Source organism: Glycine soja, chromosome 19 (genome assembly GCF_004193775.1).
Source record: "Glycine soja cultivar W05 chromosome 19, ASM419377v2, whole genome shotgun sequence".
Classification (NCBI taxonomy): domain Eukaryota; kingdom Viridiplantae; phylum Streptophyta; class Magnoliopsida; order Fabales; family Fabaceae; genus Glycine; species Glycine soja.
In genome coordinates, this window is record NC_041020.1 from 8146801 (window position 1) to 8218889 (window position 72089).

Consider the following 72089-nt stretch of genomic DNA (forward strand, 5'->3'; position numbering starts at 1 on the left):
CGAGCTTTGCAGATTTAGTGTTGGCGGGTGAGAGGATCGAAGTAGGCCTAAAAAAAGGCAAATTTGATTAGGCTGCTTCAATGAATTCTGGTGATAGGAGGCCTGGGGAAAATGGAGGGAATAAGAAGGAATGAGAAACCCATGTTGTGGTTTTAGTTCCTACATGACAAAATTTCCCATTAGCCCAACAATATCAATACTCGGTCAATATTAGTCCTTCTCAATACCCACCACCCTACCAGCCAAGAACGCCCAATCATCCACAAAGGCCACCCCCAAATTGGCCATAAAATCCACCCGATGCACATCCAAGACCAAACGCCACCCCTAATAACAATCAAAACACCAACTAGGGAAGGAAATTTCTAGAAAAGAAGCCTATAGAATTCATCCCAATTCCAATGCCATATGTTGACTTACTCCCATATATGCTCAATAATGCAATGGCAGTCATAAGCCCAACAAAGATTTCTCAACCTCCATTTTCCAGAGGATAAAACCCCAACGTGACATGTGCTTATCACAGGGGAGTGCCAAGGCATTCCATTAAGCATTGTATGACCCTGAAACATAAGGTTCAAAGTCTAATTGATGTAGGCTGGGCTGGCTGAGATTCGAGGAGAAGGATCGCTTGTGAATTCTGATCTCGTCAGGAAATACTATGTATGATGCTTGGGGCAATTTGAAGGTTGTTGTTAGATGTTCCCAAGGACTCATTAGGATTTTCAAGTTTATGCCATTACTGGAAACAACAGTCACAATGCTAATAATATGGGAAAATTTGATGTTCTTGTCTCTCATTGTCTCACAATTACATCTTTGCATATTTATTTAACATTCACTGGAATATGAATGTACATCATTGGCTTGTTTGCTTAAGTGACTTGCACTCCTGAGTTGATCTCCAAGTCTGTCCAATCATAAATTGCTTGTTCTACATGTTTGGTGGGGGTGCCATAAACGACGAGTAAAGTTCAAAAAAAGAAAAAAAAAACGTTTGATTGCCTGTGTTTCAAATCAAAAATAAGAAGTACAGACATTCATGTGATCTCATTTTATCATTCTTAAAAGTTGTCTTTTTGAGAGAAAAGTGAGTTATCAAGAACAAGAGTGATTTGGCTTAATCTATCAATTAAAAATCCTTTAAATATTTCTTATCCTTGAAATTTCTTTTTCGAGAACCTGCACAGTTTCTTTCATTTCTCCTTGCTATAAGGTCATGACAAAAGATAACAATAGATACCTCAAAGCTCTACACTGAGGCAATGAGAGGCACTATGCATGAGCCTCAAGCGAACCTAGGGGCAAACCAAAAGTTCTCACCCGGTAGGTTGAAAACCTGAAAAGGTGGCCTAAGCAAAAATTAGGATTAATAAAAAATTAAAAAAAGTAAAAACAATCAGGAGCGTATTTATTAGAGGTTTGATCCCAAAATCCAAACTATACAAGTATCTAGTCAAGATTTGAAATGACATATGGTCGTGTTTCTTCATCCCAAACACTGATTTATATCCCTTGCTACCTTTTCCGAGCCAAGCATATTGGTTTTCTAAAAACAACAAAAACAAAATAGAAACACTGAGTAGAAACCACTACTAAACCGGCGGGAAGAGCAGTGCAAACACCACATGCTTGAGGTTTACTAAGCTCTAGGCAGGGCAACAATGATGAAAAAAAGCAAAGAGAGAGCAGAAAGTGAATCCGCCAAAGGCGAGTGAATAAAAAAAGAGAGACAAAAGATCTTCAGATTTTACAAGGAAGGCACAAAGTGCAATAAGGATTAATGTATAATACAAAAGGAGTAGAGTCCAACCCAAGAGTTGAAATGAACAAAAGTACAAGCAAGACTCTCAAGGTTCTTATTCAATATAACTCTTAAACACTCTTTGAGCCTCTCTGATCCTTTCTTTCATAGCCCTCTTACCCTTGACCACGTTACAAGCCCAATAAAGCCCATGCGAATCAAGGAATGACTAGTTTTGCTTTTAAGTTGGGATTCTGGAATGCAACCCGCACACGCTTGTGATTGTTGAAAGAAAATATATAAAAAGAGAATCCTCAAGGTTTCACACTTGCACCTTATAGAAGAAAACTCATTCGACCAGGAGCTCGTGAAAAACGCCCAAAGTCAATTGTGATAGTAAGGTACATCTGATGTTAATCGCTTATGCAGACTCCTTAGGATTCCTTTTGAATCCAAGGGTGGCCTTTGTTGTAATTTCAGGATCAACCTATATCATCAAGTTTCGGTGGGATCAACTGACCCATGACATCACTCTATGATATTAAATCAGGAAAGTTTCACTTGGTCACATACCAAAGTGTGACGATCCATTGCCATCCTTCAATGGGGCGCACGATCGATCCCAAAGTCATATATTTCTTGTTGTGCAGAATAATAAAAAAATTTAAACAAGAAGGAAAGGGACAAACCCTAGGATCAATATTTCAGTTGATTGATTAAATGTTAAATGACTCTACTGCCGTCATCCAAAAATTGTCAAGTGATTAAATCAAAACATACACTCTAAGGGAGTCCCTGAGGAGATTTGCAAAAAATAGAATGTGGTTGCATGAGTTATCACGTCTTTTAGAAAGAGATAGTCAACCTATGTTCTTTCACACGAAAAAAGAAAAGAAAAAAAAAGCAAACAAAAATAAGAGCACCAAAATAGGAAAGAATATCATAGGCATTACACATATTTCATGATTCAAAACCTTTTGCATTACTAGATACAAAGCCTACATTTACTGCATTTCAAGGTGAAGGTTGCATGCATCTGCATCCTAAAATTCATGTTCATACTAGACTATAAGTGCATAGATTTCTCTTTATATACCGATTTCCCAAATCTAATGTCCTTTCTTTTGAGTTTAGGATAAGAGGCTCTCTCAAAGAGTCAATCTCTTGCTTTCTCATAAGATTGAGCCCTTTGGTACTAGTACCTATTGGCTTGTTTCATAGGACTCAACGTCCTTCACTTTTATCTTTCACAGGGCTCAAAGTTCTTGCATTTATCTTTCACAGGACTCAAAGTCCTTGCTTTTATCTTTGATAGGACTCAAAGTCCTCGCTTTTATCTTTGATAGGACTCAAAGTCCTCGCTTTTATCTTTCATAAGACTCAAAGTCATCGCCTTTATCTTTCACAGGACTTAAAGTCCTCACTTTTATCTTTCATAGGACTCAAAGTCCTCGTGTGACACCCTCTACCCCGACATATATATAAATAAATAAAATATATAAAAATATCAGTAAAGAAATTCACATGGATAAAAGGTTCACATTCACTTCACTATTATCAATTAAAACTTATTAAAAACATATTCGGCTCAAAATAAGGCCGTCAAAATTTACAAAAATATTTTGTTAAATCAGTGAGATAAAATAAAATAGACTAACATCATGCAATTAATATAAAAACTTATGCCCCAATGTCACATCCTATCAGAGCTTTGTGTCCCGACGTCCTTCAGCACAAGGTTCCTTAAAGCAATTCACCTAGTGATATGCTCCCCCGAACACAAAGTTCAAGATCATCACAGGATCCAAACACAAACAACACACGGGGAGTGAGTTATCACATTCCTAACTAATAGAGAAGCAAGACAACTAGATATATATATATATATATATATATATATATATATATATATATATATATATATATATATATATATATATATATCATATAAACAAAATAAAACTTACTTAAATATAACTCACGTAATTCCACCACTTTGTCATTCAAAATTCACTTTTCAATCATCATTCTCACTTTTCAATCATCAATCACATTACACAAGAATCATACACTTCGATCAAGACATAATAACACATCAATTTCATAATAAATAATTAGCAAGCGTATGCAACAGTTATGCTAAGACTCAAACCTATATGCAATGTGGTACCATGTTAGTGAAAAACCACCCTGGAGCGCTTAGGAGTACATAACAAGACACACCACACAATGGGTATGTTAGGTCACTCTCACTAAGTAAAATCATAGGGAGACCAAGGTCACGATGTTTTGCGAGAATGCTCCAACCATGTGGGATCGGCACAGGCTTAAAAGAGCACTCAAACCGGGTGACCCCCAAGGCCTACACTCCAAAGAGTCCGTTAGGGCCTCTCCCTCCTGATTCAGGTCCAATCCCTAAAATCATTTTTGCATGCAGACACTGCTCATGAATTATACAATACCCACGACCTCACACTCGTATTTTAAACACGTTTAACACAATTGCGCTACAATTTAACACAGGTTCCTAAATAGGAACCTACACTTTCTCTTTAACACTGGTTCCTAAATAGGAAACCTACACTTTCTCTTTAACACTACGCATAAACACTTTTCTCAAGATAACACTGGTCGGGTTATTGTACAATTCACAGCTTACAACACAAGTAATGTCACATCAAGTGTTAACCACACACTTATTCACAACCAAAACTCATTCACAATTTCACATCTCATAGTGTCACAATCTAGCATCACACGTTTACACGTATCTCACAAATTAACACATGTTCAACTTTGCACTTATACTCAATCTCAATAACAATACTATAATCTCAAAGCAACATGTTATTCCACAATTCATCACATATTTCATTTATAAACACTACTCATGAATTATACAATACCCACGATCTCACACTCATGTTTTAAACACGTTTAACACATTGCGTTACAATTTAACATGGGTTCCTAAATAAGAAACCTACAATTTCTCTTTAACACTGCGTATAAACATTTTTCTCAATATCAACATTGGTCGGGTTATTGTATAATTCATAGCTCACAATATAATTATTGTCACATCAAGTGTCAAACACACACACTTATTCACAATCAAATATCATGCCCACAATTTAACATCTCATAATATCACATCAACCATCTCATGTTTACATGTATCTCACAAATTGACACATTCAACTTTGTACTACTCAATCTTCACAATAATATTATAATATCATTATAATAACTTATTACACCTTATAACTCATATACACATCACACAATAATAATATTTGTATGATACAAAACATATATATGTATATATATATATATATATATATATATAGTAAATAAAACTACATTATTTTTAATCAAAGAATTTCTATAACAATTCATTTAATATTACATCAAAAGAAATTACCACTAGGCATTAACCTTACAATTTTCTTTAATTTATTATTCAAGTATTACAATAAATATATACACATAATATTATTTAAAAAATAATTTACGTTAACAAAAAAAGCTCAATTTTTTTAAAGGGTTCACACTCAACACAAGAACACATCAATTTCACAACAATTTTTCATTGGGACATCAACTGATTCATCAAACATATATAATTCACCGTAATAATCATAAGGATAAAATAAAAATTGTGGAAACACCCCAAAACTCATTCCAATTGATACTCTAAGGATCCCTACACATGTTCTCACCCAATTGTGAATAACTCATCCTTTACCTCTAAGCGGATTCACGTGTCTTCCAACAGCGATAGCAGCGTCTCTAGAAATTTCCTGAGATTCCTCAATTTTTTTTTATTGCTCTGATGGGGTTCCCAAATGTTAGAGAGATTGAGAAGGCATTGGAGTCTCCATTTGTACTGTCTTCGTGCAATGCATATTTCTCCCCCCATAGACATTTTTTTTGCAAATCCCAACGGTAAAGGTGTGCAGAATTGAATCTAGAACAACATATCAAAATTTCACAACAATCCAATGGTTAACGTAACTGGGATCGTAGTTTTACCGAGACAATTTGGGGTTTTTACAGGAAAAGGAAAGGTTGCGATGCGAAGTATATTTCTCTCAGCTCCGACATGATTTCAAAATTACCAACGGTGAAAAAGCTCAGAATTTAGTTGCGAACCTGGTGCTTAGGTTTCACGGCAATCCAACGGTGAATGAGTCCGATATCATCATTTTTATGAGACAGGTTTGGTGGTCTACGAGAAAAGAGAGAGTTTTGGGAGAAAGAAAAAGGAAAACGAAATTGAGTGAAAGAGGAGGCTGAGAAGCTATCGTCAATATGACCTAACATTTCATTATTTATATCTAGGGTACTCATAACCTATTATTTACTCTATTTACTTATTTTTATTATTTTATAACAATAAACTCTATTTTTTCTCAACAAATGAATAAATCAAATATCTTTTTTTTTTCCTTCAAACCATTATTTCTCATTATTTATTTATAAAAACCTCATCATTTTTCTAAAATTTTATTTATGAAAAATGGGATGTTACACCTCACCTTTATCTTTCGTAGGACTCAAAGTTCTCACCTTTATCTTTCACAAGACTCAAAGTCCTCACTTTTATCTTTCACAGGACTCAAAGTCCTCACTTTTATCTTTCATAGGACTCAAAGTCCTCACCTTTATCTTTCATCTTTCATATGACTCAAAGTCCTTGCCTTTATCTTTCATAGGACTCAAAGCCCTCGCTTTTATCTTTCACAAAACTCAAAGTCATCGCCTTTATCTTTCATAGAACTCAAAGTCATCGCCTTTATCCTTCATAGGACTCAAAGTCCTCTGTCTTTTACATTTCAAAGACTTTGATGTCTTCAGTCATTTACATTTCAAAGACTTCAATGTCTTCAGTCATTTACATTTCAAAGACTTCAATGTCTTCGTTCATTTACATTTCAAAGACTTCAATATCTTTTGTCTTTTACACTTTATAAGACTTCAACGTTTTCTGTCTTTCATAAGACTCAATAGGACTCAATGTCCTTGTTTTTGTGCTTCTTAAGACTCAATGTCCTCTGTTTCTACACTTTTTTTTAAAAAAAGAACATCAAATGACTTCTGCTCTTATGCTCTATAGGACTTCAATGTCCTCCCTTTTTACGTTTTTTTAAAGACTTCAAGGTCCTCTGTTTGCTGTTATAGGACTTCAATGCCCTTTTTCTTTTTCCTTTTAATTTCTTTTATTTTCTCAGGTGTCTGTTTTAGATAGCAAGGTCGCACGAACGAAATTAGTGTTCTTATCTTTACTTCCATTTTATTTCCAATAAAAGATAAGTAAAGAAGGGCAACTGTCATATCCTAATTTTGTCCAAGGACTATCGTTCGTTGATCTTTTGATCCTTGCTAGTCGACTTACGGTGTTGAACGCCAGTTACAGTGCAAAGCAAGGAACCATTCGATGTTTCGATCAGGAAGACAAAAGATACCAAGAAAAGAGGGCAAAAGGGTCTTTTCCTTGTTTTTCCTAGGCCTCAGCTCGCCCATGCCAGCATTTGGCTTGCCTGGGCCACCAAATAACTTCAAGGCTAAGGGACTAGCTCGCCTAGGTGAGCTCATTACTTCAGGGTTAAGTTTCAGCTTGCTTGGGTGTGCTCCAGCTCGCTTGGGGAGCTGCAACCGCCCCAAGGTGGTCTTTTGCCTATAAATAGGCACCCTAGGGGTGTTTTAAATGGTTACAAGGTTCAAAAGTGGACGAAATTGAGAGAGTTAAGAAAGAAGAAGAAGAAAGAAGAGGAAACAAAGCTGAGGCACTACCGAATTGCGACCACAATCATTCCCTACGTCATTTTCTTGTTCTATGTTCTTCGTGCGACTGTCGGTTAATTTTATTTTTAGGGATTCAATTTGATCTATGTACCCTTAGGGGTTCCCCTTGTTATTGTGTGCACATTCATCTTCTCCATCTATCATCGACGATCTCATCTGTTTTTGTAAAATTTAATTTTAACCGATCATTAGTGTTGTAAAATTATCTTTAAAAGAAATTGAAAGTTAATAAACAAAACCAAGATAAAAACCAACTCATAACTAACTTCTTTTTATCAAATATCACTTGAGATCGTTTCAAGGTCTAAAGCCTTAAGGATTATCTCCGCTTTTCAAAATTTAAAAGATCGTTTCAAGGTTCAATGCCTTAACGATTCTCTCCGCTTTTCAAAATTTAAAACATCGTTTCAAGGTCCAACGCCTTAAACAACATTTTGTTCGCAATTAAAATAAATCTTTCAAAAACATAAAATCAATTTAAGACACAAACATTCAGACTTAAAGAACTACATAGGTCTAAATTCCTCATCGCACCTAAGGATACGTAAGAGCAAGGACAGCCCCCTTGTCGACCCCAAAAAAAATATAAAAATATAAAAAATGGAAAAATAAACAATTTTGAAGTCACATTATGCACACTCGATTAAAGACTACCGCCCCTTGTGACGGGCGCGTAGGGTACTAATACCTTCCCTATGCTTAAACAACTCCCGAACCCTTATTTTCAAAATTTGTAGACCTCTTTTTTGTTTTTCTAACATTTTCCTCGAATAAATGTTGATGGCGACTCCGCTCCTTTTCCCCCTTGGAGACGAACACTTTGGCTTATCTATCTTGCTTTCGTTGTCCCATCGTGAGGTAGGTTGTGACAACTCCTCCACATAATTTTTGTTTCCCATGGTGCGCTATGAGTTTAGTTGTGCACCCTAGTCTTCGTCTAGGCTAGAGAGATTGTTGTGCGTCCATTTCTTTCTTTAGTTTTTTGGGGTAAATTCCCTTTTTGACCATGAATTTGTAAGCATGTGACAATTTTAGTTACAAATTTTTTTATTTAGTCCATGAATGTGTAAAAGTGCAACAAATTGATCCTCAAAAACTAGAAAGCTATAAAATAAAAGCCTTAAAAGAGTGTGCTGAAGTTTACGGAATGTGGTGCAAGTGTGGAAGTGTTATTTGTATATTTAAATAGTTTTTGTATATTTTGTCTTATGATTATATAACTAAATACATTTCTTGCAGTTAAAATGGTGGTCATTGTTTGGGAATAGTGCTCGAATTTTGCAAAAGTTGGCAATTCACATTCTCAACCAAACTTCTTTTGAATGTGAGAGAAATTGGAGTGTCTTTGAACACATTCATACCAAGAAAATAAATAGACTAGAACATCAAATACTAAATGATCTAGTTTATGTTACTTATGACTTGTGTTTGAAGAATAAGTATAGATATTTTTTATGTCAAAAGTCAAAACAAAATTCAAAATATTTTTTATTATTTTCTATTAAGTATAATTGATTTATGTTTTTATATGGTGATGCTTGATTTTAGGTACCGCAAGAATACATGTTATGATCCTTTTGATTATGAATCTATTAACCAAGTTGGTTTTTGGGTAATTGAGGAAAAAAAACTTAGTGAGCTTGATATTGATGAAAATGTAAGAATGCTTTAAATCATACAAATGCAATTCCACTTGGTGAATCATAAAAAAATAATAATGAAGGTGAATGTTTTACTTGCTTAGTTACATTGAACATGTTTCATTTGTTAAATATTGATTTGGAGTTAAAATCTTATTTTCCTACTTATTTGTTATTTAAATAGCTGAATAAAATCTTGACAATATGGAGTTTCAAGTTGGAAATGGTGATGGTGATGGTGGTTCAACCAATGAAGATGTTATTCCTAACATGTTTGAATTTGATGGAAGCAATCTCAATGAATATTACAGTGATTGCTAGTTATATCAATTACTTTTAGTTGTAGTTGCTAATGGATTTTATTTGCTATTGTTGAACATAATTATTATAACTTACAACACTTTTAAGTTCTAAGTGAAGTTTAATTTTTAATATTATAAATTTATGCATATTATGTTATTTTTTGTTTAGTATTGTTCACTGTACTATATTAAAAAAATTTAAAATAGTATTTTATTGAAATTGGTTTAACCTCAATTAAACCTCGATTGAACATTTGAACTAGTGACTCATCCAATTTTAAAGCCTTAATAGTATCATATCAATGTAATAGTCTTTTAATTATTATTTTTTGGTTTCTAAATTTTAAAAAAATACTTTCACTCATTCACATGTATTTATTAGATCAATTTATCATATAAAATTGTATTAATATATACAAAATAATTTATCTTATCTGTTTTTTGTTGTTGCTTATAATATAGTAATACTAAATTTGAACTTCATCTATGGCTACTTCTATTTTGCATGGTATCATGTTTTCTAATATACAAATTTGCATCATATTTATTCCTGCCAAAAGGTTTTCATCTTATTGTTATGCTCTTATTGATAAAAATTAATAATAATTTTAGACTTTTTTAACAATATATTCACCACATGAATGATGATTACTTTAAACATTGATTCCTTTAACAACAATGACCTTAATATTTTCCGCAAGGGAATTTTATGGATGTTGTACTTGGAAGTAATCCCTCATTCAATTGGCGGAGCATAGTATCTTTTAAAATGGTCCTTAAAGAAAGGATAAGATGGAAGCTGGGAAATAAGGACAATATTAATTATTTGGAATGAGCCTTGGTTCAGAAAAGAAGAGAATGCTTTTGTCAAAATGTCAATCATTGATGGATTGAAGGATCTTAAGGTAGGAAGCTTGATAGATGTCAAGAAGCAATGTTGGAATTCAGTACTCATTAATGATTTGTTTGTGTAGAAGGATGTTTGTGCAATTTTATGAACTTTACTACTGAACATTTCACAAGCGGATACCAAGATATAGGCTAAGACACCAAATGGTGTTTACTCGGTGAGAAGAACGTACAAATGTAACATGCAACAATATATAGAAGATGGATATCTAAAAGCTCAAGGAGATTGGAGTTCCATTTGGAAGGTGAAGGTACCACTTATAGTTAAAAATCTACTTGGGAGATTGTGAAGGGAATGCATGCCTACAAGAGCAAAGCTGAAATCTAGATGAGTGCAATGCTCTATTCTATGTCCCTTGTGCCAAAGTGAGGTGGAAACAACAACCCATATATTTTTCACTTGTGGTGTGAACTTTGGATGTTGGGAACACATACACCTTAAGCATGTTATTGAGAAATACATCCCAACTGTAGAATATGTCTCTATGTTGTTCTTTAGTGTGTTTTCAACGTTGCCTAAAGATCAATAACAAAGTATGGCGATGTTATTGTGGAGTATTTGAAGGAGATGGAATGACAAGCTTTAGGATAATAAGGTATGGTCGGATTATATGGTACTTTGGCAAGGTGATGATTTCTTTCATCACTAGAATAATGCTCAAAAGAATGATGGTTTGGTTCAAGGGGCATACACGAACCACGACAATTTGTGCACGAAAAAACCTACAGTAGGAACACTAAAGTGCAATGTTGATGCCAATTTTTTCGTAGAACAAAATTGTATAGGTATTGGTATGTGTCTTCGTGATAGCCAAAGAAATTTAGTTATGGAAAAAACATGTTGGAAGGAGCCATGCTTGTGACTTTTGGAAGGTGCAGCTTGAGGGCTTGTTGAAGCCTTCAAGTTTGCAGCATCAATGGGTTTCAAAAAGGTTATGTTTAAAGTTGAGACGTAGGCTAGCGAGGGAGACCATACTAGGTCTCCTACCATGGAAAAGTATTTTCGTGCATTAGATATATTAATGTTTAATTCGACGATTAGGATTTTTATTTTTATTTTTTAATCTTATTCATTTTCCTTTTCTACCCTTCTCTTTTATTACCATTTCCTTTTTCATCAACGTCATTGTAGGCATCAAACAAACCATCGAAAAACCACCGCGATTCCATCACCATCATTGGAGAACCTCTATTTTAAATAACCAAATTCAGAAAGCGGGTGTAGGGAAAAATAACAATGAACATTCAAACCGAGAAATCAAAATTCAAACTAAATTGAAGCAAAATCCAATTGAAAGGATTAGATCAAGAAATCAATAACGACAAAATGAAATAAGATGAAAGAAATCATAGTTCCTGGAAAAAAATATAGTTCTCCTTGATGATTCAACATAGAAAATTCTATTGCTACTCAATAACTAAACACCAGGTTCATTATCTTTTCACATCGACAAGAAGCTAAAAAGCTCCTGGCAATGACATGTCATTTTGTTGTTGCACTCTATAGAAATTGAGTTCTGTTATATCTGCCAAAGGATTACAAGAGGATATATATATATAGCAAAAGTGAAAACCGTATGAAAAACTGAATCCTAAAAGTATGGCACGTCTACAACTGCATGCACCACGTCTATAACTACATACACCACGTCTACAACTATTCAAAAGATAAAACTGCATCTGGTTGTTAGCCCCCCGCAAGCTTAAGGTCAGAATGAACTTTGAGCTTGGAACGTAGTAGGAAAATCCGATCCTTGGTTAATGGTTTTATGAAGATGTCAGCAATTTGATCCACAGAAGATAGATGACAGATTTGGAGCAATTTGGATTCAACCAGCTCACAAATGAAATGGAAATCCAAAGCAATATGTTTGGACCTAGTGTGTATAACAGGATTCTTGGTCAAAAAAATGGCGTCAACATTATCACATAACAATAATGGAGGACGTCTAAGAGGAACACAAAGATCTTGAAGCAGCTGTTTGATCCACAACAACTCAACAACAGTGTATGCGAGTGAATGATACTCAGCTTCGGTGCTAGATCGGGCAACAACTCGTTGTTTTTGAGAAGTCCAGCTGATAAGATTGGATCCATGAAAGATGGCATAACCATACTGAGACCTGTTATCTTTAGTGTCTGAAAGCCAACCAGCATCTGAATAAGCGAGAAGAGATTGAGCCCTTGTAGGTGTGAAATGAAGGCAATGATGTGAAGTTCCTTTTAAATATCTGAGGATGCATTTTGTCGCTTGCTAGTGTAAAGATGTAAGAGAATGCATAAATTGACAAACACGATTTACAGCATAGGCAATATCAGGACGGGTAATGGTAACATATTGGAGAGAACCCACGATTTGCCTAAAGAGCTTTGGATCATGAAAAGGATCACCAAGACTTGTAAGGCGAGAAGTAGGGTCAGCTGGTGTGGAAATAGATGAGGCTTTTGTCATATTGTTGTGGCAAAGAATATCATGTATGTATTTCGCCTGTGAGAGAGTTAAACCAGCTGGAGACCTGCAGATTTGCAAGCCTAAAAAATAGTGCAGATCACCGAGGTCTTTAAGAGCAAAAGTCATATGTAACTGAGTGATGAACTGCTGAATTTTGCCTGCATGTGTACCTGTGATGATGAGGTCATCTATGTAGACAAGAATGTAGATGATTGATACCGAAGACAAGTGAACTAACAAGGAAGTGTCTGAGTGACAAGCCTTGAATCCGTGAGTGACAAGATAGTGTTTCAGCTTGTTGAACCAAGCACGAGGTACTTGTTTTAGGCCATAAAGTGCCTTGTGGAGACAACAAACATGTGATGGACGAGAGGAATCTTCAAAGCCACGGGGTTGTTTCATGTACACTGTTTCAGTTAAATCCCCATTAAGGAATGCATTGTTTATGTCAAGTTGCCGAATGCACCAACCATTGGAAAGAGCTATGGATAGGACCAACCGAATTGTAGTTGGTTTGATAACAAGACTAAATGTGTCAAAGTAATCAATGCCATCCTCCTGACTAAATCCTTGAGCAACTAAACGAGCCTTGTAACATTCAATGGAACCATCTAAATGTCGTTTGATCCTGAAAATCCACTTACACCCAACAAGATTAACATTATATTCATGTTGCATGCACAGTATGTTGCATGGCTTGTTGCCAGCATGGGTGTTGGATAGCTTGTTTAAAAGTGTGTGGCTCAATGGTTGGAGTAGATGATATGGAGATAGAGAAGGTCTTAGGCTTGAGAGAGTCGGTTTGTGCCCTGGTGACCATAGGATGTGTACTTTTATCTATAGGCCGAAAATGAGATGTGGACGGGTGGGTGTGTTTGGCATGTGAACTGATAGTGGGTTGTTGATAGGATGGAGTAGTGGATGAGGTTTTAGGAATAGAGGAGGAAGATTGGTTGGTGGAATGAGGAGGGGAGGGAGGTGGGCACAACAAATCAGCAGCATGTTGAAGAATGTGGGGTGTAGTGGGTTGCGGTGAGGTTGATAAAGTAGGGACCGTAGGGCCTGCATGTAAGGAATAAGGGAAGACATCTTCATTGAAAACAACATGACGGGAAATATATATCCTGGAAGTTGGTTTGTGGAAACATAGATAACCCTTATGAGCAACACTATAGCCAAGAAAAACACATGGAAGAGACCTAAAATCAAGTTTATGTGTGTTGTAAGGTCTCAGAAATGGGTAACACAAACAACCAAAAGTTCTGAGAAAGCAATAATCTGGAGATTTATGATAGAGTTTTTGATAGGGAGATTGATAAGATAGAAGAGGAGTGATTGTACGGTTATGTAGATATGTAGCGGTTTTGAATGCGTGTTCCCAGAAAATTTGTGGAAGTGATGATTGTGCTAAGAGGCTAAGACCTTTTTCAATTATAATACGATTACGACGCTCAACCACACCATTTTGTTCCTGAGTGTATGGACAAGAAACGCGATGGTGAATGCCATGGTGTTGTAGAAATGTGGAAACATTGTGGAACTCACCTCCCCAATCTGATTGTAGAGACTTAATGTTACAATTAAATTGAGTTTTTATCATCTTTTTGAATTGCACAAACATGGAGTAAACTTGGGATTTTTGAGAAAGAAAATAAATCCACACAAACTTAGTGCAATCATCAATAAATAAAACAAAATAACGATTTCCATTAATTGAAAAGTGAGGAGATGGTCCCCAAACATCTAAGTACATAAGGTCAAAAGGTTTGGTAGATGCAACATGAGATGTAGGAAGAGGAAAACGATGACTTTTCCCAAGTTGGCAAGAGTCACAGACATTTGGAAATTTATTTGTAGATACTGGAAGTTGAAATGAGGATAGAAGACGCCTTAAGAGAGACTCATGTGGATGAGCGAGGCGTTGATGGCAACCATGGAGAGAAGTACGTACACTAGTAAGTGCCATAGTTGAGGTCAAGTTAGTTTTGACAGGAGGCAGCCGATACAAGCCATGGCTAATGTCCCCTTGAAGAAGTGTTTGTCCCTGAAAATTCTTAACAAAACAATGAGTAGGCCAAAACTCCATGAAAACATCATTATCACGAGTTAATTTAGAAACGCTGAGGAGATTTTTGGTAAGGTTAAGAACAATGAACACACTAGGCAAGGAAAGATTAGGTAATAAAGATGAACCCACATGAGAAATAGATAAATGTTTACCATTTCCTACTTGTAACTTGTCATCACCGGTGTAATCGTTGGCAATGGTAAGCTTACTAATATCTGGAGTGACGTGATCTGTGGCACCAATGTCAAAGTACCATGACGGGTCCATAACAATGGAAGATGTTCCAGTTTGAGCAACATTAGCTTGACGAGAGGAAACTCTTGGGTTAGCACGTCTAGAAGGGTAATCAGTTTGATTAGTGTGCTACCAACAATTAATAGCCTCGTGTCCTGGTTTACTGCACAGTTGACAGATAGGACGACGACGAGGGTTGTCAATGTTGCGCCTAGGAAACAAACCAGAATTGTTGTTTGGATTGTTGGTGGAAGAGGACCGGTTTGAGAACTGATTTGTAGTGTAAACAGCAGGAGTAATAAAAAGTGGGGTTGGGTTAGTGGGCTGTGAAACAACAGCAGCTTGACGAGCATGTTCCTGCTCTAAGCGAGCCTCCTCTTGAAGAAGAAGGCCAGCAAGATCATCAACAGAGACATCATCAGACTTCATCATGAAAGCAGTTGAGCAAGAACTATAAGAGGAATCAAGGCCGCTTAAAATATAACCAATAAGATCCTCATCAGAAATTGGATGAAGATTTTCAGCAAGAGAGTCAGCAATAGAGCGTTTGCGCTCAATATATTCAAGCATAGAAAGAGACCCTTTTGTTAGAGTTTGTAGTTGAACCTGCATTGCCATGCGTCTAGCTCGTGTCTGAGCTTGGAAGGTCTTTTCAATGGCAATCCATGCCATGTGAGAAGAGGTGGCACGTACGACCAAGGAGAGGGCTTTTTCTGATAAGGTGGATTTAATCCACAGTAGGACAAAATGATCATGTTTCTTCCATAGAACAAAATCAGGGTTGGGTTCAGTGGTGGACACACTGTCAAAAGTGTATATGATGTGAGTCTGCATCGGTGGTGCAGGATTCAAAATGAAAGACTCTAGTTCAAAAGTCTCAAGTGCAAAAATAATGGTAGATCGCCATAGGGAATAATTATCTCTTTCTAGTTTGATATTAATGGAAGGGATTTGAAGATTGAGGTTGGAATTGGTAGTGTTGGCAAGAGCTAGAAGAGAAGGACTTGTGTTGGCCATGAAAGTAGTGAGTGCAGAGAACGATGGAAACGTTTATGGCTCTGGATACCATATAGAAATTGAGTTCTGTTATATCTGCCAAAGGATTACAAGAGGATATATATATAGAAAAAGTGAAAACTGTATGAAAAATTGAATCCTAAAAGTATGGCACGTCTGCAACTGCATGCACCACGTCTATAACTACATACACCACGTCTACAACTATTCAAAAGATAAAACTGCATCTGGTTGTTACACTCATAGAGAGCCTCAATGTTGCCATTGTGTTTGTGCTTAAAGAGAACCTTGAGCCTTCTTCCTCCGCTGCTTGCACCATCACCGATGTTGTCCCGAAAAGAAACACCACTTTAATTTCGACGCCCACCGCCACCACTATCATCATTGTAACACCCTAGACGAATCACACTAGAACGCAAGAGATCCCAAGGCTATGCAGGTATGAGACTATACAATTGAGGATAACTTAAAGGAATTAATTGGTACTACCCATACCAACAAGGTCACCGTGTAAAGTGATGTAGAGTGTTAGTCGTAAAAAATTTGACAATCATTGATGTTACAATCATCGGTGCGTGGAGCAAATCTAAGAGAAAAAGTCGCCCCTGGATAACTCGTGCAGGCTATTTCAGTGGTTATGGACCAACGAGGATGGGATCAAGTGATTGGAGTTCTCCTCCCTCTTCATGTTCTCCCTTACAATATTACCCTTATTATTGTGCTTGAAGAGAAGCTTTGTCATGGTTATTTGGTTTCTTGATTGAGCTTTGGTTTGCCACTGCTATAGGAGCCTTTTAAATGAGGAATTAGGAATTTAGGGTTTACCGGGAGAATCAGGAAAAAAATGGGCATAAAAGGTAAACGGAAAAGAAGAAAAAAATAAAAGAAAAACATTCAATCGTTGATTAAAAAATCAGAATATCCAAGGGTCTACATTCACTTTCTTGTGGTGGGAGATGCTAGCGTGCTTCTTAAAGTTGAAGTTGTTTGCAAACTATTGGTAGATAAGATTGGTAGCGAGTGTTGACATTGACAGTCTATTCAAAGTGTAGGAAGTTGTTAACTCATCATTTATTCTTTGGTATAGGATTTGTCAAGAGCCAAGTTAATGGGGTTGCTTATCAATTAGCGAGGGTAGCTCCTATGTATCCTAGTGTCTCTATTTTTAATCTTGTAATTCCTTGTGTTGCAGACATGATTATTAATGAAATGAGATAAGTATTATTCAATAAAAAATTAATGACCTTAATAAATTGAATATATATTGCATTATTTACTTACCTAAAAAACATGTGAAAGCAATGAGTCATGTGTGGAGGTAGGGGTATCATGCTAGTTAGTTTTTGTAAAATTTACTTGTTTTATTAATTTATTAACTAAAATTAACCTACATTTTATTTTAAGAACTTTTTTAATATTTGGCTCAACTTTTACTTATAAGGAGTATTCATAAATCAAACTGATAAATAGGAGTATTCATAAATCAATATAATCCAATGAAAACTAAAAAAAAAAAACCAAAAAATGAATAAATTAAAAATCAAACAAATAAAAAAGTTGAAAAAAAATAATTTTTTATTGAATTGGATCGGATTTGATTCTCAAAATCAGTGCAATTCGTGAAAAAAGGATGCATAAATATAATTATCAAGTTGTATAAATTTATCTTTAATATAGTATATAATATATATTTAAAAGATTATATGATAACAAATCATCATCAATTTATCAATCTTTCAAGATTGTGGCGTTGTTTTGTCTATCTCATTTTCTAATCCTACTTTTTCCTTTTTATTTTTTCCAATTTTATAGAGTCTCAAATAGGTTTGCCAGTTTGTTAAAAATTGGATCCACAAATTAGGGTTTCATTACTATACTATTATAATGACATATAAATGAAATCATAGTTATCAAAATCTCGATTTAACTCATAAAATTGTACAAGTTTATGATTACACAATGCCTTCACGAGTTAAATCGTGAGTAGAATCGCAAATTGAGTAGAATCGATAGTAAACTTAGTAGAATCAAAGTAAACTTGGTAGAATTTGATCAAACTCTAGTTAAGTTATGAACTTCTATTTTTTTAATGTTATTTATAGGTTCATACAAAGAGAAGAAACCACTTACATCAAAAGAAGATAAATGACTTAGTTTATGTAATGTACAACTTTAAGCTGTAATGTAGACAAATAAGAGGATGGTGGTGGTGATGGTGATATTGGAGATAATTTAATTAGAGGATTGATGGACATTTGAACTATTTCTATATTTTTTCCAATGTTTTTATTTTAAGAATTTATATTTTATATTGTATGAATTTATATTTGATTGGATGTGGACTATGCTAGTTTATTGAATTATTATTAAATTTTTTTATTTTAATTTATTTTAGGGTCGAAATATTTAGTTATGATTTTATATATAAGAATATTAATATAGTCTATGAGTTAAATTTATGAGACTTTCACGAATTTACGTAGAATCACAAGTTTAATAACCTTAAATGAAATATTTGATATTTTGAATTTTTTATTATGTTTATCATATATCTTAACATTTACTTAGTATTTTTTGGAAGAAAAATAAAAATAAGATTAGAATCCAAAAATCAATCTAATCCAAATCAAAAATTAAAATTTTGAGTCACATCAATTGGATGTTAAAAAAAACATAAGAGATTGAATGAAATAATTCTTTTTGTTTAAAATCGATTTAATTCAATCGGCAAACAATCATGAAATCAAATGCTACCTAAAAATTAATTAATCAAAAAACAATAAAGAAATTCTTTTAACTCGATATTTTTTAAAATCCGACAAGATACATGAAAATATCAAACACTAGACAGAGAAAATTGTGGTGGAGTAGTTGTACACTTGTACTTTGGGTGGGACCCGTCAACGTAAGTAAGTGCCGAGAGAAAGGATACTGTTCCAGCATCACCAACGTGCACTTCGCCATGATCTAATCCTAAATTCCCACGTAAGATAATCCTTTTTTTATTTTATTTTCTCTCTATCGGAACCCATTTTTTTCTTCTGAATTTCTTGGCATACACTAAAACAAAAAAAAGTACTGCCTTGTTTTTCTTAAAAATAAAAAAATAAATGCAATTTTATATGTTTTTAGTGTTATTTTTTTAGTTAGAATTACAATTGTATCTCAACAATCTATTAAATATAAATTTACATAAAATGTCGGTGCAATTACTAAAATAGTTATTTTTGATAAAAAAAATAAAACCAATTTTTTTAATTTGGTTTTATATATATGTTTAATTTTGACGCGTTTTGCAAAATTTTAATTTTTAATACTGTCGATTAATTATAAATCATTTTAAATATGATTTTTAAATTATTTATAAAAGTTAAAAATTTATAATAAATAACTATCCACGATTGAATAACAAGATTAAAATTTTGAATTTAGTAGATATTTATTTTAGTATAAAACTTCTTACACTGTTAATTAAAAAAATCACTACTAATACTTAGGATTATAATTTTTTAAGAGATTATAGGCATTCTAAAATAATTCTATTAAAATACAATAAGAATATTATGAACAATAATTTTTTTTTCAAATTTTTAACACAAAATTTTGACTTGAGATTATTATTATTTTTAAGTAACAACCTTTAAAATAATTTGAGACATTTTTTAATTAGGATATTTTACTTTTTTGATAGAACTTCAAAGTATCCACAAACTTCACCTTTCAGGTCCATTGTTCCGGGTGTTAGTCACTAAACTATATCCATGAGTAGAACAATTTGAGATTCTTATTTTTTTTAATCATGTTATTATATAAAGTAATGAAAATATTTATTTATTTTGTTGGATGATTAATCTTGATAAATTTCACTGATTATGTCTAATAAAATCCTTCTCTTTTAACTAAGTTTTTTTTATATTTATGAACGTTAAATTTAATATCTTACTTAAGAATCGAAGTCGGTATTATTTTCAGTTAGTGATATTTGAGACTATTATCTAAGTGTGTGGGAACAACTTCTAAGCCTTATTTATGATTGGATGAATCATGGATTCATGGTGCTTATCATTTATTATAAAATTTTATCTTCTAAGTTGTAATTAAATTATTTATTATTTATATGATACAAAAACAGCACCAAGAGCTTCATCTAATTTTTTTCTCTCTTTAAAATAGAGTTGAAATCTTGATCAACTTCATCTTTGTCGTTTGGTTTCACTTAGTAGCGATCCTTTCGAAGCCCTTTCCTTCCATCAGAAAACACAAATCCTGATAAAAAGAAGAAATTGCACGTTCTAAAGTGTTAGGAACGTCAACATTCAGAAGCACAAAAATTTCCTCACCCTTTTCAAATTTCTGTCACCCTTTTACTAGGTAATAATGCATCTGTTACTTTCATTTGCATTAACGATGACATTCTTTTTTTTATTTCCCACCATCATTTTTTTTTCCTGCATATTTTGTACATTCACATATGATTGTTTCAAAATTCCATGTTTTGATTTAATGGGTATTGGAATTTTCAATCAGAAAGCATGCAGGCATCAACTTTTGGTGTTGAAGAAGCTACTTTTGGGGTTCAAAGTCGTAGGGGGTTGGTGGGTTTTCGAGAGTTCAGAAATGGGAGTGTTCTGAGACCCAGAAGAGTGTGCATGGCTAATAATAACATTGATCTTTGTGGGTTAAGGCTTGGTTCTGTCACTATGGAAACTGAACTAACTAATGCTAGAGTTGGTTTTGGTGGCATTTTTGGGCCCTCCGTTAAGCCCAGATCAGTGAGGGTTATGGCTTCTGGTTTGTATGCTGTTGCTGGTGGCTTTGATTTGTTTGGTTTATTGGCTATTGTGAATTTTTCTGGACTGCATTTGCCAATGATGTGTATGTAATGTGCTTGGTTCATGTTGATGCCCTATGTGTTGTTTTCCTTAATGATGCTGTGTTTGGATTTCGCGGCAAAGTTGCTTTTTTATGTTTGATTTTGTTGTTGTTGAACCACATTGATGTTTTCTAGTAGGACTCTGCTTGTCTGTCTATGTTTGCTATTGTTGTTGATGTGGTTTGTTGACTCAGGTAGTTAAATTAAATCTGTTGCTTGATTTCCCCAACATGAAATTCGGCGACTGGTATTATGAGAATGCTGAGCATGATAAATGAAATTAATGATGTGATGCTTAATTGTAGTTTGTAATCCAGTTGATACATGAATGTTAATTTCAGCATGGTTGCAATAGTTAGGAAATTCAATTTATAAGGATAATATTCTTTTGTTGAGCTATATGTTAAGAGTTTATATACTGTAGAATTTGCCATTTATAATTGCCTTTTGTCTTGTTGGCTCTTAAATACTAATGGTATTAATATGCTTAAGTTTTGCAGTTGTGTATGCGTTGATTCTGGAAACACAGCTTTTAGTGCTGGAAATCACCTTTATAAGTCTTATTATAAAGGCAATTGATTCTGAAAACAGCTTTTAGTGCTAGAAATTGCCTTTATAAGTCTTGTATTTGCAAAGTCTCTGAACAGCTTTTCCCAGTATTGTCAGCTTACTGTGTAAAATATCACTTCTAGTTAGATGATTTGTGATTCTTGATTTAATTCATACAATTAGGTATGATTCAGCTAGCCAGCGATACATATCATGTGATTCATTGCAGATGACTAATCATGCAATATGTGAATGAATCAGTGTGATTTGTATCATTTGATATGAATTACATAATTCAACAAATTGTTATTTTTCCTTCTTTATGTTTCTTTAATCTTTAATGATTTCTCATGAAAGAAATTGAAAAGTTAGATAAGCTAAAATTGTTAAATGAAAACGAAATGAATGAGCACTACTGAATGCACCCTATTTGATTATTTGGCTGCTTTGTTTCTATTCTATGCATTTTATTTGGCTGTTCCATAGCTCTGTTTTTAGTTTTCTGAAATAGAGGCTTCACACTTGTTTTTTATTTTGTGAGACTTGTGGTTAACTTCGGATATATGTCAATTTCTAGTTTAGACCTATTACATTGAGCACTATACAATATATGTCAATTATATGATATATTTCAAGTTGTTTTTCATTGTCTCTTAGGATTCTATAAGATTTCTGATTCACAATTCAAAATTTAGCTTGGAAATTCAGATTTGAATTGAAATTTGAGAACTTTCTAGTTGTATGTTCATACAGATACTTATAGCAAGTAAAATTGAGTTGCAGATGGAAAAATTGAAGATGTTGTTCCAGCTACTCCTCAGGGCAAATCTTCTGGAGATGTTCTACCATATGTTGGTGTTGCTTGCCTCGGAGCCATTTTATTTGGCTATCATCTCGGGTATGGATAGCATTTTCATATTAGTATGTGGGTCAATGGACAACAATGCAGCATGTCATTTTCTTTGTGTTGACATCTAAGTTATAAAAATGATACGAGTAACTTGCGGACGTCTTTATGTTTTTTTGGCTGCTAGACATGTGTATAGCTGCTACTACTTTTCATTAAATATTATCTTCATGTTGGAGAACTCTAACAATCCCTGTTTGGTGTAGGGTGGTAAATGGCGCCCTTGAATACCTTGCTAAGGATCTTGCAATCACTGAAAATACTGTTCTACAAGGTACATGCTATATGTGTGTGTGTGTGTATTCGCAAATTATTAAAAATTTTGATTGATTTTATAGGCAACTAAAACTGTAGATATAAGAAGATGCAATTTCTTGTTTAATACACTCATAAAGGGCAAATTTTCAGTATGCATGTCTGTCCATGTTAATGGTATGGTTAACATAAACAGAAAATTAACTGATCTTTATAGAAGAAAATTTAAATGAATTTTTTAATTACATTTGTCCATGAATCTTTCTTCACTTTCATATGTCCTATCAATTGTTTTCTCTTGAATATCCATGAACAGGCTGGATTGTCAGCACATTACTTGCTGGTGCCACTGTTGGTTCATTTACTGGTGGATCATTGGCTGACCAATTTGGAAGAACTAGGACTTTTCAATTAGCCTCAATCCCTCTAGCAATTGGAGCATTTCTTGGGTCAGTCACTTGGTCTTCAGGATAATATTTTATCTTTTTATATTTTTGAAATCTGTCATTATAAACTATGATGTATTTGCAGTGCTACAGCACAGAGTGTTCAGCCAATGATCATTGGTCGCTTACTTGCTGGTATAGGAATTGGTGTTACATCTGCTATAGTACCACTATACATATCTGAGGTGCTTTATATATTATTCTTATCTTTGTGATCATGAGTATATAATTTATGTGGACTGTGTGGTAACTCCTTTTAATGGGCAGATTTCACCAACTGAAATTCGTGGTGCGCTCGGATCTGTTAATCAACTTTTTATATGCATTGGGATTCTTCTGGCACTGGTGGCTGGGCTGCCTCTGGCAGGGAACCCTATATGGTATTGGGTTGTTTCACCTTACCACTATTTGTTTTGGCAGGGAGGGGTGAGGATAGGGGTGTGAATATTTTAACCTAACCTCTTTTTTAGCTGTTTATTTCTTCAAGTGATTAATATCATCCAGAGATGGTAAAATATTACTAGAAAGTGGAGATATTTGTTTTTCTTTTTTATTTGAAAAATAAATGAAGTTGCAGAAGAAATCATGCTCCTAGAAGAGAATTATGCGAAGATTTTATATCCAAAGTATTTTATCAATAGAAACTGATGTCAAGGTTTTGATTGGACATCAATATTGGTAGTTATTTTCTGTCATTGATTTCTTTAGTTTTGAAATATGACATGTCCCATTATCAGTTGCTTCATTTAATCTTCTCATCATCATTGACATGAATGAATAAGAGAATTTAGTTGTGTGGTTTGGGTTTGTAATAAAAATGCAGTTTCATTCATACTTTGGATATTGAAATGCTGACACTATGGTGAAGGATATATTGAACTATTCAACAAGCAATCTGAAAATTTGATGTACACTAAATGATATTAAATCCATGTTTTTACATTGGGGCTTCTTTTTGTCAATACTTGAAGTTGGTACTTGATATTTCTACGCTATAGAAGTCAGAGCTTGTTTTTTCAGCCAATGCATCTGGATTCACTGGAAAGTTGTACACTTTAGCACATTTTTTCTTTTTCAGAAATAACTGTTCCTGGCTGATTTGATTGTGATAGTTTCAAGTTAAATTCAAATATGAATGTGCCTTCATTATTTTTAATTTATTTTCTTCTTGCTGAATCCAGAAACATTTGTTGCTCAGTTTTCTACTTTCATTTTTAATTTTATTTCGTCAGGTGGCGGTCAATGTTTGGCATTGCAGTAGTTCCATCTGTTCTGTTAGCACTCGGAATGGCAATTTCTCCAGAAAGTCCGCGCTGGCTTGTTCAGGTTTTTCCTGCAATTCTGTGGTATCTTTTGTTATGGAAGCAATACATTCATGTGACAATTAAACTAATGGGGAAAAAAATACTTTTAAACACATCAAAGGCTTTTTTTTTATTTATTTATCAAATTTTGTGTCACAAACCTAACCATGGGACAGTATCATATGGTGACAACCTTGCAAATAACCCTACTAGATTAAAACACATTAAAGGAGAGATTATATTATGTTTTAAATATACTTAAGACTATTAATGTTTTTAAATTCTTAACTGGATTGAAATTGTAAGAGACGTCATACTTATGTTTGTTATAAAATCCAACAGAATATACATATTATACGTAGATGATGTGCTTTTATGTGTGTTAAGATATACTTCAGAGTTAAGACACTGTCAAAATTTCCTTAAATGCTTAAACTAGATTGAAATGGTGTTATGATATTAACATTTTATTATATTGTCTAACAGAACATACTTATCATGCATAGATGACGTGCTTCTTTTGTATATCTGTTGAGATCTTAATGCAAAAATTTTATTGTAGTTTTTCTTTGAAAATTCCATGTATTATTTTACAGCAAGGTAAAATCTCTGAAGCTGAAAAGGCTATTAAAACACTCTATGGACAAGAAAGAGTTGCTGCAGTTATGCATGACTTAACAACAGCAAGTCAAGGTTCATCAGAACCTGAAGCAGGGTGGTTTGATCTGTTTAGTAGTCGATATTGGAAAGGTATGCTAAATTTCAGTGAGGACTAATTCTAGGTTTGGTAACACTATGGACAAAAATAATTTTCGCTGATAATGCTAAGCTGCATCTTTTCAAGCTCTTTTCATAAAATTTCCTTTCTTTAAGGGTGTTTATGTAAAGGAGGTTCATGAAAAATTCATAATGATTGTGATAATATATCTTGAATGATGATTCATGAAAATCAGTTGTCTCGGCTCAATCTAAACCCAATGCATAGATCAGATTTGATAACCCACGAGACTTCCCTTGGATGTTTGATTTCATTCTGGCCCTTTTCTCTACCTGATATATTTGTATGAAGAATTATTATTTACCAATAATATTATCATTGTTCATGTTTTAATTTCACTGACAACTTTTTTTTAGTTTACTATTTAGTTGATTAAATGTATTCTTTTATGAAATAGTATATAGCACTTCCTTAAAATATGCCTTGTTTCAGTTGTCAGTGTTGGGGCAGCACTTTTCTTGTTCCAGCAGTTGGCTGGAATAAATGCTGTAGTTTATTATTCAACTTCTGTGTTCCGTAGTGCTGGAATTGCTTCTGATGTTGCAGCAAGTGCCTTGGTTGGTGCATCAAATGTTTTTGGTTGGTATTTTTTATTCTTAAAAATGTTTATTGTGCATTCAGTAAAAGAAGGTTATTGTATATGTTCCGCAAACAAGATATTGTTTCTGATTGAAGTTTTATTTTGTTGCAGGAACTTGTATTGCTTCCTCCTTAATGGACAAACAAGGAAGGAAAAGTCTCCTTATCACAAGCTTTAGTGGGATGGTAATAGTTGTTTTCAGCACGCATCTTGTTAGACCTAAAGCATATAATGTTAGATGTTACATGATGGATTAATCACATCCCTGAAGCATCACAAGCTTAATTGTCAAATATTAATTTTTGTGGGCCTTATGCCTTGCTTGGCTAAAATTGTCCAGAGCAAAAGAAGTATACCTTACACTACTGTAGTGACATAATGCATGGTTGGTTTATGTGTCCAAATATACCTTTGTAATTCAAATATAATTTTGGACACATAAGCATTTTGATAATTTAGAAACTATCTGGTTTCAGCCTTCAACTCAGTTATGATACTTGAAAGGTCTACCTGGCAAAACATGAATACAAGTAATACTGACTTTATCAGTACTCACATTATACTAGAAAATAGAAATGCTTCTGCAGAGAAACAAATGTATTCATCCTACTTGAGTATGCTGATTTACTTTTTTTGTGCATGAATTTCCTTATCCTCCACATACTTTTTGTAGTTGTATGTTTAGTTTTTACTTATCAGTGTTTTGGTAATTGATTGCAATTTGCAAATATCATTTCTACTGAAGCCAGTAAATGGTAAGACATGGCATGCTGATTCTATTCATCTATTGGGTTTATTACTTACAAGAGGGAGTCTGGAGATTCTAATGCTAGTCAGACATTGTGATTTGGAAGAGTTCATGCACTTGTGTAGCTAGTACTAGGGAATGGAAGGGTTTGTAGATATTATTGTGCCATATTTTAAAATGGGAAAGATAAAAATGTGGCAATGCAATACATTTTTGAGAAAAGTCTAAACAAGGGATTGAACTTTATTCCGTTCTTGAAGGAAGGAAAGGTAATTTTCAAGTATTATGATCCTTGATTTCATTTTACGCTTAGATGTTAGAAGCATAATTAGGTTGGTAGGTAATGGATCTGTTCTTACTCTTCTTAGTTGCTTAAACAACTCAAATGATGCTTATAATTCAAACTAAATCTTCATCTCAATGGCTTAGTTCATTTCTGGTGTGTCATGACTCATGACTTATTCGACTTATTTTAAGCTGTGTAATAAGACATCGTGTATTTTTCATTTGTATAATTGACACCTTTTCTTTATGTCTCTCCCAGGCTGCTTCTATGTTGCTTCTTTCTCTGTCTTTTACATGGAAGGTTCTTGCACCATACTCTGGCACCCTTGCTGTTCTAGGGACTGTTCTGTAAGTCATTTAATTTTTTCAATAATAGTGATTCCATTCACTTCATGACTTAAACTTCAATGAACTTATATGTTCTTTTATTATTTAAGACTCACATTTCTGATGACTCTATGGTCTATGAATTTAACCAGCTATGTCCTATCCTTCTCTCTTGGTGCTGGTCCTGTGCCTGCCCTTCTTCTACCAGAGATATTTGCTTCTAGAATTAGAGCAAAAGCAGTTTCTTTGTCATTAGGCACACATTGGGTGAGTGACTTCACTATGGAACCTAATATTTTACCTGTGGTTAAGGCCTTTATCTTGCCAAAATTTTGAAATTATACTTCTTAAAAGCTAAAACAAACTAAAATTTTTGTACTTTGTAATAGCAGTTGCTGTGAGCTTACCAAACACTCAACTTGCTGTTCTTAAATAAAAATAAACAAGTAAATTAAAAAACAGAAGTATCCCAAAACTCGGCAACACAGTTGTGCCCTTCTACACATTTATTTTCTAAATGCTATCGTTGAAGAAACATTCCTTGGAAAATAGCTTCACTATGAATTTCCTCACTCCATATTTTGCTTCAGAAGTTCCTTGGATCTTTCTCACTAAATGATAATTATATTGATACGATTTTGCTACATTAAGCTTATTGCAATACCTAGTTGCCTAAATATTATGTTGAAAATGGAACTATGATTTTATTTGGTCTTATCAGATCTCCAACTTTGTCATTGGCCTCTACTTCTTGAGCGTTGTAAACAAGTTTGGTATCAGCTCCGTGTACTTGGGGTTCTCAGCTGTCTGTGTTCTTGCTGTTTTGTACATAGCTGGTAATGTTGTGGAAACAAAGGGTCGATCATTGGAGGAAATAGAACGTGCTCTCAGTGCTTCAGCATGAAAATATTCGAGGAAATGCATGTGTTCATAATTCCTATGCTGCTCACAGAACTGTTTTATGCTCTTGCTACTTGTTCCACACATTTGTCTGGCATGAGTGATAACAGGGATAGCTTGTTTATTGTAACCAAATGTTGCTCCTTTGCAAATATGGGAACAATATTTTGTGAGCTTTGGTCAAGCATCTCTATTCACTATGTTTTCAAACTGACAGTTTTTGTCACAATGTAAGGCAGCAAGAACATTCTCACTTCAAATTAAATTGAATAAGTATGATATCCTATGTTCAAAATTGAGTGAAAATTTTCACGATCTTCCTTTGATATAATAAACGAGTAAGGATAAAATAATAATATTGGATTTGTTTAGTAAATAGACGAATGATACAACCACATAGGAACATCTCAGAAGGGAAAATGTGGCATAGTAGTGAGTATTTATCCTGATATGCACTCTATGCCTGGCATTTCTAGGATATGCAAAATGTAAGCACATCTTTTAGTCGGAGTTACCAAATAGTTTAACTTGTTTACAATAACGATACTAAATTTTTTGCCATCAAAGGTGTTTACAAATTTATTTATTTTTTTCCTTAAGATTTTATTGGATCTCTGAACCATTGGTCACAAAAGAACTACGCTCCTTCATGAATGCACTTTGTGCACAGTTGTGACTTCAAAAAATTCAGTTAGATGTTGTGTCCCTTTAAACATAATCTTGACAAATCATCCAAAAAATGGGACATGTGGCAAATGATTAGCAAAGTGCAGACGAGTCTCCTGTACTATATATACACTTACACAGATGCTATTCTGTGTAAATAACACTTGCACACAGAGTAATATATATATATAAAGAACCTTAAACCAAAAATTCTAAGTTATCTTTCAGTCTAAAGATCAAACAGTTTCTTTGAAGGATACACTATTGGTAATGCTAATATATCAAATATAACATTAGCTCCGTCGTATTTACCAACATTATTTGCTATAAACAACCAAGGCAAATGTTACTGATATCAATGAAAATCATGCCATCTTTTAAGCCACAAAACATGAATAACTGATCTTCTCTTAGCATGTGCAACTACAACATAATGTCTTGACTCTTGACTCTTGAGCACTTCCATGGTGTTTTGGCTCGAATAATACCCTTTTTCATAATCAGTTTAACCAAATTTCACAGATTCCTCACTTCAGTTCCATGTTGATATCTACATGTTAGATTTCCTCTCCCACCTGTTCTTAGTGTCAAGCCTACAAAATATTAATAACACACATCAAATGATTGTGACATGAAACGAAACAAACAATTGAAATAACCATATATACATAAACAAAACACAATTACAATCCTATAAACACAACCAGTGTTATGTGATGTTAAAACAGGGATTAACCATAGCTGGTGATATGTGATATGTTAACAGTCTAAGCTTGCGAGGAGGACTAAGTTTGATTCCCGTAGAACATATTTTTTGGGAGGGGCGATTGTAAGTGTGACTAAGTCGAACTCAGGATTAGTCTCATAGCTGATTTAAAACACCAAAACTTGTGTGAATACCTCAAGATCACACAAGGAAGCCAAATACCCTAATTATGGATAAATTATTAGGTAGTTTGTGATTTCCATGTGTCCTATGATCCCAACTAACACCTACGTGATACATTATCAAGTTTTCAATTTACAAGAAAGTATTAATAACATTTTAATACATGTCATGTGGAGATTAGTAGGAATCATAATGGTCCTAGATCACATAATCATTCTCCTAACTACGGTAGTTAAAAAAAAATGAATTAACCATTGCTAACTAAGATCTATCAACCAAAGTGGAGTTATATATATATATATACCCCCAATGTAACTTTTGCTTCTTTGGTTCAGACATCACAGGTACATCATCCTTTGAGTCTTCAATTCTAGAATCAAATCCTTCACAATCATTCCACAACCTTGATTCTCTGTGATCAACATTTGAACCTTGAGTTACACTGTTTTGGCTTGATAAACCATAACCATGTGACTTTTTGTTGGCCCCATCTGCAGAACCAAAATATTACAGAACTAGAAAATCAACAACAATAGCATAAACACACAAACCATTACAATTAAGAAAAGAAGAAAAGAACCTTTGGATTTCGTTTTGAACTTTGATTTTGACTTCAGTTGCAAGCGCCTCTTGTGTAGCTCCTATCACAATCAAACGTTCAGAGAACGTTAACATGACAGAACACCCAACAAGCACAACAGTAAAACAGTACATACCCAGGTTTCAGAATGTTGGAAAAATCTGAAATTTATAAGCTTTTTGAAGGTGGGGGATGTAGAAACGAATGAAAAGTGAATTGAATTGAAGAGGGTACCTACACGAAATTTTGAGAGTTGGTCTTGGGTAATGCCTTTAGGGTTAAAATTGGGTCGGAGACACGATGAGGATGCCATTGCAGCTTCTCTTCTACGATCCTCTTCTTCTTCCTTTTCCATTGTCTCTTTCTTGTTCACTTTCATCTCCTTGCATATGGTTTCACCATTCGCTGTTATATTTTGGAGATCATCCATTTAATTATGTAGTCATGTGGAAATTGGAATACACATTCTTGATTCGTTAGTTTCCCCCCATAAGTCCCTTAAACTCAGGGATGTAATTTTGATTAGGGTAAAATATGTTTTAATCCATGTTAAATTAATAAATCTGTCTTCTTTTCTTCTTCTTTTTTTTTTTTTGCATTCAATTTCTAATAAAATGATAATTTTGGTTTTAATTCTTGTTATTTTTTTAGTCCTTTATAACTTAACAAATTTTGTATTTATTTTTCATATTTTTTTTCTTTCCCGTTGTGAATAGTCTCTTTGAAAAAAAAAGACTAATAAAAAATATTTTTTTTTTATCATGAAGTAAACATAATATTTGTTTAATTTATTGGAGACTAAAAATTATTATTTTATTAGGGACACAATGTAAAGAAATTTTTTATCATACATTAAACATAAAATTTGTGTATTTATAAGGGATCGAAAATATATTTTAACCTTTTAATTATTAATATTAAATTAATAGTAAGTTTTATTAAATAGAGAATGAAATAAAATTTGCATTCAATTTATTAACTAAATTAAATTAAAATTCTAAAACAATAAAAAGAAAACATGTTACAAACATTTCTTCTTATTATTTTTATAATATATTATTTTTTAGGTTTAATTACTTTTAAAAAGGATTTAATTGTCTATTTTTCTCCATTATGATTGGAGTGTATCCTTGGATTGATTGAGTGTTTAGTCTTTCATGATCATCACCAATGAAATTGCAACGAATTTGTGCAAGAAAAAGAAAGAACATAAGTGAAAAGAGAGAGGAGAATGAAGAATAATTGAGAGAAAAAGAGAAAAAAGAGTTTCATCCTAAAGCTTGCACAATAAGTAACTACATTTGTTTTTTTATACAAAATGAAGTAACTAACTTCCACTAATATACACAGTGACTACTCAAAGAGGGAAGGGATGGGCCTTGATTATGTCCATGTAATCTATCTAATTAAACTAATTACACAAAGCAAAACTCAAATTCGCAGCCCAATTATTCAATGGCAGAGGTTCTGACTTCCAAGCCCAATTTGATCCTCAAAATGGTAGAATTGATCAAGCTTATTTGTGACAAAGTTAAAGCTTTTTTTCTTAGCTTTCCAGGGACTACTCACATGATCCATCTAGAGTTCTTTAGTGTCCTATAGGCCCTGTTCAAGGCAGATAGGACAAATAAGCACAAAATTCAAAAATAGGCAATAATTATCAATTAAGCTCAATCATTTGCCTAAGACTAAAACTAAGTTAAAGTGAGAAAATAAGGGTCAAAGAGATGTCAATTGAGCTAAGAATAGAAAAATACTAAACTACAAATGCTCATTCAATATCTCATCTTTAAACATGTATTTGTTAATAGAATCATTTAGTGAAAATTACTCAGTTTGTTATAAAAAAATATATTCCTTTTGAGGAGTAAGTGCAATTTTCATGATTAACAAATTGGCACGCGTGGTGGGACAAGTTTGCCAAAAAAATTTGATCTTAAGAACAAGTCTTAATGAAAATTGTATGTTGTTAAGAAGTGGTAGAATGACAAACAATAGTCAAAGAAATCATACTAATAACAACAATAGTAATAATAACGTTGCAAACACTTCGACAGCAATGAACAAAATCAAACAAATTTACCTTCTGGGGTAAATAATGAAATGGTTGTGGGTACAAGTTAGGCAAATGATGACTATATAAATGTAAGAGATGAAGATGTGATGCGTTCACAAATTCAGACAAGCATTGTTGAAACTAGTTACCACAAAATAATGTAATCTCAACCACAAACACCCCACCATTTTCCACCATCAGACTGTGGGGAATGCCATCAGTGCCAAATAAAATGAACATACCACAACTGAGTCTGCTTATGCATCAAAGTCAAAATTCAACACCACCTATTGTGGTCAGTGGATGAACTAACAGGCTTTTAGAACTTGGGGAAATAATGATTCTCATGATGCTGACCAATTAAGAAATATAAGACTTCCTATTGAGGATAGGATAATAGGAGAAAGCAACATTGTCTCTACAGGTGTTTCTAATGAAGCATTAGTAGCCTTAGACAACAAATAGACCATAGTAATCATGAAATGGTTAATACTATAACAAATCATATGGCCTCGATCTTAAATCCTATGTTAAGAACCGTGGAAGCAAAGCTTCCAAGCTTATTTTGATTGTGCCAAAGACTCAAGTCAAGAATCAAGATTCAAGCAAGTTTCAAGAATCAAAGATTCATTCAATCAAGATTCAAGTGAAGATTCAAGAGAAGACTCAAGATACGCAAGAACCTCAAGAAAAACATCAAGATAAGTATAAAAATATTTTTTCAAAGAAAAGATTGAATAGCACAATTTGTCCAAAAGAATTTTTCAAAGAAAAATCTTTTACCAGAGTTTTTACTCTCTGGTAATCGATTACCACAAGGCAGTACCAGAAGCCCAAAACAGTTTTATAACTGTTTTACAAAGTAGTAATCAATTACCATGGGCATGTAATCGATTACCAATGTTTTTGAACGTTGAATTTCAAATTTCAAGAGTCACAACTTGTGATAAAATATTTTCAAAATAGTGTAATCGATTACACAATATTTGTAATTGATTACCAGTGTTTCTAAACATTGGTTTTAAAATCTAAACATGAAGAGTCACAACTGTTGATGTGTAATCGATTACACCATTATGGTAATCAATTACCAGTGACTAGTTTTGAAAAATAAATTGCCAAGAGATACAATTTTTAAAGTGACTGGTTTTTGAAGAAATAGCCAAGAGTCACAACTTTTAAAGTGACTAGTTTTAAAGAAAGTCACAACTTTTAAAGTGGCTGGTTTTTAAAGAAATAGTCAAGAGTCACAACTTTTAAAGTGACTAGTTTTAAAGAAAGTCACAACTTTTAAAGTGACTAGTTTTGAAGAAATTGCCAAGAGTCATAACTTTTAACATGATTTCTTCAAGAGCCATCAAATGGCTATAAATATGTGACCATAACACGAATTTCATAATTGATTCATTCAATCATTCTCAACATCTTTCTAAGAGTTTTTGTTCAACACTTGCTTTGTCAAGAAAAGTTCATTGGGCAAAAACTTGTGCTATTCTATTTTCCTCTCCTCCTCCATTCTTACAAAAAGCTTTTCAAGAGACCTACTCTTGGTGACTGTTTTCAAGAGAAGGTCTTCTTGGTTGAACACTGAACACAAAGGACCAACGTTCCTTGGGTTCATTGCAAGAAGCGGGATTTGCTTCTTGGTTGATCACTGAACACAAAAAATCAACATCTTTTGGGTTCATTGCAAGAAGTGGGTACAACTTCTTGATTGTTATCACTGGACACAAGGGACTAACGTTCCTTGGGGTTCATTGCAAGAAGTGGACATAACTTCTTGGTTGTAATCACTGAACACAAAGGAGGGGATTCCTATGTGGTTCATTGCTTGTAAAGGATTTTACAAGGATAGTGGAAATCTCAAGTGGGTTTCTTGGGGACTGGATGTAGGAACGGGTTGTGGCCGAACCAATATAAATTCGGTTTTGCATTCTCTCTTTCCTTAATCTCTTTTACTTTCTGTTGTGTTTATATTTCTTTATGTTTACTTCTCCTTATTTTTTATTCGAGTAACTTACAATTTAAGAAATAATTGAATCTAGGGAATATCTAAGAAAGAGAAATTTTCAATTAGGAATAGTCAATGAAATTTTAATTCAACCCCCCTTCTTAATATTTCTGAGGCCACGTGTACAACAAGAACTACCAACAAAAGTTATTAGCAAATGAATGACATCTTAACTCGAATAGGAGATGTTTTGGCCATTCCTAGAAATCAACCTTGGAATAGACATGTAATTTAGGAAATACCAATACAAGAGAGACCTATTAATAATAATAATAATGCTGGAAATGATGTTAATATCTCGGCTTGAATAATGAATGATAAAGAAACACCAAACTCTGTTTTGGTTAATAGAAACTGAAATGCAGATGAAGTCTTAGCCAATATGCAATGAAATCAAATACTTCAAGGACCAAATGGTCCAAATAGAGGTTTAGGTCTCAAAGCAATTCAAAATCCTCAGATCAATCAATGATCGAATAAGCTTTGAATAGGCATGGCTTCAAAGTAGGAAATGCACAACCACCTTACTTTGTTTTTGCCTTCCCTAATTATATTTTACAATCTGAATTGCCAAAGATACAAGGTGCATAAGTTTTCAAAATTTGTGAGAGAATTGGAAGAATCTACTATAGAACATGTAGTCTATTTTCAAATAGAATATGATGACTTTGCCATTGATGAATTCCTAAAAATGAAATATTTTCCAAGTTCTTTAACAAAAAATGCTTTTACTTGGTTCATCACATTGCCACCCAATTCAATATACACTTGGGCACAACTCGAAAGCGTGTTCCATAAACATTTCCTTAGAGGAGAGACTAAGGTTAGTCTTGTGGATATGACAACCACTAAACATTTCAATGGTGAAACAATTGAAGATTACTTGAATAGATTTTGACAAATGAAATATTGATTCTATACTCAAATTCTTGAGTATGAACTAGTCAAGATAGCTATTGCAGGTTTATATTTTTCAATTCAAAAAAAGTTGGTGAATCAACAGGTTAGAGATATGGCATAATTAGTAGAAAGAGTAAGAATTAAGCAAATAAAATATGAAAAAGAAAGGCATAAAAGATTTGACAAAAGTAGAAGGGGGAAAATTTCATATTTGGAACCATATAAAGATAATGATAATTATGTAAATTATCAAGATTTAGATGTTAGTCAAGAGAAGGATGAAATATGTGTGGCAGGATTACACCCGAGACCTCCTTATACTTGTCAAATGTTAAAGGTGGATGAAAACAAAAATTGCCTAACTCAAAATATAGTTTTGACATTACTAAGACAGATAAAATATTTGATGTATTTTTGAAAGACAAAAAAATTTTCCTTAGTGATGGTCATTAAATACCTACATTTGAACTAAGAAAAGGAAAAAAGATGTTGCAAATTTCATAATATTTTTTGACATTGGACTAACACTTATTTACATTTCAGAGACATGGTCCAAAAGGCTATTGATAAAGGTAGATTGAAGTTCGAGGAAAAAACAATGAAAGTGGACACTAACCTATTTCACATTCAAGCTAACTATGTAGAACCCATGCAAATCATGATGAGTGGAGCCTCGATTGGGACATCAAAAGTGAGCACCTCTCTGTCTAAAGAAGAGGTTAACCAAGCCCTAGAGGAGTTCAAAAAAGAGGAAGAGTTAGTTTTTCGACTTGCAAGAGATTCATTGGTTGATTTTCTATTGAAAAAACAAAAAGATGAGAACGAGGTTATGTCGTGTCCTCGTTGTAGTGTTATGTTTGATAGATCAGTATCCAAAGCTTTTGAGTCGTTAGAAATTCGAAAGAGTTTAAAAAAATTGCAAGAAACAAAGGTTAAGGAAAAGGAGAAGCAAAGTGCAAGCATGACTGTGAGCCAGGTTCAGAAGTCCTACCAGTGTATCTCAGAGGAAGTCCTACGTTCATCAAGCAAATGTTCCAACAAACAAGTGGTTTCAACCAGGGAACAAAAGATCTAACTTTCATTTTAAGGAGTTCAAAGTGAGTAGTTTGGCGCTTCAAAGGGGAGGAACCACTGAAGGTTCGAGGAAGGGATATTATGACTATCAAAATCCTCTTTGGGCGAATTGAAATATGTCAAAAACCTAATAAAGGAAGCATCAAAAGATGAGGAGAGATGCGATACTAGCAATGCAACATAAAAATGGTGTAAGACCGTCAGTCTTTGACAAAATTAATGAAGGTCCATCTTCTATATTCAGGAAAAAAATATTGATCAAAGATTAGAAGGAGAAAGAAATGATAGTAGACTTTTTCGAGTTTGGGCTTGAGCACTTATTAGAAGCAATATGTGGAGTCATTTCGATCTTACCAGCGGAATACGTAGAAGATTATTAGAATAGAAATATCTTGAGTGATTATGTTAGAGAGGGTTACTACGATGATCTTTCTTTAAGTCCCAAGGCTGTTTGGGTTACATAAGTTTTTTGTTTCACACCACATTGAAAAGTTGTAGTTTTCGATCCACCCATTGAGGATATAAGATTGCACATGAAACCACTCCATTTGACTGCTATGGTGGAGGACCAAATTATTAATAAGATCTTGCTTGGTCAATGGAGGGATTGCGTTTAATATCTTGCCAAGGTCTATGTTGTGCAGGTTTGGAAGGATGGTTAAGGATTTGATTCCTCACAATATAGTGGTGTCTGAATTTTATGGAAAACCTTCAGATTATGAGGGAGTGATTTGCTTGGATGTTTTAGTAGGTAGTAGGAGGAGGCCTATAGTGTTTTTGGTAATTTCTTCACAAGCTAATTTCAATATGTTTTTGGGAAGGGAATTGATCTATGGAGTTTGTGTTGTTCGTTCGACAGTTCATCCAAAGTTGTTCTTTTGGAATCAGTATGGCAAACTTGAGATGGTCAAAGCGGATCCGTCACCGTACGGAATTTACGTTGCCTTTGTAAGCGAAAGCAATCAAGCAATGACAAGGACTGCTCCGTTCGAAATCAAAGATTCATTCTATGTGAATAATAAATTTGATGACGAAAATGACATATTCTTTTGCTGGAATGTGAATAGAGGTTTTCTTTTGATTAACAAGGACGTTGAGAAAATGGCCAAAGCTAAAGAAACATGACTTTGACACAAGCATATACGAGTTTCATGGCCCACTTATCAACTTACATAACCAAAAATAAAAAGCAAGCGACTACTACGACCGGTGAAATCGAAACCACGATTACCGCGGCCGTTAAAAAGGGAAACATGGCTACTACGATTGTCAAAGACGAAAATACAACTATTGAGAGCGTTGAAATTGGACAAGTAGTTACTGCTATCATTGAAATTGAAACCACGACTATTGCAGTCGTCAAAAAGGGAAACACAACTACTGCAACCATTGAAATCGAAAAAATGGATACTGTGACCATCAAAATCGAAACAATGGCTACTACGACCCTAGAAACAAATGATGGATACCGATTCCATCAAAAAAAGGAAAGGGAATGATGGATACTGATGTCATAAAAAAGGAAAGGGAGTGATGGATACCGATGTCGTCGAAGTAAAGGAGAAATCAAAAGAAGTTTCTCAACGAAAAGGTGAGGATTTGAACTTGGATTATATCTATGATAATTCGCCTTTAGCTTTTGAGAAACCAATGTCCTCAGGGTCGAAAAGGGTGGAATCTCAGGATCCTTTAGAAGAAATTAACTTGGGGACTGAAGAAAATTGAAAGCCTACTTATGTAAGTAGCTGTTAGAAGTTGGGCTTCGAGGAAAAATAATTTCTTTATTGCATGAGTTCAAGGATTGTTTCGCATGAGAATATGAAGATGTGTCTAGACTCAGTACAAAATTGGTAGAACACAGATTGCTAATCTGTGAAGGCAAAAAAAACCAGTGAAGTAAGCACTAAGAAGATTCGCTCCTAATGTCTTAAAGGTTATCAAAGCAGAGATCGAAAGGCTACTAAAGGCCAAGTTTATTCGAACTACAAGGTATGTTGATTGGATCTTGAATATTGTTCTTGTGATTAAAAAGAATGGGAAATACATGTATGGATAGATTTTAGAGATTTAAATGCATCAACCCCGAAAGATGAATACCCCATGCTAATTGCTGATATGTTAATTGATTCAACAATATGAAATGAATTCTTAAGTTTATTGGATGGTTATTCAGGATATAATCAAATATACGTTGTTGAAAATGATACATCTAAAACTCGTTTTTGATTCCCGGGGGCATTAGGAACATATGATGGATAGTAATGTCATTTTGTTTGAAAAATGTTAGTGCAACATATCAAAGAGTAATGAATCTTATCTTTCATGATTTCATTGGAAAATTCATACAAGTCTATATAGATGTTGTTGTTGTAAAATTAGAATCAAAGGATAATCATCTAGACTATTTGAGATTCTCATTTGAAAGAATGAGAAAATATAGATTGAAAATGAATCCTTTAAAATGTGCTTTTGGTGTATCTGCAGGTGAATTATTGGGTTTTGTTATACATCAAAAGGTAATTGAAGTAGATAAAAATAAGGCGAAAGCCATTTTGGAGAGTTCCCCTCCAAAGAATAAAAAACAACTTCAATCATTATTAGGTAAGGTGAATTTTCTTAGACGATTCATTTCTAGTCTATCGGGAAAAACTAAAGTGTTTTCACCTTTACTCAGATTAAAGAATGAAGTTGAATTTTGATGGAAAAGGAACACCAAGAAGCTTTTAATGGCATTAAGAGATATCTTGCAAATCCACTAGTTTTAGTGCCTTATGTAAAAGGAAAAGACTTTAGATTTTACATTGCAACATCAAATTCAACTATTGCAAGCATGCTAGTGCAAGAGGATGATAATCGCATATAATGTGTTGTTTATTATCTAAGTTGAATTCTTAATGATGTCAAAATTAGATATAGTGCAATAAAAAAACTGTGCTTACACTTGTATTATTCTTGTACTAAACTTAAGTATTATATAAAATCTTTCAATGTTCAAGTACTCTCTCATAACAATGTTATTAAATTTATGTTGTCTTAATCTATTTTGCACAATAGAATAGGGAAATGGACCCTTGCATTAACTGGATTTTCCCTTACTTTTGTGCCATTAAAAGCTATTAAAGCCTAAGTTATAGGTAGATTTCTTGGTTGATCATTCGAACATCAAAATATTGGAATGCTATATATGAATTAAACCTTGGATATTATATTTCGATGGATCAAAACATGTAAATGGGGCTGAAATTGATGTTGTTTTAATTTCCCCAAATGATATACCTATGAAGATCCTTTTTGAAATACAACCTGTTTGTTCCAACAATGAAGCAAAATGAAGCTTTGATAGTTGGTTTGGAAACATTACTAAATTTAGGTGCAAAACATTTTTTGATTAGAGGAGATTCTGAGTTAGCTATCAATCAATTAACTCGTAAATTTAAATGCATCAAAAGTAATTTACTGAAGTATTTTTCATATGCAGTTAAGTTATTGGCTTGATTCAAAGAGGTTGAATTCGAACATATGTTTCGAGAACAAAATAAGGAAGCTAATGATTTGGCTCAAATTGTGTCTGGTTATAAGTTAAGTAAACAAAGTTTTGAAGCATTAATAATTGTCAAAGAAAAATTACAAGATGAAATAGAGATTTTAAATATTAATCTGATGGTAAATCATGACTAGAGCAAGCCTTTGACAAATTATCTTCAAAATGCCAATCTATTTGTTGATCGAAAAACAAAATATAAGGTTGTTAATTATGTCATACTTGGAGATGAGTTGTATAAAAGGAGTATGAATGGACTCTTATTAAAATGCTTGAGAGAATCAGAAACTTATATAGCTTTGGCTAAAACCTATGATGAAATTTGTGGTTCTCAGCAAGCTAGTGAAAGATGAAGTGGATGCTATTTTGACAAGGTTATTATTGGCCAACTATTTTGAAGGATTGCATAAATTATGCAAAACCGTGTGAAGAGTGCCAAAAATATGGTCTCATACAAGAAGTTCCAGCAAGTGAGTTACATTCGATAACAAAACCTTAGCCTTTTTTAGGATGAACATTAGATTTGATAGGTCAAATACGTTAACCTTCTTCGAAGGGGCATAGGTTCATCTTAGTTGTTGTTGATTATTTTACCAAGTGGGTAGTATCAATCCCTTTAAAAAATGATGATCAAGGTGATATAATTAACTTCATAAAACATAATATTATTTTTCTATTCGGTATCCCAAAAACACTTACAACAGATCAAGGTACTGTTTTTACTGGTCAAAAAGTGGTTCAATATGCCAATTCTTGAAATATTAAGTTAGTAACTTTTACCCCTTATTATGCTCAAGTCGATGACCATGTTGAAGCCATAAACAAGATTTTAATAAGCTTAATTAAAAAACATGTTGGCCAAAAACCTAGGATTTGGCATAAAAGTTTAGATCAAGTTCTTTGGGCTTATCGAAATTCACCAAAAGGAGCTACTGGTGTTACCCCATTTAAGTTGGTTTATGGGCATGAGATAGTTTTTCCTATTGAAATAAATTTAATTTCAATTCGAATTCAGAGACAAAATGAGATTCTTGTCCAAGACTATTGTGATATGGTGTATGACGAGTTGAATGTTTTATATGAAGAGTGTTTAATTGCTTTGAAAAATATTATTTGTCAAAAAGAAAAGTTGGTTAAGAATTACAACAAAAAGGTTAAGAAAAAATACTTTCGTTTGGAAAGTTATATTACCTATGGACAAAAACTCAAAAGTTCTTGGTAAATAGTCACCAAATTGGGATGGACTGTATGCTATAAAAAATGTTATATCTGAAAATGCTTATGCAATTTGAGAAGTAAACACAGACAGTTATGTTGGTTCGATGAATGGAAAGTACTTAAAAATATATACACCAATGATAACTTTAAATAAAAATTCCCATAACTTAGATAGTTAAAGTCAAATTGTTCGAAAGGAAATTGCATGAATGCCAAAAATATCAACAAATTACAATTCAATAATCTACAACAGAAGAGGATTTAGTGGATCAAATAAAATGGTTTTGCTTCCATTCATTGAATGCCTCATTCCATGTAGATAATGAATTCATAGACTTCTTTGGAGCATGCTAGAGTTGCATGGGCTTCTCGAGAGGACCTTTCAGCCCTTGCACTATTTCTTTAGCAGTTGAATACAAAGGGTCTTTATTTTGTTCATTGATCTCCTTAGAGGATCAAAGCTCTTGAAGCTTGAGGCGAGTGGAACGGAGTTCTTCTTGAATCAGCTTAAGGAGCACCATAAGCTCTTCTTTTTCTCTCACTAGCATCGCCTCAGCTTTCTCAGTTTTTTCGATTGGTCCTTGAATTAACATAATCTTTTCCTTGGCTTTTTGGAAGCCTTCTCGGGCCTGGACCAGCTTTTTTCCATCCTCCTTTGTTGAAGGTTCTATATCAACAATTTCTGCAGTGTGCTAACTATGTAGTTGATGAGCTTTGAAGACATTATTGAAAACATTAGGGAAAGACTCGATTTCCTTATGAATCTCATCAACTACCCGGTCATTAAATTTGAAAACTTCATTTTTTGATTGTTGAAGCTGAGACTTGTAATCTGGATTAGAGAGGGAATCTTCAAGAGGTTGATCAAACACTAGTCTTTGAAACTTCCACTTAGCTTTGTTGAAATGTGTGAATGGCCTGTTGTGGCTGGATCAAAAACTTTTGATGGCATTGAATTAGAAAAGCAAACATCAATAAAAGAGAAAGGGTCGACATCTAGTGGATATGTTTCCCTTTGAAGATCCTCTACATCCATCATAAGTGATTCTTCGACAATATTTGAAATTAAAAAAGAAATAATTAAACTTTATTGTTAAGATACATAAAAATAAAATGAGGGATCTCTGTTATACACACTCTGTTCAATTATAGGCTCATTTGTTTCGACAATTGGAATGAAATAAAAAGTATCAACAAGAACCTCAATAGATAATTCGTGTTTACCTTTACTCCATTTGATAGTGTCCTACATAGAACCACAAGATTTAATTAGTTTATCAAAGCAAATCTCAATCGAAAAGGGTCTTTGAGAGTAATAATTTGTCCACCATGAGTAAAAAAATTTCGTGCTTAGATAACAGTTCTCGAAAGAAGAAAGTTCAAAATATAGTTTCAAGGGTTATGTGGTTGGCTAAGATGACATTTAACAATAATTGCACAATCCACAGAGGTCCGGCTATGGGCTTCATCTTACCCGGGGTATCCATCACCTTGTAAATTGAAGCCAATAGAAATTTGCCAAGGCAAATGTCTTCTCCAAAATGAAGAGCTTGGGCTAGGTTGTAGCTGTACTTGGGAATTTGAAGAGAGCAAGTGCAAATGAGATGTGAAGATACCCAATACATCTAAAAAGCTATGTGTTTAGCATTAGAAATTTCTTCGGTATCTTTCACATTCTTCTTGATGAAAGTTCCATAAGATTTTTCACTAAAGTCTATATCTATCTCGTTTCTCTATTTGATCTTCAAACAAACCTAAAACATAAGTTTTGCCTAAGGGTTTAAGCCTAGCGATTGTAGCTATGTCTAGTAAATTTAAACTAATAAAACCACAAGGGAGTTCCAGAACGTGTAAACTACAATTCCAGAATAGGAATGAGGACATCAACATAGGCATATCCAAACTTACGATATCATACTTGCTAAATTGAATTAAGTTGTAAGTGCATATGTTCTTTCATTGTTGGGATTTTTTTGGCTTCTACCCTAACAAGCCAGTTGAAAAAGGTCTTCCTATCCTTTGGAGAAGAGGCCCTAAAAATCCCATTTTTCTCCTTCAGGAAAGCTCTCCTTATGAACTATAGCGTACTCATCTTTATAAGTGGGGAACCAAGAGTTGATAACTTCATAATCTAACTTAGGGCAATATGGACCTACAAAGCAAATTTCTTTAGAGTTCAAGAAAGTTGGAAGTAGTAGCTAAGTTTCCCATACTTTCTTGCATTCTTCTTCATGCTCAGTGATTGAGAGTAACTCAAGGCCATGGTTAGATTTCATTGAAGACACGATCGGTGTTGGCAAAGGTGTGCTCATACTAGTGTTAGCAAAAACATCTTGCTCTGTAAGGTTGGTGTGTTGAGAGGAAGCAACCATTACTGATTGGAAGGTGAAGGAGAAGGGGAGAGTAGTCACGAGAAAGAAAGAGCTCAAGTGTGGAAATTAGGGGTAATAAGGAAGTAGTGGGAGTGCAACTGACGTTTGAGTTATATATATGGAGAGTTTAAAAGATGGAAAATTTTCAAAATTTGAATAATTTAAATATCTTTTAAGCTGATGATATGATCTTATGGCACATGAATAGGGTAGGTTGTTACAACCATAAAATAGGCAATCATTTCCTATTGGTTAGTGTGAAAATCGCAACCATGATTAGATGATGTTCCCAAAACATTTGATTGGACATGATATTTAAGTAATATTTGAATAGTTGTTACAAAAATATTGCATTCTCTAAAGATATTACTCGAATACATTATTTTTGGGGGGAATATGTTACCTCTGTTATGTAAAATTTGATTAAGTTATATAAATCAAATTTCGATGTACTTGTCTAAGAGATGAATAAAGGAATTCATTCAAAAACAAGCAGAATATGGCAGAAATTCGAGAAATTTGGTTGCGTAATCGAAGGAAATTATTTCAATTGAGATTGCTAATTTCAATAATTTCATTCACGCATGTGGGATTGGAAAGCATTGGAGAGCAAAGTAATTTTCGACAAATCGAAGTATCAGTTGACATGGTTGCACAGAAGTTATGAGAAGACAGTAACTAGTATCATATCAATGTATTTAGGAATATCTTTGTACACGTGTTAAAATCATGTAGTTTGACCATTAATATTAGTAGTCTAAAAATAAACCGTCGACTACCAATTTCAAGGGGGTTGAAACAAAATCACTTAATTCCTCAAAGTACCAACACATCTACTATCGAAATTGGCTAAAGGTTCAGTAGGTTATCATGTATGTATTTAATTCTCATCTTTTATGAATTTATGTATGTTCATTTTGTTGCATAGTTCTAAACCATGTACCTTTTCCAATCCCCATTTTTTCTCGAAACCTTTACTTTTCCAATCTCTATTTCTGATTACTATAAAAATTACTATCGAAGTATAATAATTATCAAAATTAACCTTTTAATAAAAAAATTATTTTTAAAGTTACTTACAAATCATCTTATAGACCATTATATGATATTACTAAAATTAAAAATGGATATATTTATCAAAATTATTGTTATTATGTGCATTAAGTACTAAATAATTCTCTGATAAGTTGAAAACTATGAATTTGCTTGTTTGATTAAAAAGAACTTACAATAGAGAATGAATTATATGTCTTATCTTTAAACATTTATTTATTAATAGAATCATTTAGTGAAAATTACTTAGTTTGCTATAAAAATATATTCCTTTCGAGAAGTGTAATTTTCACGATTAACACAATGTCACGTGTATTTTCATGTTAACATCAGAATACCACATTAGTTGTCAACTAACAAAACTTATGGTCAACTAATGGAGGAAAAAAAATTGTGACCTTTTGAAAAATGGGAATAAAATACATGAAGAATAAAGTTGGAGACAAAATTTGTGAGAAAGCTATAAGTTAGAGAAAAAAATGTGATTAAAATTTTCACTTATTTTCTTACTAATAATGTTTGCTTGAAATTAATATTCATTTTCCATTAGATTGGACTAACGTCATTAAAAGATAAAAATAATAACATTGCATATATTTTGATAATTAAAAAAAAGGAAAAAATCATTTAACCTCCTAAACTTTATCTGTTTTGTAAATAGACACCCTAAACTTTATTTTTATTCTAATTGACCCATAAACTCTATTTCATTTGTAAATTGACTAAAATACCTGAAACATACTAGAAGGGAGGTTGAATAGTATGATAGATAAAACTTAGTATTTCAAAAACTATAAAAAAAAAAAAACTTTTCTTAAAGCAGGTATCAATGGATGAAGGGTTTCATCCAAAGGATTTGAAATAACTTTGTGCTTAGAAAACCAGTTCACAAAACTTGGATAGGATATTGTAGAAGTGACTTAAAGAAAATAATTAGTTATAGAGAAGCGATAATAAAAACACTAAGATTTTATACTAGTTCACCCCAATTCTTGGGCCACGTCCAGTTCTCCTTCAAACCTTGAAGAGATTCATTAATCAAATCTTTAATTACAACCAAATATTCTCTATGTCACTTCTAGCTACAACGAGCACTCTCTAGGCCACTCTTGACACTACACTTAATCTCCTCCTGAGATTAAGACCTAAGTATTCTTTGTCACTAAGTCACTCCTGGCTTTCACAAATAGTATATGTTTGATAGAAAAAGTATTCTAATCACTCAATGAGTTTTTGCATAATAAGCTAGAATACAATGAAACTCACTAACTTAGCAACGTTAAGATGCACTCAATTCGCTCATGTTTCTTTCGTCTAGTGGACTGATAGTGTTACGACATTTGTTCGTTTTCTCTCAAAATATTCTCTTGTTTTTTTAGACTGTCTTAACATGAACATCTTCACACTTTATATAGACTTCAGAGCTTTGATCTATTGAGAGATCCCAACTAGCCTTCGTTTAATAGCTTTGGCGTTGGACACGAGGTTGCTACTATGCAGAGAGAGACAGAATAGGGATCACACATGCTTTCTGCAGCATATCTTTGGAGAAGTACAATTTGTTTGTGTCACCTAGTGCTCAGAGCTGACTTTCAGCATATAGATAGAAAGAAACGTTAACATCATAAGACAAAAGGAATTAAGAATGTCAATATAAGACATTTTAAATCTTCCATTTTGTGCATTAAAGCACGAGTTTCTTACTGAGTCTGTGGATCTTACTTTCTTGTGATTCTTTTGAGTTCTTGAGGATTGAGTAATCATTCCATTGCCTTGCATTGCAAGTCAAGTGCGATAGCACTTGTCTTCTGAGGGCTGGATGTAAAAGTAGTATCATCCAATGACTAGTACTTTGCTTATCATCCATAATCCTTTTGTTCATGCTTTTTTGCTTGTATCTCATAAAGATAAAGATAAAAGAATCTGTAATTTAAGCATGAAAGATTAGTATATAAAATTTATACTTTGTTAACATTAAAACCTTAGGGATATAATTGTTTGGTACAATCCAAGGTGACTTGGACGCAACCAAACTCAACATAGAGATCATGAATTCTGATTTCATTCCAATTAAGCATTACACTTTACCATTTTTGTATATAGACACATTGAACTTAAATTTCATTCTAATTCATTCTTAAAATTTGTCATTTCTTACAAATAATTATTTTTACCAAGTTAGAGTTAAATTATTTATATTAAAATTTCAATCATTCATTAATCTTTTTAATTCTTTTGTTAAAATTCACTTCTTCGTATATTAAAATATGAATTTAGAAAAAATAAATAATAAAAACAAAAAAAATATTTATTTGATTTTTTAATTCTAAAATTAATTATGTTTTAATTTTCGGAAAAAGGGGGTTTATAAAAATAAAACTAATAAACGAGTATGAGTTATAAATAAATGGCTCAATCTTTTTTTTTTTTTGTCAATAGTTTGCTCCATATTTGATAAAAGAGATTATTTATAAAAGGGGTAAATTTGAGGATTAATTGCACTTTTTACCTTCTAATTTTTTTTAACTTTTAGCGAATTTCATTTCAACAAATTAGTTTGGCTCATTTTACTCTAAACTTTTAAGAAACTTAGGAATTTATCATGTGTTATTTTATTCCTAATAAAGTTGTACTTTTTATCCCCCTTTTCTATAACTTTTTATTTTTTTTGACAAATTTTAACCTTTTTTTTAATTTTTTGGACAAATTTTACCCTAATTTTTGTGTTTATTAATGAATGATGGATGGTAAAATTTATAAATTTCTTAAAAATTTGGGATAAAATATGTCAAATAAAAAAGTTAGGGTAAAATTGGTTAAAATAAAAAAGTTAGAAATAAAAGATTGTAATCAAGCCAAATTGAAATTACGGTGCCAATTTGCAAAAATGATAATGTTTGAGATCAATTGGAACGAAATTAAAGTTCATAATAACTATTTGCAAACAAAATAAAGTTTAATGATTAATCGGGATTAAAAATTAAAATTTTGGATACCTATTTGCAAAATAGATAAAGTTTAGGGAATTAAATGCTCTTTTTTCATTAAAAAATCACATTAAACATTTTAATAATAAAACACTCGGTTAAATAAATTAAGAAAGTAAAAAAGACTTAAAAAAGTAATTTAGTCAAAAAGTACTCTAAGAATTAAGATGCTCTAATTAATAATCAATAACAAATAAAAGAGAGACAAATGGTGGTCACAAACTGTGGTACAAATCCCACGTCCATTTTAACTCATCGATCTCTTCCAAAGGAATCTTCAGGATTCAAAAGGAAGGACGATATCCCTAAAGTGAAACCATCATATTTGAGTTTACACTTTCAATCTGTATTGTCTTTCTGCCCACAGAAATATCTCAACTTCACAGGCTGGTTGTAATTGGTTGGCGTCATCTCGACCTGTTTCTAAATTATAATGTAATACGTAGCACCTAAGTACGTAGTACCATGTTCCAGTAATTACATAATTTTAATTTGGAACTTTATCATTTACCACCCGTGAAGTGAACAACATTATACTACTAGTTCTTTATCAGCGCAACCCGTGAAGTGAAATTAGTAACATTATACACGAAATGTCTTTCCCAATAAAGACACTAACCAAACCCCATTGTATATCTATCAGTTAGGTTACCTTGTTTCTCAAGAATATTAAGTCTATTTATTTTTTAAATTATGTTGTAAGCATGTGACTTTTATTAAAATTTTAATCTTGTAATTATCTTCATTTCATTTTTTTTTCTAAAATCTCTATCTTTGACACACTATTGATAAATCTTTACAATGTTGTTGAGTACGGCGAAATTGAAGCTAATTTATTTTCATGGGTTAATGTTCATGGTGTTGATTTTTTGTTTTGTTTTTGATTATGTTCAATAGTTATGCTGCATTTTTATGGCATTCCAACAACCGAGAGAAAAGATGAGTATGGAGTGTAATTTTTTGTAAAACAAATGGAACACATGTATTATTTGTAAAATACATATATAGGATATATGTGTAACATTTTCAAACATATATAATAGCTTTAAATTCTCAAGGAATATATGTGTAATAGTTTTAAACATGGAAGGAGATGACAAGTCTAGCACCACCACGGAGGAGAAGACAATGAAGAGAACAACCCTTTGTTTGCCCGAAAGAGAAGATGACAACACGAAGGAGAACACCACACTAAGAAGACAATGGGGAGAACAATCTATGTTTGCATGGAGGAGAAGAGGGTGGTGCGAGGGAGATCACGACGACACGGAGGAGAAGACAATGCTTTGCCTGTATGCGTGTCTAAATTATCTTTGGGTCGAGAAAGAACTATTGGGATTCACACTATTTAGATTACTTAAATGAGAGACAATTTTGAATTTTCATATAAATTAATTAAAAATTAAAAATAATTAATTTTAATTTTCAAACCTCAAAACAAGGAGTGCCAGAGATATGATTACAAAGGAGGAAAAAGATAATGTAAACTTCAAGAAAGATTATTATAATTTGCTCCAGAATATATTCACATAGGGATAGGGATGTAATCACTTGATACTTAACCAGGTAATACTAGTAACTTCTTTTACAAAGTGTGAAATTAATTAATCTAAAATGTTGAATTATTTAATATTATTCTTTTCAGTTTATACATTTGCTTCTTTACATTTGATTGTCATTATATAATTCCAGTCATTTACTTTTTGAAGTTTCATTCTTACACTTAAATTCAAGTCATTTAACTTTACATATTCTTGCATTATTTTTTACATTTGAAGATATTTTATTTTTAGATCGACTTCTGCAACTCTCTTTCAAAAACATTACATTTTGAGATTATTTTCTTTCTTGAATATTTACAATTTTCTAAGAATTTAAATTGGAATACTATAAACATTTTTTATATTATCATTAATTAAATGGTATTATATAAAGTAAAAAAGTTGAGTTTATAATTAATTATTTTTAAAAAATTATACTGATTTAAGATGGTTTTGAATTAACTAATAAAGAAAAAATAACGTCGTACGTAAACAAAGGAGTTAATTATTTCTCCCCAAGGAAACGATATGGTAATTTTTGTACATGTGCAATAGTTGAAAAGTTTTGATTCCCTTTACAGAGGTGGGTTGTCTCTTTGTCCCCCATTGAAAAGGAATCATGAATTGGCATGTGAGGTTTAACCGTTTAGGGATTAAAATAGTTTGTTGTAAAGGGAAAAACCGTTCATTTAATTGATAATAATAAATTTATGTTAAATTTATAATTTTTTAAATTATCATTATCATTAATATTTTTTTAATAATTTGTTAAAACATTCTTTTTTTTTCTTTTAATAAGAAGTATTTATAGTATAAAAAATTAATGTAAGAAATTTATAGATTAACTTATAGAAAAAAATATTTGTAAACCCAAATTTGGAAATTTCGGAACATTTTAGTCTCGGTTAACCAAGTTTTGATGGTTTAAATATATAATTTGTGATGATTTTTTTATTGTAGGAACAATTATAAACAATATTTCACGAATTTAAAAAACTAAAAAATACATTTTGTAATTAGGGGACTAAAAAGAAAATCCTCAAATTTGAGAGATTAAAGTCCTATTTAAGCGCTAAAAGAATATGAATAAAAAATCAAACTTGCATTGAAAAATTCAATCATGTTTTCAAAATCTGCAGCATAAAATGCGAAAAAAAATTGGAAATATTCCTAAGATCAATAAATTCCCATATGAGATCATGATTTCGAGTGTTAACTTACGTGAGGGCTTCGTGAGAAAAAAAACTTACGTGAAGGTGTTGTGTGTTCAGGAATAACGAAAGGCACAACGATGCCTATAAAATACGTGTCCCATAGATTTCACAAAACATGCAAATAAGTCAATGCCTATAAAATGCTCCTAAATAGACAAATTAAATCATCAAAAAGCATGTTAGAGCCTCAGAGGACACAAACTGCATTGATCCATAGGAGAATACACTTTATTAAAGGCTAAATTCCAATTTTTTTCTCCCTAATTTTTCAAATCAATAATTTTTTTTCTTTTTCTTAATGGATTATTAATAAATAATAATGATTAATTGAGTTATTAAATTAATTATAAATTAACCAAAATGGATAATTATTAAAAATTGAATAAAATATTATTAATCATAATTTTTCATAACATATTAAAAAGATTAATGTTTATATTTTTATAATTATAATTAATTTAATATCTCTAATAATTACAATAATTAATTAATAATCTATTAGGGAGATTAAAATCATAAATTTATAAAACTAAGAAGATGAAATAATATAGTTAAAGATCAAGAGATTAAAATTGTAATTTATTCTTTATTAAAAGTTTCACATTTCATTAGATGAAAGAGATAATTTTTTTTTCACGAATATATTTTCGAGATAGCTTTTTGTTTCTTATGAGATAGTAGTAACTTTTTTTGTATGGATATTTTATAAGAAAAATAATTCTGATTGAGATGTTATTAGATACTAGTATTAAATTAAATATATAATCACATTTCTTAATGAAAATTCCAATCTTAATTTATTATGTTGTGAATGATTAGTCCTTTTTATTAGACCTAACCTTTATGAGTTCATCATACTTTATTTTACTATTTAATTTTTTCATTTAAATAACATATTATAAAGGGGAAAATTTAATATAGTCATTAATTAAAATTTCAGCAATAACATTATAATAAAACTACATACTTATAGATAAAATAAATAATAAACTTATTATTTCGAAAATTATTTTTTAAAATTAATAACTATAACTATAATTCACTCTTTGTAGAAGAGTATAATTTATTAAGTTGCATCCATGTTTTTAATACAAAATATGCTAGAATAGTAAGAACCTCCAGTACTACCACCGATTAGGATATCAATAATATATTAGGAGTTAGAACTGTGTATAAAAATCCACTAAAAAAACTACTGTACGTATTAATTACAATTACAATAATTTATCAAAATCATTGCCCATAGATTAAAGAAAAAATAATTATTGCCCACAGATAGAGCTACTTACGCACCAGACAAAAGACATTTTACAAAAAAATAAAAAATGTAATATTTTGGAATTATGCCTCGGATCCCTCATCGCCAAGTGCCTACAGAAGAAACTAGAAAGACCCTTGGACGCTTAAAAGTCTTGCAAAATGATCTGGCTCCTTCACGCAGCCTAAAAGCCCCCCAAAATCCTTGTGTAAAAGATTCTCTTAAAGCTCTTGAATTTTTTTTTCTTAATTTTATATTTTTAATATCTTTCTCTTTTGAACGTAAATTTCATATATTATTCTGTACATTTGCAAATTTTCTTGAAAAAACGAAAGTTACATATCATAAACACCAAATTAGTATCTCACTCAATGATGTCTTGAAAAATCAAAAGTCACATACCATGAACACAAAATTGTTATCTCATTCAGTGGATCTAAAAACATTGTGATCTCTAACCCATGAAATAAAATCTTATAGAAATATAAGATCAGTTTTGTTACCTTAAAAATAAGACCAGTTTGTCAAATTAAATTAATTAGTTTTACAGCTCTAATTCGTTGCATGAGACTCACTAACCAACAAACGTGTGTAATGATTTATTTCCTTTCATCAAATCGTCTAGAGTTTGAATTTATCCGATTGGTTATTGGGTATGAAATAAATTGTGTTAGGAAAAATATATATCTTGTGTGTACTTATAGTATTAGATAAAGATTTATCACTTTTTTTTTAGAGAAGACAATCTCATAGCAATATCATGATCAACAACAAAAAAATATTTAATATTACTTTTTCCATTATAATTGTTGTTTTAGGTTGCTTTACATAGTGAAAAAAAAACTAATAAATAGATAAAAAAAAAAGAATAGAAATTTTACAAATTTACAATCCTTATCATTATTAATTCATTTTTAGTTTTTATAGCCTATATCATTAATATTATAAGGGAAATCAATAAAAACAAAAGTAATAAGAAAATTTCATTAAAAAGTTAAAATAAAAAATATTTTTTAAGACAGAGAGATTACTGTTAAGATCCTTTCGATCATTGATGGCATATAAAAAGTAATATTTTGAAAATCAGATCGGATTGACAGATTCAATCGGTTTAACCGAAAATCTGTTTGGTGATCCATTTGGACACTCTTAAAAACTAAAATATTTTAGAACTAGAGAAAACTAGTAAATAATTGATTAAATCGACCTAAAATCAATGAAAATTGGAATTGAACTAACACAAAGAATTGTATCGAATCCGTCTTTTTAATTTTTATTTTTATTTATTTTTTAAAAGATAAGTAAAAATACATAATTTAAATATTTTAAATATTTATCAATTATTTTGTCTACTATTATTAATTTTATCATTAAAATATGTAATTTAATCATTTATAATTCTTTAGATCTTAATTTTTTACCAGTTTAAATTTTTTTATTTCTTAAAATATTATATAATATTAAAAAAAAGTTTCAACCATTCAATCTTAAATTAATTTTTTTTTAATTCAGTCATCGATACAGGTTTAAAAACTTTGATAAAAAGAACCTCGTGATAATTGAAGTATTAAAGACCATTTATTGGAATATGAATGTTAAAGTGTTACACCATCCTCATAAAAAGTTCATATTAATGATATACGTAACCACTTTCAACATACGCTATCTACAATTAGGGGTGGGTAAGCAGGTCGGTCCGCCCCACGTAAGACCCGCCCGCATAAGCCTGTATTGGCAGCGGACCGGGCTAACCCGTCTTGCATTCTTACACAGACCAAATAAATTGATTTGCTCCAGTTCCATGGACCCCACGGGTCAAATGGGCCAGTCCGCGGGCCTAGTTTTAAAAGAATTTTAATTCAATAAAAATACAACACAATCAAATTAAGTTCAATACAAATATAAATAAAATTTTAACAATTAGTCAATTACATCAATCAAATAAATAATGTCTTAACAAAAGAAAATCCAAGCAATAAATTTAAAATATGAAACTTAAACATCTCCAACAACAAATAATTTCATATTTGAAACAATAAAATCCTAATCGGGCAACCCACAAACCCCGCGGGTCAAACCCGCATAGTCTGCGGGTTAAGCGGGACAGACAAAAAAATATGACATAACCATAGATTGTTTAAAAAAAATTAATCTGTTACCCACGCAGAACACGGACCCCACATACCAGTCCATGGATGTGGACCCATTTACCCACCCCTATTTACAATAGTTCACCACTATCTCAACATAGCTACCCTACCCAATCTCTTATTCCTAAATTAAGGAAAAAAAATACTCAGCAAAATGATTTCTTAGCTAGTAATGTTACGCTGCTCCATAATAAAGTTTGAATATATTCGGTAACATATTTTAATTAACTTTTAATTTATTTTATTAAATGAAAAGTTTATTTAATTTTTTGCTAAATAATTTTTTTAATAATTTATTAATAGTTTATAATATTTTTGAAATATTACTTAAACTAGTATTTTTTAAATACTAGTTTTTAATTTTTTTATATTTTATTCCCTTTTTATTTTTAATATATTTATCAACTTATATGTTTATCCTTTTTAAATAAATCATAATTTTATTATTTTTTAATCATTTTAGATTTTTTGCTAAATAAATTTTTTAATAATTTTTTAATAGTTTATCATATTTTTGAAATATTACTTAAACTAGTATTTTTTAAATACTAGTTTTTAATTTTTTATATTTTATTCCCTTTTTGTTTTTAATATATTTATCAAATTATATGTTTATCCTTTTTAAATAAATCATAATTTTATTATTTTTTAATCATTTTAGATTTTTTATCTTTAGTCAAACACTTATAATTTATTAAGTTAATTTTTCAACTTTTAATTACTTTTTAACTCCTAATTAATTTTTCTACTTCCAACTAATTTGTCAGATAACTTTGCTAAACACAATCTTTGTGTATGATAAAAAAATTGTGTATTAATCATGTTATAATAGTTTAAGTCCAAAAGGGAAAGATAAAGATTTAAATAATCAACTAATGTATTGAAAAATTAAAATCTTCAATTAAAATTTTTATTACTTTCTCAGTTTCTTTCGTTTTATTATAATTGTTATTTTAAATTGTTTAAACCATATTAAAAATAATAATAAATGAATAATAATTTTACAAAATTAATTTTATCATTTTAATTTATTTTTAGTTTTTATTGTCCTTCATTAATATTATAATAAATATAAATAAATAACTAATATGATATCAAAATACTAAATGATATTTTTTACTTATATTTTCCTTTTACATAATGATTATTATCGAACACAAGAAGTATAGTTTCTTATAAAACCATTTATAAATCACTAAATTGATTAAAAAATTAAAATTGCTCAAATCAAAAACCACAAAAATCTAAAATATAAAAACCGCATACTTTTGTGGTTTTGTTCAATTTTTGTATCTTGTTATAAAAGTTAAGTCATATGAAACAAAATCACATATTATAATTGTATTAATTTTATTTAATGGATATTTAGGATTATGTAGCCAATGCTATTTTAAATTTATAATGATTAAAGTATATAATTTATAGTGTACATCTTTTTATAATAAGTGCGTAATATGTTATTTTTATTGTGGTAGTTAATAATAAGTGTAAATAATTTATTACATTTATTTTTCTTTATAATTAAGATGCATATTTTACTTTCATATGTTAAAAAATGACAATATTGTTAAAAAATAGTGTTATATATATGAAGTAATTAATAAATTATTACCATGTAACAAAAATAGTTGGTAATATCATTTTCATAATAATACTAAATAAAAGTGAAAATAATAATAATTTCCAACTAAAATATGTTAAACAAAATTTAATTAAAAAATATTAATGTAGTTTTTGAAAAATATTAATATAAGATTGCTATTTTGTTTTTCTTTTTTAGTTTTTAGATACTTATAATAATAAATTTAACTAGAGAAAAAATAGTTATTAGGTCATATTAAAGAACTATGGTTAGCTCTGTTAGGATTATAATACTTCCTTATATGGTCCTAGGATGGTGGCATACCATTATCTAGTTGTTCAAAGATGGTGACCTTTCTTTTTGATGAATGTTGAGGTTTGGATCATGATACAACTCCTCTCTATTGAATTATAGAATTGCACTTTCCTTTAGGGAAATTTCTTAAAGTGGAAGAGGCTAACTTCTATTTATTCATGGGGGAAAGTTTGCTAGAATATGTGTTGCATTGGGAAAAGTACGCTTAAGTGTGAAATTCTTAAATTATAAACTACTGAAAAATATATGCATCTTATTAGTAAAGATAGTACAAATTAATTCCTTTAAGCTAATCATTGATCTTGGTAGCAGGATAAGCAAATTGTCAAGGTCTCGAAAAGGATTACCTGTGGAGGATTCTGACCAACAAGAAAATTGAGGAAAGTGTCACCATGTTATGTGCCATAGAGTGTGAGCCATTGAGATGCCAATAATCAGATGTGCTACAAGTGGTATTAGAACAAATCTTTCTCTTATTACGGTATGGTTCGAGGACAAATCAAGGAAAGCTGGTATAAGGCTACCTATGAAGGGTTCTGACCAATAAAGAAGTTGTGTAAAGTGTCATTGTGTAAAGTATCATAAAATATGAGTCATCGAAAAGTCCTCAATCATAGATGTTATAAATAAGGATGATGTATAACGAAATGTAATTTTACACTATATGATTATTGTGGAAGCAATTGTGGAAGCAATGTTTTCCAAGTTTATTTTGATGATGCCAAAGACTCAAGTCAAGAATCAAGAGTCAAGCAAGTTTTAAGAATCAAAGAGTCGTTCAATCAAAGCAAGTTTCAAGAATCAAGATTAAAGTGAAGATTCAAGAGAAGACTCAATTAAGATAAGTATTAAAAGAGTTTTTCAAAATATTGAATAACACAATTTTGTTCAAGAGAATTTTTCAAAGAAAAATCTTTTACCAAGAGTTTTACTCTCTGGTAATCGATTACCATAAGGCAGTAATCGATTACCAGTAGTCAATATTCTTTTCAAACTGATTTACAAAGCTGTAATCAATTACCATAATCATGTAATCGATTACCAATGTTTTAAAATGTTAGATTTCAAATTTCAAGAGTCACAACTTGTGATAAAATATTTTCAAATCATTTCAAACTTGTGTAATCGATTACACAATACTTGTAATCGATTACCAGAGTTTCTAAACGTTTTGATTTTCAAATTTAAACATGAAGAGTCACATCTGTTGATGTGTAATCGATTACACCTTAATGGTAATCGATTACCAGTGACTGATTTCAAAAAATAAATTACTAAAAGTCACAATTTTTAAAGTGACTTGTTTCTGAAGAAGTTTTTCAAAAGTCACAACCTTTAAGTAACTAGTTTTCAAAAAGAGTTACAACTTTGTAAGTGACTAGTTTTCACAAAAGTCACAACTCTTAAAGTGACTAGTTTTAAAGAAATTGTCAAGAGTCACAAACTTTAACTTGAGTCATCAAATGATTATAAATATGTGATCATGGCACAAATTTCAAGAGACTGTTTTCCTTTCATACATGACAGATTTCTTTTTATACATAACAAGATTTCTTTCATTCATTTCTCTTCATCTTTCTAAAAGTTTTTGTTCAATACTTTCTCTTTCAAGAAAAGTTCATTGACCAAAAACTTGTGCTATTCTTTTTCTTCATCCCTTATCTCTCTTGTCAAAAGATTCAAAGGACTAATCGCCTGAGAATTCTTTTGTTTCTTCCTTCTCCTTCTTGACAAAAGATTTCAAAGGACTAACCGCCTGAGATATCTTTTTTCCATTCCCTTTATACAAAAGATTTCAAAGGACTAACCGTCTGAGATATCTTTTGTATCCCCATCACAGAGAATTCAAGGGACTAACCGCCTAAGAATTCTTTGTCTTAACACATTGGAGGGTACATCCTTTGTGGTACAAGTAGAGGATACATCTATTTGGGTTGTTATACTGAGAACAAGAGAGGGTACATGTCTTGTGGATCAGTTCAAGTGGAGGGTACATCCACTTGGTTGTTCAAAGAGAACAAGGTAGGGTACATCCCTTATGGATCTTTGCTTGTAAAGGATTTTACAAGGTTATTGGAAATCTCAAGAACCGGTGGTTGCTTGGAGACTGGATGTAGGCACGGGTTGTTGCCGAACCAGTATAAATCATGTGTTTGTCTTCTTCTTCCCTACACTCTTTAATTTCCGCTATGTATTTCTTATTTCCGCTTTACTTTTGTTTAAGTTATTGTTTCTGTTCTTTACTTTCTCATAACTTAGTAGTAAAACCTAATTGAATCTAGTAATATTAAGAAGGATAAATTTTTAATTAGCCAAGACACGTTCATAACTAATTCAACCCCCCTTCTTAATTATCTGAGGCCACTTGATCCAACAATTATAACAAAATGCAATTAAATTTTATAATCTAGTAAGATAAAATTTAGACAAAATGTAATTTTGGCTCAAGGCATGCTCAAAGTTTTGGCTTTAATATAGAGTTAGACTCTCATTCTATTATGGAGCTAACAATGAGTAAACAATGATCATGATCATCCTCACTTTTCTGTGATCCGAGGTTTATCTTTCTACAAGATCTCCCATGTGTTTCGAGAGGTGAATCAAGTTGTGGATGTCTTTGCAAAGTTTGGTTTAGCTAACCTTGGTAATAACGTAATTTTACATTATGTTCCTACCTCTCTGGTTGAACCCCTAGAGGGTGATTTATTTGTTGTAATTGTTTCCATGCATCATTTAAGTTAATTTAGTTTTGGTCATTGGGATCTTTGCCCCAACCCATTCAACAAAAAAAATGTATACATATAAGTTAAACTCATAAATTAGAAAATGAAAATAAATTACATTATATCGCTAACAAAAGCTACAAATTCATTTATCACTTGACAACACTTTTTTTAGGGTTAAGATAATAAAAAAGACTTTAGAATACCATCGTTTTATTTATTTACTATGTAATTTAATTTTAAAATTATTGAACTAAAAAGATTCTCTTAAAAATTTTGAATATGAAAAAAGTTGTGATTAACAACTATAAAGTTTAATGGTGATGCAATAACATTGCTAAATAATTTTATTTTATCATTTAATTTCAAATCATTGCTGATATGATTTGCAAGATAATTTTGTTAAAGTCACAACTTATAATGAATAATGGTTTTTAATTGAATGATGGTATAAAACTATTTATATAATTTTATTATCTCCTACACATACTTTAGTTTTAATTGCATAAACATCTTAAAACAAATTTTTTTATTAATTTTTTTTAATTTATTATATTAACAATTACAACTATTATATTTAAATATATTTAATATTATTTTGTAAATTTTTTTATTAAGTTTTATTATTATTATTTAATATGAATAATTTTTCAATTTTTATAATAAATATTTAAATATATTTAATATTATTTTTTAAACATTTTATTAAGTTTTATGATTATTATTATTTAATTTATTATGATTATTTTTTCACTTTTTTATAATAAATAAATAGTACCTTTAATCATAAAATTTATATATTAAATTTTACCAGACAACCCTTAAACTCCGATCACACCCAATCACTATTGTTTTTTTATTTTGTTTTTCTTTTTAGGTGGTGATTGCTTCGGTGCCATTTATAATTGACGGGTTTGTTATTGTCCCATTTTTTTTAAAAATATTTTAAAAATAAGATAGTAATATTTTAAAAGCCAATGCAAAAATTCTAGGAAGTTTAATTTTTACATTATGCAATTGTTTTATTTTGCTTTTTACACATCAATTAATGTTGGGTAATCAAAACTTTCTCAAATAAAATTACCCACACCCACAAAGGATCGTGAGAACACAACAAAGATTATACCGTATAAAAATAATAACAAACACAAGAATAACGTGGTTCGACACCTCTTGCCTACATCCATGGAATCATCTCAAAAAGTATTTCACTATCATAAAATTGATTACAAGATTGTAACTCACTCCAAATAGTGTATCACTCTACAAACCCGAGTACCTCACTCAATGGTTACAAGAAATAATAACACTCTCACACAAAGACACTTTTCTCTCCAAAGTGACTTTATTTCACAACTTCTCACACACTCTCTCTCCATGTGTGTGTTTCTCCATTAATTATCTTCTCTATTTATAGTGAAGATTGTCACCAACTATAATAAATAAGTTCTCTTGGAAGTTGAAATAAAAACAACTTTCAATGCATCTATCAACTAAGGTTTATCTAGTAAAATACAATCTTCCACTTTGCATTTAAGTCACCTAAACCTTAGTGATAAAAATTCAATTCCTAATGTGCATGCACCTTATCTTTTGGCTTGAAACTCTACAATTCCCCCCTCAAGCCAAAAGAGAAACATCCTTCAATTAATTTGAGAGTGAACAAACTCCCCCTCTAACGGAAGTATCTCCCAACACTTCCACAACATTAGAAAACTTCACTTTCTTCTTCACTTTGCTATCATGGTTCCTCTTCAAGACTTGACCATCCAAATAATAAAAGTTACCTTTATTTTTCTATCCTCGTAACACCAAGTGTCTCCCCTTGTACACTTTACATCCCCACTTTGAACCAACATATTTGTACCCTTGTGATGTCATCTCCCCCATAGAAATCAATTGACAACAGTAGAAGGTACAAACCTCACATTTGAAAAAGTTCAAATAAAACCATCATGAAACTTCATCCTCATACTCCCTATGCCTTCAACCTTCATTTTTCCACCATTCCCTAACTTGAAATGGCTGAATTCTCCATCGGTTTTCAAAGTATCAAACATTTCTTGATCTCTGCAAATGTGCTTTGAGGCAGCAGAATCCATCACCCATTTTGTTTTAGCAATCTCATCATTTTTTGCCAAAACCATATCATCTTCATCTTCAACACTTTTTACTACATTAGCTTGGGAGTTGGTGCCATCTTTGTTCATATCTCTTAATTTCTTCAAGTCCTCTTTCATTTGTTTGCACCTCACTTGCATATGACCATTCTCACCACAATAGTAACATTGAATGTTACTCATATCTCGTTGCGGATGTGATTACGATTTTGATCTTCCTCTTGGACCATCATGTCTCCTTGAATGATTCCTCCCTCACTCAGACTGCACCACAACTATTGCATTGTGTTCATTATCAACATTTTCAGTTCTCATCATTCTCTCATTTTCTCTAAGAGCGGCAATCACCTCATCCAAATTCAAAGTTGATCTTCCCACAAACAACGTTTGAACCAAAGCTTTGAAGGACCTTGATAGTGAGGCCAATAACAATAGTGCCTGCTCCTCATTAGAGAGTTTATCATCCGCATTCAACAATTAACTTACTAGCTGATTGAACTTGTTGACGTGGTCATGAAGATCTCCTTCCATCTTCATTTTGAGTTGATACAACTCCATCTTCAAACAAAGACAATTGGTTAGCGACTTTGACGCATAGATATTCTTGAGCTTTTCCCACAAGGCCTTTGGTGTTGTCTCCTTCAACACGTTGTGTTTTATCTCAGGAGCAAGGGCTAACCGAATTGTGCTCACAACCCTCCTTTGGATCTTAGTCCACTCGGTTTCATTTATAGAAGTTGACCTTTCATCTTCTAATGCTTGATCAAGACCTTGTTGCACCAAAAGGTCTTGAATAATACTCTGTCAAATCATAAAATTTATTTTTCCATCAAACAACGGTATCTCGAACCTTTGTATGTTCCCGAACATAGCTCTAATACCATTGTTGGGTAATCAACGCTCTCACAAATAAAATTATTCACACCTACAAAGGATCATGAGAACACAATAAAGATTACACTGTAGAAAAATAATAACAAACAAAAAAATTTAACGTGATTCGGTACCTATTGCCTACGTCCACGAAATCGTCTCAAAAAGTATCTCACCATCACAAAAATGATGACAAGATTATAACCCACCCAAATAGTGTATCACTCTACAAACCCGAGTATCCCACTCAATGGTTACAAGAAATGATAACACTCTCACACAAAGACATTTTCTCTCCAAAGTGACTTTGTTTCACAATCTCTCTTCTCGCACTCTCTTTCTTCATGTGTTGTGTTTCTCCACTAATTCTCTTCTCTATTTATAGTGAAGATTGCCACCAACTATAATAAATAAGTTCTCTTGGAAGTTGAAACAAAAACAATTTTTAATGCATCTATTCAACTAAGGTTCATCTAGTAAAATGCAATCTTTCACTTTGCATTTAAATCACCTAAACCTTAGTGATAAAAATTCAATTCCCAATGTGCATACGTCTTATCTTTTGACTTGAAACTCTACAATTAAGTATCACTTTTTTTTTTCTTTTATCTTTATCAATATATTTGATTTTCTTAACCATTTAGTTGTTGCTATCTTTTTATATGTTGTTTATGTGCAATAATATTGTTTATTTGCACTAATAGTTTTGTTTTGATTTATTTTATATTTGTTTCAAAATTATATAATATATATAATATTACTCAACATTTTTATTATTATTATTTTAAATATGTAATATATTATATATTATAATATTATTTTTGTAGTAGTAGCAGGAAAACATTAAAAGATTTGGTGCCCATAAAAGAAATTTGTCAAGAAATAATCATATATATCTACCTTTCTTTTGCTACTAATTTTTTTTTACTAATAAGTAATATTTATAAATACTTGATTTAGTGACATGTATGATGACCTATGAAGTTAGATCAAAACTTAACCACCCAAGTGTTTGGTTCATGCTTACCCATATCAGTATGTTCTTTTTTTCATTTGACATCATTTCATTTAGTTAATTTGAACATTATTTTTACTTTACTTTTTGTTTTTAAAAAATAATATTAACATATATTTTCACTTGGTAGCATTGTACTCTTGATTTAATTAAGCCCCCAACAAATAATGAGAGAATACTATCAAGATTCTTTTATGGGTAAAGTTGAATTTTTGAAAAGATGAGTAACATCAATATACTTTCATTGCCATTTTATCCTTACATTTTGATATTGTAATTTTTTACTTGTGTATGAATAGATATTTGTCCTTGTCAATGAGAAAAACTCTCATTAGTTTTTGGTGGATGTTAATGTGTCAAAGAAAGAGATTGTTGTCCTTAACTAACTTTCAATAACATCAAACATTGATGAATGAGAATTCAATAAATATATTTTTTGGGTAGGTTTAATATACAAAAATTTCTATGTAACATGAATCCTTCTAGTCATGTTCCTTGACAAAGAAATTGCTCAATTAGCAAATATGAAATTGTACATCTTGAAGGGAGAGACATACAAAAGCATGAGTTGTAAGTTTATTTATTATATTTAGTTTATTGAATATGTACGCTTAAATTACAAGTTAAAAATTGATGATTTTATAAAATAAGAATGATTGTGGTATTTGGATAGCAACATTGGATGATGCAAATGGGTGCAAATAGTTACAAAATACAAGTTTAAATATTAAATTTAGTTAATTATTTTATATTGTTAAATTTTATAACTATATTATTTATAATGATCTTATTCAATAGGAATAAAATTGTGCGTGAGTTTATTTAAATTTTTTAAAAAATGACTTTAAAATAAGCACTTTTCATATAAATATTTTTTTAAGAAGCAGATAATAATTAATTTTTAAAACAAATAATTTTTTAAAGCAGAAATAATTTAAATAAACACATTAAAAAACATAATTTTTTTTAAATAAACTCATATTTTAATAAATAAATTAGTCCGTCGAATAAAAAATACCTGTTGTTTAAACCATAAAACGAAAAGAAATAAATCCTGTCATTTTAAAATTATTTCTATTCTATTTTTTCTCTTCCAAATATCTTAAATTATTTTTTATCCACCGCATTCTTTTCTAATTTCTCACCTATCGACTAATCGTACTGGGATTAATTGATAAGAAAGACTCCTCTTGATTAAATATAGAGAAAGAAAAAAAGGAAATATAAAGAATGATCAATGTAAACAGATAGATGGCTTCAGCAACGTCAACTTCATAGAGCTACCATACATAGGTACTGCCATGAGTTTCTCCCTTCTCTATTCTTAATTTGGACTTCCACACCAAATTATGCACCATAACAAGTTTTCTCTTGAATTAACCATTCAATTGGTAATGGGGTTACAAGATAAGATTGATTTGAGAAAGAAAAAAGAGGTTATGACTTAGGAGTTTAAATCTTTTTACTGACAAAAATACAAAATTAACAATAAAATACAAATTTTATATTTGATAATCTCTTTAATCAATCATGAAATATTACTAATCAATATAAATTATAATGAAATATTTAAAACTAAATTACTATCAAAATAATTTTTTATAATATTATATTTTTTTAAACATAAAAAATGATTATATTTTTATTTTAATTTACATTTTTATATTTGAATAAGTATTTACATATGATATAATTAATTAAATTAATATTTTCTTAGATATACATTTTATCATTTTTTTAAACATGTGTGCAATACACAAAATACTTATTAATAGATAAAGGCAATGACATTTTTGTTGGTAACCCTAACCTCGAACTACTACAACAGATAATAAAGTGTATTATGGCTTTTTACAAATTAATACACATGAGATTATATTATTAATTGGCTAATAAAAATTCAAAAATCCTTAAAATAACTACCCAAATCTACCTTTCTAAGTTTATAAAAGGAGATCCAAAGTAAATAACACAGATGACATGACACCACGAAACCAAATTAAAAACTGCGCCTTCTCTGTCTCTGTTTGTTCTTCTCACTTCATATTCTCTCTCTGTGTATATCTCTTCACTCTTATTATTCCTTCTCTTCTCAACGACGATGGAGGAGCCATCAGCAGCAACAACGTTGTTGCTGAACAGCGAATATTCGAGGCTGTTCGTCGAGGACACGGACTTGTACAATCGCATTGTGTTGGGAACCCTCTTGCCGCACTTCGTGTGGGGCCCACTCCCGCACTTCCTCCAGACGTGGCTTCGCAATTACCTCGGCGGCGTCCTCCTCTACCTCCTCTCCGGCCTCCTGTGGTGCTTCTACATTTATTATTGGAAGCGCAACGTTTATGTTCCCAAAGGTTTTACTCTTTCTTTTTCTACCCTTCCTTTTTTTATGTGCGTGTGTGTTTTTCTATTGCGAAGGTTGAGTCTAGCGGAAGGGATTAGTCTTTTTTGTACTTTTTTTAGCGCTATGAATTAAGGTTTTTATATTTAGTGTTTGACCTTGTCTCGAATATGATTGTATTCAAAAGAGGATATCTGTGGGGGAGCTGAATTTTTTTTGGTATGTTTCTCTGTCTGGTTTTGTTAAAGATGGCATATTTTGGCTCTGATGTGAAATGGGTTTTGATTAGTTTGTTAATCTGGTTCCTTCTTGCTTTGGTTTTAACCTTCTTCTTCTTCTTCTTTTTTTAGAAAAAAAATATATTTTTTTTGGGCTTTTGGTGTTTTGGATTTTTGTTCCTGTATCACTGTTTCTTGTTTTGGGGTTTAAGATTATGGGGTGGTGGATTGGAGTTCAATTGGATTTGGGGTCTTCCAGTGTGTGATTTTCAGTGGTTGACTTTTTGTTTTTAATGTTTTTTAATAATGTTAAGGTGTTTGCTTGGATGGATTATGCTTCTCTAACTGTAACGTTTATGCTGATGCGTGTGATTTCTGGTTTTCTTTTCTTAGATCTGTTTTCTGACTCTTTATTTTTCTTATATTTTATATATTATGAGCTGTTTGGTAAGCTGAGTGATTGGTTCTCATCTAATTGATGTATTGTGCCCTCTAAGTATTGTTGGTTCTCTTGTTAAGCTAGATAATTTAACTGGGTTTTTCCCATTTGTATTTGTGTCAGAAACTTTGGTTTTTAACCGTGTCGAGTGGTGTTGTGTGATCCATGTAGCTGACATCACCTAGTTGGATAAGACTTTGTTGTTGTTGTATTTGTGTCTGATCCATTTAATAATCTCACTTAGTGAGAGAAGGCTTTTGTAGTTGTTTGTGTTTGTGTAACGTCTGAGAAAAGGATGTGGAGAGGTTTTTCCTTAAAAGCTAGTTTTCCTGTTTCACATTAAGCAACAATCAGGGACTTTTGGCCTTGTTCTGTAAAAATCACTGAACCAAATATGAAGCTTGTTCTTTCAAATAATACTTACAATACTGCTGACATTCTGTTAAGTTAGATTATGGAGTTGACTGTATGCGGGACTTGAATTTTTTAAAACTTGGGCTGTTACTTTCCCTTTTGAAATGACTACTTATCTTTATGCATTTTTAGAGAGGGCTTTTATTGAACTCTGCTATGATCTTTCCAATTGCAGCCTCAACGTTAAGGTCTTTGTGACTCCAATTGCAGTTTACATCAGCCACATTTGTCCACAATTTTTCACGATATTAAGGATTCCAATGAAACTGTAACCGGACAAAAATTTAAAACCTTGGTTTATATAAGTGTGCTACTGGAAGTTTTACAAGAGGGATCATACTGCTGGTGGATTGTTTTATAGTATACTCTATTGTTTAGTCAATCAAAAGATTGATGTTCATTGTTTCATACACAACATATAAAATGACTAGAGCCTCATTTAGATAGCTGCTATGCATTTTTGTTTAACTTTTATTCCTAACGAATAGTAATTGTCAGTTGGCCATGAAGGACAATTTGAAGTTGTTCTCTGCTTCATCATAGTTTGATGGCTTGCTGAAACATGATAGAACTTTTTAACTTTAACTGTAACTTGCCCACTGGGATAATAGTTATATTTTACCTCTTGCTTTATGTCAGGCAGTAGCATGAAATAATGTTTATTGCTGCAGACTGCAGTTTCTGAAGCCTGAGACTAGTTGTGTACATCTATCTTTTGACTGACTCTAGAAAGTTCGAGTTATTGTAGGCGTAACTCAACTAAGTAGAAAAATTGTATTGTATGACTTTCATTGACCAAACTAATGGCCTTTTTCAAGTATACCTGTATTTAATTTTTGTGTGTCATTGTCTTTTTAGTTCTTTATTTCTTTGTATAAGGTGCTTATAGGACTTTTTGTAATTTTGATTTCTTGATATATTTAAATCTACCATTGCAGATGCTATTCCCTCTCGAAGAGCCATGCTCTTGCAAATATCTGTTGCTATGAAAGCCATGCCTTGGTACACTTTGCTTCCAACTGTTTCGGAGTACCTGGTAGAAACTGGCTGGACAAAGTGCTATCCTAGATTATATAATGTTGGTTGGCTTGCATACCTTGTGTATTTAGCAATTTATCTAAGTATTGTAGAGTTTGGTATTTATTGGATGCACAGAGAACTGCACGACATAAAACCGCTTTACAAATATCTTCATGCTACCCATCACATCTACAATAAACAGAACACTCTCTCCCCTTTTGCTGGTAAGTACATTAAATATTCAACATTTCAATGCTGCTGTCATAGTTATGTCAATCTAAAAACTCTATTTATCCATGTAGTAATTCTTTTAACTTTTTATAATGCCTGATATGAAGATAGTTCATAGTGTCTTAAAAAAATGTTTGTCTATTGTTGAGTTATTTCATAATTTATGCGTATGCTGCGGTAGATGTTACTGATTTTAAGGATTAGAGCTTGGTAAGAATTCCACATCATGTGATTTTGATGGATTGTTTCCCCATTGAACTTCCAAGTTTATCACTGATAGTACTCCTTTATCATTTGGAATGTAAGTTTGATGATATTCTAGCTCTGAAATAAAAGCTGTCCTTCTGAACCTTATGTGATGAGGAACATAGATATGTTTTCCAGAGGAGTTGGTGATTTGGGGAGGCAGTGAACCTGACTGAGAAGCTGAGGGGGGAAGGCTTGGAAGCCTTCCAAAATTGTTGCTAGATTTGTGATTTTGTTTTATCTAATGGCTTACTTAGCTAAAATATGCAGAAACAAATCAATTACCAGTCACAATCCAAAATGCATTTGAAAATCTATATGTATATATTCATTAAGATTCTTTAATATAGCATCTTCTCCTTTGTCTTTTACTAAGAAGTTAGACAATTCTCTGCACTTTTCTATTTATTCTGGTCAATACAGCTGTAGGTTGAAACTATACTTCTAAGAAAACACATTTTCGTATACATATCACCAATATCTGCTCCATCTTCTCTAAGAAACTCATAAAACCTCATAAAAGGAATACCATACCTATGAGGAAAGGGAATATTAGTGAGGATAAAAGGGAAATAGAAATACAGACATTCTGAAAGGAAGGAGACTGATCAGAAACACAGAGAGAATAATTTTTGTTGGGGATATAAAGCTATGGACAAAAACCAATCATATAGATAAGAGCTAAATATGTGTACAGAGACAAAAATATGTACTTTTGTAGGAATCAATCAAGTAGTTTTGTACCTCAATCAATAACGTTCGTATTGACATCACATTTCATGTGACTTCTTGTTTTGTCAACCAATGGATATACTTCCAAAATTGGGGTGAGGGTTCAAGGTATTATCCTTTGGCCATAATCATAATTCCTTGGATTCATTATGTTACTTTCTCAACATGCTATGCCACTTTTCAGTTTTTAGCCATCATAAACCAAGTGTTTTCTAGTAGTACTATCTTTTTTCTGGAAGCTTGACCTTGTCTGTTTCTAGTCCCCCCATATTTTTTTATATATTTTAAATGCAAGCTGACAAAGTAAACTTAAGCAGTTTCTACACTATTTTCCTTTCATTTTAGTGGTTGCTATCGGTGTGGGCTATAAGTACTGATAGTATGAGTGTACGACACTTGCAAAGGACATGCAATTCTAGTAACAAACCTTTTAATTAATATACTTTATGTGAGTTATTTTTTGTTCCCTTACAGATGAATGTGTCTCATTTTGTTTGCTGGAAGCAACCGTTATTCTCTTTATGTATGATAGTCTGTTAGTTGCATTTTGTGTTCTTCTGACAAACTATGGTTTTGAAAAGTGCCATCATCTTGATTTGCTCTACCATCGTTTTCTTTTCCATCATCACTTTGATTTTAGGCATTACCACTTTTGTCCATAACATTCCCACCAGATGAAGGGTGTACTGACTTTTTCCCTATGTATCTCAGGTTTGGCATTTCACCCTCTTGATGGGATACTTCAGGCATTACCTCATAGCCTTTGTTTGTTTTTTATGCCAATCCATTTTACTACACATTTAGTCCTCATATTCATTGAGGGCATTTGGACTGCTAATATTCATGATTGCATTCATGGAAAATTGTGGCCTGTTATGGGTGCTGGTTACCACACCATTCACCACACTACATATCGGCACAACTATGGCCACTACACCATATGGATGGATTGGCTATTTGGAACTCTTCACAACCCCGAGGAGGACGAGGGCAAGGCTATGTGATGAATTGCAGACTTACATTGGCAGTCATTTATTATCATGTTTGGATTGTTGAAATGTGCTTACTTGCATGTAAAGCATAAATGTGTTAGCTATATTTTTCTGGTGTTTCATCACAAGGTGATGGCTCTATATTAGAGAGACAGGGTTGAGGGTTAAAGTGGAGCTTCCCTGTCTCTAATCCCATTGTTAGTGTATGTGATTGAGGTTATTTTCTTTCTCAAATTGTGTGGTAGAGTTGAGATAGTAATGCAGTTTTTTCTTTTTTGAAGGTAATGCAGTTTTCTCTAGATGTGAGAATAGATGGTCTCCTATTAATGCTTTGTTTTGTTTCATTTTCTTTCCTACTTTTGTTAAAGAATAAATTACACTATCCTCTAAACTAATTTTAAAAATACTTTGAGTAAACAATTGTTTAGTCCTTGGAATTAGAGGGCCATGTTCTGTTAGTCTTTGAATAGAGAAAAACTAGAAAGAAGTATTCGAAAGTGCAAATCGACAATCACAATGGTCTTTTTTTTATAAAAAAAAAAAAGATTTAAATGATATTTATTATCGTATATTTAGGATCAAAATGCCAACAAGTAAAAATTGGAGATTTATTTGATATTTAAAGAACCTGTTTGACATATTTTTTCGATTCAGAGATTAATGTGATAGTGTCTTCCAATTAGTGTGATATTTTTACTCATACATTCATTTCTCCTAAAATATCAATGTGTTGCACATTAATTTATTTTTTTATATAAACAATTCTTTTATGCTTCTTCTATTTTCAATCAAAATTAGAATCATAATTGATATTACACGTAATAAAAATTTGCACTATAGATTACTAATATGAAACATTTTTTGGTAGGAAAAAGTTCAGGTTAGTGAAAAACACGTCTCTTTGCAAGGTCAAAAAGGACCACAAACTTCAGCGAGAATTTATGAGTATTTACATATCGCTTATCAACGGAAGAAATTTGAGAATTGAACTTAAGTTACAAGTATGAGTGACATATTCAGCTAGATGTGTTAACTTTTTTAGCTTAGGAAAAATATTTAAATAAATGATTAGCCATATAATTTAGTTCCTATAAATGTCCCAGATTCTCACTTTAGTTCTTATAAGTAAAAATTTATTAAATCAATAATTATACGACAAACATCGATTTAGTTTCTATCATCGTTAATTCCTTTATATATATATATATATATATATATATATATATATATATATATATATATATATATATATATATATATATATATATATATATAACATTGCACTGGATCCTTTTAGGTGTAACGCATTTTTATTTTTATGATCAAATAAGAATATAACACATAATTACAGGAACCAAGCCGTTAACGTTTGCACATACAAAGACTAATTTAATAAGTTTGTACATACAGATACTACTACATTGAGAACCTGCGAGACTGCCACAAGGGACTAAATTATATGTCTAACTTAAATAATTTTATCTAAATGACTGAATCTTTAATTTTTTTAATTATTTATTTAAAAATAATATAGAATGTTTTTGTCTTAATATAATAAATACTCAATGATTTTGTCAAAAGTAAACAAAACAGAAAGTGACTGTTATTAATGATGTACATCTGAGTGGGCAAGACGAGTAGGGTAGTGAACAATAATAGAGCAAGTGTGTGTGCTGCTAGATTGTCTGATGAGATCAGGTGACAGAAGCAGACGCCATACCTCCAATCCGGTTCAGTCACAAGCATTTATGGCACACGTAAATCGTCACATCATACTCCTTATTTTGACTTTTTTACCAAAAGATATATATATATATATATATATATATATTAATTTTCAATCCAATAAGTTTTAAAAAATTACTTAAAGAAACTAAGTTGTAACATGTACTAGGATTTTTAGTTAATAATCGTAATATTTGTTATGATTTTTTATTTTTCTAACTGAAGTCGTGAAATTTATGATTTCAGTTAATTTTTTTTTATAACTTTAAAGTTGTAAGAATTTTTTTTTGTTTTATTATTTTAAAGTTGTAAAACCTTTTTTTTACGACTTTGAAGTCCAAATCACTTCTTTTTAATGTTTAAGTTATTATTTTTTAACATTTATATCTTTCATGATTTTATTTTATTTTTTTAATTTTTTTTAAAAAATTATTTAAATGTATAATAAATAATATTAATTTGACTTATTATTAGTATATTTTTTATGGTTTTATTTTATGTGTTATTAATTTATTTTAAAATTTTATTATTTCAAATATATTATATATTTTTAATATTGTTTTATTTAAATATTTTTGTTTATTTAAAATTTAGATAATCTATTAATAAAAATATATAATAAAATTAAAAGGAGATATTAAATTTTTTTAAATTAAAGTGTTTCAAATTTTTAATATTTTATTATATAAAACATATTTTATTATTTAAAATATTTTATTTATTTTAATGTTTTATTATTTAAAATATGTTATATATTTTAATGTTTTTGTTTCAAATTTTTAATTTAAAGTGTTTCAAATTTTTAATATCTCATTTTAATTTCATTATGTATTTTTATTAATAGATTATCTGAATTTTAAATAAAACATTTAAATAAAATAATATTCAAAATATATAACATTTTTAAATAATAAAACATTAAAATAAATTAATAAATTATAAAATAAAATCATAAAAAAATACTAATAATAAGTCAAATTAATATTATTTATTATACATTTAAATAATTTTTAAAAATGACTTTAAAGTCATAAAACAAAAAAAAATTCCTACGACTTCAAAGTTGTAAAAAAAATTTAATTAAAGTCGTAAATAAGTTTATGACTCCAGCTAAAAAATAAAAAGTCATAAGAAATGTTACGACTTCTAACTTTAAGTAGTAATACCTATGACTTATCCTCTTTTATATAATTTTTTAAAACTTACTCCGAGTGGAGAATAACGAAAAATTATACCCTTTTTGATAAAAAAAGGCCCTTATTTTAGGGTATGTTTGTGACAAACTAATTTTACAGTTGGGCTCTTGCATTAAGGTAATAGTTTTACCTTCAATAATTTAAAATTTTTATTTTAATTAAAAATGTGATTTTAGATAAATATTTATGGGTATACAATATATACACTTTATATTATTATTTTTTTTATCTAGAAAAATTATAATACGCAAAGATCCTTCTCAATTAGTTA

At 31.4% G+C, this 72089-nt stretch overlaps 3 protein-coding genes across 4 annotated transcripts; 2 read left to right on the top strand and 1 right to left on the bottom strand.

Moving 5' to 3' along the window:
- The first annotated feature begins 20299 nt into the window (after positions 1–20299).
- LOC114399803 (plastidic glucose transporter 4-like) lies at positions 20300–28432 on the top strand. The gene is made up of 14 exons (XM_028362014.1): positions 20300–20545; positions 20702–20965; positions 22380–22494; positions 22710–22777; positions 23075–23207; positions 23290–23389; positions 23472–23584; positions 24437–24530; positions 25105–25258; positions 25719–25865; positions 25978–26051; positions 27159–27247; positions 27379–27493; positions 27948–28432. The coding sequence occupies exons 2-14, from the start codon at positions 20707–20709 to the stop codon at positions 28128–28130; spliced, it is 1644 nt and encodes a 547-aa protein (XP_028217815.1). The 5' UTR covers positions 20300–20545; positions 20702–20706; the 3' UTR covers positions 28131–28432.
- Positions 28433–28981: 549 nt separating this feature from the next.
- Positions 28982–30751, bottom strand: LOC114399804. 2 transcript variants are annotated; one of them, XM_028362016.1, is made up of 4 exons: positions 30500–30751; positions 30262–30319; positions 29986–30172; positions 28982–29385 (listed from the first exon to the last, which is right to left on the bottom strand). In XM_028362016.1, exons 1-4 carry the CDS (start codon positions 30689–30691, stop codon positions 29343–29345), a joined length of 480 nt encoding a protein of 159 aa, XP_028217817.1. In that variant the 5' UTR covers positions 30692–30751; the 3' UTR covers positions 28982–29342. The 2 variants fall into 2 exon arrangements, with proteins under 2 accessions (XP_028217817.1, XP_028217816.1); XM_028362015.1 differs by having other exon boundaries at positions 30262–30322; positions 30500–30744.
- A 33492-nt stretch (positions 30752–64243) lies between these two features.
- LOC114400601 (delta(7)-sterol-C5(6)-desaturase-like) lies at positions 64244–69229 on the top strand. The gene is made up of 3 exons (XM_028363123.1): positions 64244–64618; positions 66615–66920; positions 68617–69229. The coding sequence occupies exons 1-3, from the start codon at positions 64366–64368 to the stop codon at positions 68907–68909; spliced, it is 852 nt and encodes a 283-aa protein (XP_028218924.1). The 5' UTR covers positions 64244–64365; the 3' UTR covers positions 68910–69229.
- The last annotated feature ends 2860 nt before the right edge of the window (positions 69230–72089 follow it).

Bases quoted from the DNA above. Each gene is read 5' to 3' on its own strand.
- LOC114399803 (XM_028362014.1), top strand. From the start codon at position 20,707: ATGCAGGCATCAACTTTTGGTGTTGAAGAAGCTACTTTTGGGGTTCAA. The intron at 20,966-22,379 runs GTTTGTATGCTG...ATTGAGTTGCAG, and splicing joins AGTGAGGGTTATGGCTTCTG to ATGGAAAAATTGAAGATGTT. The intron at 27,248-27,378 runs GTAAGTCATTTA...GAATTTAACCAG, and splicing joins GCTGTTCTAGGGACTGTTCT to CTATGTCCTATCCTTCTCTC.
- LOC114399804 (XM_028362015.1), bottom strand. From the start codon at position 30,691: ATGGATGATCTCCAAAATATAACAGCGAATGGTGAAACCATATGCAAG. The intron at 30,323-30,499 runs GTAGGTACCCTC...TGATTGTGATAG, and splicing joins ACCAACTCTCAAAATTTCGT to GAGCTACACAAGAGGCGCTT. The intron at 29,386-29,985 runs GTATATATATAT...AATATTTTGTAG, and splicing joins AAGCAAAAGTTACATTGGGG to GCTTGACACTAAGAACAGGT.
- LOC114400601 (XM_028363123.1), top strand. From the start codon at position 64,366: ATGGAGGAGCCATCAGCAGCAACAACGTTGTTGCTGAACAGCGAATAT. The intron at 64,619-66,614 runs GTTTTACTCTTT...CTACCATTGCAG, and splicing joins CAACGTTTATGTTCCCAAAG to ATGCTATTCCCTCTCGAAGA. The intron at 66,921-68,616 runs GTAAGTACATTA...TATGTATCTCAG, and splicing joins CACTCTCTCCCCTTTTGCTG to GTTTGGCATTTCACCCTCTT.